Below are 72,089 nucleotides of genomic sequence, written 5' to 3' on the forward strand. Positions count from 1 at the left end.
CAAGAAGATTATACACCATGACCAGGTGGGATTCATCCCAGGAATGCAAGGATGGTTCAACATACGCAAATCAATAAATGTAATCCACCATATCAATAAAGCCAAAAATAAGAATCACATGATCATCTCTATAGATGCAGAAAAAGCCTTCAATAAGGTCCAACACTTATTCATGATAAGAACTTTACAGAAAATTGGAATAAATGGTCTTTACCTCAATATAATAAAGGCCATTTATGACAAACCAACAGCCAGCATCATACTAAATGGCCAAAAATTGAAAGCCTTTACTTTAAAATCGGGTACAAGACAAGGATGTCCTTTATCACCACTCCTATTTAATATAGTACTGGAAGTACTAGCCAGAGCAATTAGGCAAGAAAGAGAAATAAAAGGGGTAAAGATAGGAAAAGAAGAAGTTAAATTATCATTGTTTGCAGATGACATGATACTCTACATAGAAGACCCCCTAAACTCCATTGAAATACTCTTAGATACAATAAATAAATTCAGTAATGTGGCTGGATACAAAATCAATACTCAGAAATCAATAGCATTCCTATACACGAACAACAAAATTACAGAGAGGGAAATAAGAGAAACTGGACTATTCACATTAGCAAGCAAAAAAATGAAATATTTAGGAATTACTCTTACGAAAGAAGTGAAAGACTTATACAGTGAAAATTATAATACACTGAAAAAGGAAATTGAAGATGATCTCAGAAAATGGAAAGACATCCCTTGCTCATGGATAGGAAGAACAAACATTGTGAAAATGGCCATTCTCCCAAAACTGTTATACAGATTCAATGCAATCCCAATAGAAATACCATCAACATACCTTATAGATCTAGAGAAATCACTCCTAAATTTCATCTGGAACCAGAAGAGACCTAGAATCGCAAAGGCAATTCTAAGCAGCAAAGACAAAGCAGGAGGCATCACAATCCCTGACTTGAAGTTATACTACAAAGCAACAGTAGTAAAATCAACATGGTATTGGAATCAAAACAGAGCTGAAGATCAGTGGAATAGATTAGAAGATACAACCACAACTACGAACACACTCAACCACCTTATTTTTGATAAAGGAGCCAAGCAGGTTCACTGGAAGAACGACAGTCTCTTTAATAAATGGTGCTGGAAAAACTGGCTCTCCATTTGCCGAAAACTAAAGCTAGACCCATGTCTATCACCATGTACTAAATTAAAATCTAAATGGGTCAAAGATCTGAATATTAAAACAGAAACACTAAATCTATTGGAAGACAAAATAGGTAGAAACCTTGGAGACATAGGAGTAGGTAAAGAATTCATGAACAGGACTCAAACCGCACGGGAAATACTTCCCAGAATCAATAACTGGGACCACTTCTTATTAAAAAGTTTCTGCATGTCAAAAGAAATCTCCAGCATAGTGAAAAGAAAACCCACAAACTGGGAAAAGATTTTAGTGAACTCTCTCTCAGACAAGGGCCTCTTGTCTAAAACATATAAAGAATTAAAGAAACTCAGACCTCCGAAATTCAAAGATCCAATCCAAAAATGGGCATCTGAGATGAATATGCAATTCTCAGATGAAGAAATCCAAATGGCAAATAAATACATGAAAAAATGCTCATCATCATTGGTCATTAGAGAAATGCAAATTAAAACCACACTGAGATACCATCTCACTCCTGAAAGAATGGCCAGGATCAAGAAAACCGACAACAAATGCTGGAGAGGCTGTGGGGAAAAAGGAACTCTCCTGCACTGCTGGTGGGAGTGTAGACTGGTACAGCCTTTGTGGAGATCTGTCTGGAGATTTCTCAAAAAGTTGGGACTGGAAATCCCATTTATTCCAGCTATTCCACTTCTAGGCATATTCCCAGAAGAACTGAAAGCATCATACCACAGTGATATATGTGCACCTATGTTTATAGCAGCACAATTTGTAATCGCCAGATCTTGGAAACAACCCAAGTGCCCATCAACTGAGGAATGGATAAAAAAGTTGTGGTATTTCTATACAATGGAGTATTATTCAGCTATAAAGAAGGATCACATTGAGATATTTATCAATAAATGGGCGCAGCTTGAGACCATACTCATTAGTGAAATAAATCAATCTCGCATGTGTGAATACTGAATAGTTTCCCTAATGTAAATAATGATTCAAATATATAAAAATATGTGGTAATCATGATTCCCCATTAGGTGGCCTTGAAGTCTTATAAAGTTTTCACTCATTAATTAGAAAGGCTTTATTCTGGGCTTCTTGATATGAAAATATTTGAAGCTAGAGTATATGAAGTTTTATCCAAATATTTCAAGGAAAAAGACACTATGGTAACTACTATTAAGTCAGGTTATAAGGTGGTGAAGTACTAGGTTGTTGAAACAGTGATGCTGTGACCTCTATTGTTATATTGTTATGTCCTGTTTTATCTCAATCTCCCCCTTATTGTTTCAAAAAAAATTATTTAGTCATTTCTTATGTTTGTCTTAATTAAAGAAAAAATTCAAAAAAATTAGGATATATAAATAGTAACTCTTTTCGATTTCCTATTAACTTGTTTTGAAGTCCTGTAGTACTCCCACAATCTTGTTTTGACTGATTAGACTCTGTTCCATTCTATATGATAGTATCAAGTTTGAAGACATAGGCAACTACTTTGAAGACAATAAGATTCACTAAGATACCCATTCTGGTTTGACTATTGTCTTCTTTGGAAGTCCTGTAATGTTTACAATGCCTAAGTTTTATTGGTCTTGTTCTCTACTGTTTTGTCCAACTTTATAATATCTAATAAAATAGACAATTCTTTTTAAGGAAAAAAAAAAGAAAAGATGGATTTGTGCTACTATCGTCTGGACATTATTTCATGCCTATATCTTGTATTCTGATCGACTACTATGAAGATAGCCATGTGAAATGTATAAATTATTGTTACTCTCATATTAGCCCAATTTGGAACTCTGTTTTATCTTATATCTATTTTTCTTCTTCTCTTACAGTAAATACAGAAACTGTGATGGGGGAAAAGGCAAAGTAAGGAAGGGAAAAGGAAATTGTACATACATACATATATACACATGTATGATAGTAATATAGTTTCTCTTAGCTCATGTAGTATTCCATGTAGACAATACTAATTATTGTTATTGTCTTACTAGCCTGTTTTATTGTTAGTTTTACTTTTTTTCTCTTTAAAATAAAAGGAAATCTGGGGGGACCAGACATTTGGTTGAAGATTATTCTGAATATTTCTGTGAAGATATATCTTGATGAAATTAACACTCAAAACAATTAAACTGAATAAAATGCTTGCTACCCACTATGTGCATTGAAGGCTGAGTGGAACAAAGGACTGATCTCCCTCAGTTGAGGGTTCCTGACTGAGTGCTTAAGCAGGGACATGGGCCTTTGTGTCTTCAGATGCAAACTGAAAATGGCTTTTCTTGGATCTCAAGGTTAGTAGCATTTGAACAAGGCCTAAGCCATTGGTTCTCTTCAGTCCCTAGTTTGCTGACCAAATCTTGTGACTCATCAGTTTCCATAATCACAAAGGTAAATTCCTTTCAGTGTATGTGAAGACAGGAACCCTGGGCCAAGTACAGTGCATTCCCGGCTCCACTGTACTCAAGGCCGAGAGTTTACTCTTTGCTGTGTTACACCACCAGTATTTAACAGTTACCAGAGTCTGCAACGTGCTCTGACATCCACTTTAAGTGCTCCAGTCATAACAGGCCTACACAAAGACACTCTAGTGCTAAAACAAACTTAATTCTGTAATGCGGTGCTCAGGGAAGAATCATATTTTAAATATTAAATTTCTATGGAAATCAAGTTGAAATATTTTGAGTTAAGAATCCCAGTCATCCTCAGTGTCTTATTTGGCTCTGTCTCAGCTGTGGAGTCCCTTACTGCCCAAGACAAGAGGAAGTTCTTTGCACATTGTGGTGCAGACAGGGTTCACAGGACAGGGTAAGGTTTTGTCAGCATCTCAGGTATTTGGTTAATTCGAAGCCAACTGACTGAAACATTCCATTCTTCTTTACAAATATTTTATTTTAAAAAACTTTATGCCTCAAAAATTAAAAGAAAGACTAGTATAATGAAAGCCAGTATGCTTGCCTCAGTTACTGAATTTTGAGGGTCACTCTCACTCTCTCTGTCTCTGTCTGTCTCATATACGCATTTTTACTTATTTCTAGTGAACTATTTGAAGATTGTTCGAATGCTTCCAAAACCAATTTGGAAGTAATATGGGATTGTTGACTTTATAGTATCAATAATACATATTCCATGTTTAATTTCCCCATACTGTCACCAAAGCTTCTTCTATAGCTTCTTTGGATCCAGAGCTCAGTCAAAGTTCCTATTTGGTTGTCATGTCTCCTCAGCCCCGCTGAGTCTCACTGTCCTTTGCTTTCATCTTTCATGACACTGACGGTACTGAGGGACATTGTTGAGAATGACTTCTATTTCAGATCTGTTTCTCCTTGTGTATGCTGGTTAAGCTTTTCTGATAAAAGCACTCAGTGAGTGAGATTGTACCCTCCACTGCATCATATCAGGAAGGACACTAGGGCAGTGTGTCACTAGCAATCATTACTGCTGGTAATGCAACAATTGATCTGTAAGTGGTGATGCTTTGAGACTATGTTGCCATCTTGTTGCCCAGCAACATCTCATTTTCTGATTTCAAAAACCCCTGTGAATCTGAATAAATTGTTACCAAAGGATCACAAAGAGTGACTTCCTAATGTTAGCTTTTCTCTACACTGATTATCTGTTGTTTTCTCTAAAGAAGAGCTTCTCGCTGCTCTTATTTTTTTTAGAACCATTATCTCATGGATTCTTTTAAGACAGTATATCATAATTCATTATTATCAATTTTTACTTTCATGTTCAAATTATCCCTAGTTTAGCTAGCAGATAATGTGTCTTACTATATAAAAGATTCTAGAGACTTAAAAGATATATCAAATTATTTTAGCATTGATCCTAGATTCCCTGACTTAAGAAAACAAGCCAATCCCAAGTGCCTAAACATTTACCAAACAAAACATTCTGTTCACAAAATCTACAATAAAATTATGTTCACAGAGCTCAGTATACAGTTTTGCCAAAGAGACTGGGGTGTGAGGCAAGGAGGGTAAAGGGAAAAGATCTTTTTCAAGTTAGAATCACATCAGTCTGCTACACTATTTGTGGTCTGTGGCCTATAACTTTAACTCAAGAGGTAGAAGTCTTCCAGAGACTTCTATGCTACTATGCTACTCTGCAATTTTCATTTTGGAGAAGGGGGTAGAAATCTACTTAGGATTGCTTGTCTTTTTCCCTGAGGAACTTCTCAATTTCCTTTTTGGAGCCTGTGCTTCTGTGTTCTCAGATCTGCACTGGCTGGAGCTGTTTAGTGAGGAGGCCTCCAGAAGATGCTGCAGCAGTTTTTTTTTTTTTGTCCTGGGCTATTCTTGCTTTGTCCCCTCTTTATTTTTAATGACATCTAAGAAACCTACCTCCTCAGGTACACTCTCTCCTTGTTCCACTTTCCTGGGAGCTGAATTTCTACAGTGAAGACAAGTGCCTCTGCCTTTCCTTTGCTACAGGAAACCCCAAACCCAGACAATGGACCTCCTTGGAACCCACTCTGCCCACCAGCACAGAAGAAGGTGAGGGTGAGCAGCAGGCTAGACAGAAGATTCATCTGTATTTCTAGCTGCTCCCCATTGTTCCTGCTCCCATTGCTCCCTGAGCTCCTCCTGTCAGATCAGCAGCAGCATTAGATTTTCATAGGTGTATAATCTGTATGTGAACTGTGCATGTGAGAGATATAGGTTGCAAGCTATAATCATCCAGGGCCCTCACCACCACCACTACCACCCCCACCCAGCCTGCACCCTGTGAAAAATTGTCTTTCATGAAACCAGTCCTGGGTGCCAAAAAGCTGAATACCTCATCCTCTGATGCGGGACTCTTTCAGAGAGGCTCAGTTTAGTTGGGTCAGCATATCTGGACCTACCTTTCTGGGTAAGACTCTCATACTAGAGAGCTCGCAAAGCACATTGTATGGCACTCATGGAACCCAGCTACCTTGTACAAAAAGTGCTTTTGTGGCTTCCAAAAGTCAAAAGCATTCATGAAAGTATTTCTTTTAATGGCTGAATCTTTGTTACAGTCACAGCTATTCAGGGAAGCTACATGTGTCAAGGATAAGTGGACACCTTGTCAAGGCTCTTGGTTTTCCAAAGGTCCTCACACACTTGTAAACCACGTATCTGGCATCTGACTGCTAGGCCCCCACTGACTGCTGTCTGGCTGGAAATGTCTGTGGCTTGAGGTTTATGGAGCCTGCTGTCTTAGCTCTGGTATCCAAGAAAATAGCCTGAAACGCTAAGCTATGTGCTAACACATTATGGATGAATCTAGTCCCAGGAAGCAGGAATAAGAAAGAACAGGACAAGCTAGGAATGAAGGGGAACACATGGATGTGCCATATAGGGTGTGTCTGCCTAGTCTGGCCACAGCTTTGACACAAGCTGGTTGCTTTTTCTCTCAAGGTTTCCTTTAATCAAGCTTGTCTGCATAGCAGACTGGGAGAGGGAACGCAAAACATTTGTTCACTGATTCTAATATTTCATTGTCAAGATTAACTTCCCTAGTTATGCCAGTAGGGAGCCCAGGGTAGAGGGGTGGTCCATGGTGTATGTGACGGGTGATTGTGACTTGCCAATCTGACTTGAGTAAGAACTTTCTGGCAGATTGGTAAATTCTGGGTGTGTCGCAGATAATTTACAGCAAACTAGCAGAGATGTACTATGAATATGGGTGGTCTCAACCAATAAGTAGAATTATAACTTGGACAGAATAAAAAGGGAAAGAAGAGAAAAATGTTTCTCTATTCTGGAAGAACTCTAGTCTTTGCCATTGTCTTTGGACACTGATCTGCAATTTCTTCAGTCTCCCAACAATAGTTTCTTCGTATATGTGCTACTGGATTGAGCATACCATCAGTGATTCTAGAGTGAACTTCCAGGCCTTTGATCTTTGACTGCTTCTGGGTCCTCTGGCCTTTCAGTGTATGCTTTGGATTCTTTCACTTATGATCTTGTAAACTCCTGCTTCTGATCCTGTAAACCTACCTAATAAACCCTTTGTATCATTACATATATTTTATATTGACCCTTCTTCTCTAGAGAACCACAAATAATACACTGTACAGAAGGGAGATGTTTTCCAGTCATAGGCCCAAGTGCCAGGAGGAACTGGCACCCTAGGCTGGCAGTTGTAGTAGCTGGAATCTAAAATCCAGGATCAGCACAAGCTGAGGCTACATCCAATTCAGCCAGCACAGTGCTGTACACCTGCTTTGCACTGCTCAATGGTCAGTGTATACAATCCCAGCCTCATTGCCCCAGAACAAAGTTCTAGCAATCTGCCATAAAACTCTGCCCCTCGTGGTTTAGAGTTTCTCTGTCCATGTGACTAGCCAAAAAAGCAAAGCAATATCAAATAGTTCCAAATCAGTTGTGGTAAACAGCTGTGGTAAAAAGCCCACATGGCTGTGCCAGGTAAGCATCATTGATACATGAAATCATCTGCCCTAGTGTAGCGGAAGTCCCCACTCTTGCTGTGCACTTTGCTCTCCTGAATTCTCTGGTTCTTTTCTATCCCTCAAGGTTGTAAGGCTTGTGTGCCAGCTTTGAGGATGAGTTTTTACTCCTGAAGCAATAGACATCTCTAGTGAGGCAGGTCCTTTGAAATTTAGGGTAGAGATGAGCTCTTGTAGACTGCTTTTGGCTATAAGAAAGAGACACAGACAGAGGAGCCTGGCTATGGAGATCCATGCTATCCTTCTAAACCCTCCTGGGAGCTAAGTAGTTCTACCTCCTCTAGGGAATGAAGGAAGAAGTGAAGAAAGAGACAGCACAGAAGTATGTGTGTCAATGGGGCTTCCTTAATGTGGGAGAAATGATAGGGTAGTGAGAAAGTGCTCCTCTGTCACACCCCTAGGTTCTAAAACACTGTGTCAAGACCTCCTAAATGCCTTTTCACTGGGATGGGGACTGGGGCCACTCCAGGACTTGCTCAGGATCTGCAAGTCCCTGAGCTCAACAAATCTTTTCAAGAGTTGAGGGATTGTCTTCCATTCTCTAAGTGTTTATTTAGGGTCACTGCCTTGCCCTGGCTGAATCAGGAGGGAAAAATACACCCAACACACTCACTGGCTTACCACCTCCTTCCCCATCATTCCTTTAATGGACTCTGGATTTCATCTGAGAAGGGGTGAGTGAGAAACCCAAAGCCCTGAAGGATAAGCGTGGCCACAGTTAATTCCATTGTATGTGTCTAGAAGCTCCTCTTCAGAACAAGAGAGTACTGTCAATAGTTGAACTCATTTTAGGGGATATAGCTGTTAGTCTGGGAAACAGGAAAAATCACTTTCAGAACAATTATTCACTAAGAAATGAGCATCTGATTTACTAGACCCTACACTGTGGCTTGCAGGAATGACGTGAGTAAGGTTTGCACACTAGAACAAGTGGCCACTGCTGGTTGGGAAGCCAAAGCAGAAGGTTTGAGGTCAACCTGAGATATTCAGCAAGATCCTGTTTCAAGATTAAAAATAAAGAAGACGGATCAGCTTTTCTTTTGCATTTCAGATACCCACAGGACATGTAAGTTTTGAACAAAGCAAAGAAATCACCTCAGACTCATAGTGTGGACCTGAAAGGCACGATCTTATTGGTATCCTGGAATACTATGAGCTCTACATGCATTGAACTCCCATGATTAAGAGTGAGCAGATACAGAGATGGATGACTTTGTAGAGACCTTGTGTATTCATCAAGTGTCCTTATCAATATTCAACCTGACAGTCTGTTATTAAAAACCAGCTGTATGCCAGGCACTGTGTTGAGCCCTACATGCACATCATTGGATTTGAGCTTTTGTTTTAAGGGTCTTTCACTCATACTGACAAGACAGAAATGCCTGCATCTCTGCAACAGATGAGTGATCTGGAGGAGAGGACACAACTGTCAGTCAGGGGCCTTGAATTTACTTTAGTCTGAGTTCCGCCACTAACTGCTCTGGTTCTCAGTTGCCAGCTACAAAATTGGAGTTGTCTTAATATAATTTAAATTCCTTCCTGACTTCAGTATTGGTAATTCCAAATCTCTGTATAAAGTGCCATAGGAGCCCAAAGGAGAGACTGCTGAATGGGGCAGGGCTGACATTTGAGTCAGGGATATGGAAATGAGCAGATTCCTGGAGAAGGAGATGACTGGGAAAGGCTCTCCAGGAAGAGATAATGCAGAAAGGCTGTTAGGATCGGAGAAGAGTGGTGCCTCACTAGGTACAGCATCTGGAGGGCAACAGCATCAGGAGGAGAACATAGAAAGGCAGATAGGTAGAGATCCTTGGGTGCCCTAGGAAGGATTTTGCTTCAGGGGTATAGTAGGGCTTAGGAACAATCCCATGATACAAAGCACTGGGGTCAGAAATCAAGAGAAAGTGTGATCAGCATCACCAGGGTGCACAAAGCATACACTGGCTCAAAGGTGACAAAGAATCATCTTAAAGAAAGCATGTTTATTCACTGTTTCCACATTGAGATTGTAAGGCCCAAGATGAGGTACACCAAGGCAGGGACCTCCACCTTCCTCTGTCAATTGTGGCTGATGAAACCCAAGATGCCATGGTGAAATTCTCTTGACTCCAGCAGATAGGGGCTATCTGGCTGAAGGTTGGCTCAGGACCAGCATGATCCACATGAATGGCCTGTCTGGAGTCACATGAGGGCACCAGACCTAAAGGGCTTTGGCTTTCTGGATCATCCCTGGACCAATGGCATCTGTTACCTGAAAATTTATTAGAAAAGCAGACTCTCAGACTCCACCCAGATGGAGTCAGAATCTTTCATTCTCACAAGATCCCCAGCTAATGCAGAATAAGCATATTAAAGTTTTAGATGGTCTCCATTTAAATTGCTAAATAAGCTTCTCCCCACCCCAGGTCTCTCTTTATTTCTCACCTCGGGGAAAGAGGAGCAGTTCCTGAGCTTCCAGTCTGATTAACTACAATTTCTTCCCCATTCATATGTTCATTCAGACAAGCACTATTTGAGCACTTCCTAAATTCCAATGTATATCCCATCTCCATCCCTGATGCTGCTACCTTATGCTGTTACTTCTAACAGACAGGAAAAGACCTGGGGCTTGGGGTAGAAAATCTACTTACTTGGGTGTAGATGTTGGTTCACGGGCAGTAGAGAAGTAACTCTCTTGTTAGGTCCTGACCCTGGAGTCTGAGGCAGGTATAACAGTATCAAGCACCATTTCACTGTAGGGAGGCCAGCAATGAGTCCCTTGTTGGAGTGGGGTGGCATGCTTCTTGTTCAGCCACAGTAATCCCCAGGAGATGGCAATTGAGAAACACATGCATTGAAAGCAGGACCTCCTTGCAGGAACTGAGGAATAGTCTCATAGAGGGAATGTGGGTGCCACCAAGGCATGGAGCTCACTGAGCAAGTCAGCATTCAGGAAGGCCCTGGGTTGGGATTAGCTTATTATTAAATAGAAAGAACCACTAGTTCAGGGCTGTAACCTAAGAGAAGGTTGAAGTGCAGAAGGGCCATGTGCTCCGGTCGGCCTGGGAGCAGAACATTTAGCATAAAGGATGCTGCATGTAGTCTGGGGGAGTTTAAATCTTGCACTCAGTGCTCCCACTTCCCCATTGTAGCACTGAGGTGCAGAGGCTTGAGGCAGCAGCTGGGAAGCCATGTGAACTCATCTGTGAGGATCTGAGGTGGCTGACTGCTGGACCCTGGAGGCTGGGGTGCAGGCCACTTTCACCTGGGAGTAGATGACAGGGGAGCCCTAGAAGGAAAGAACACTTGGGTGAGGGCCAGAGGGTGGCCCACAGGGGAGGCCACACAAGTCAGGTGACTTACCTCGTTCGTGAGAATCTTGGGTCTGGAGGCTGCTGTGGAAAGAAGAGGTGCACTTAGCTGTGGAGGCCTACATAGCATCTCTCTGCACCCTTTCCTGGTGGCCAGACCCACCCTTGCTGCCTTCTGTCTCCTCCCTGTCCAGCAGCTGCCCCTCCTTCAGCCTCACCATGATGACCAGTCCTCTCCTCCTCATCACCTCACATGCTCCTATGCTTAGTTCCTGGGGAGCTCTAGGAGAAGGAAACCTACCTTTACTCTTCTTAGTTCTCTGATTTCTGATTTACATCATGCATTATGAAGAGGCAACACAGCCCAGAGCACACTTTAGAGAGCAGACTCCAGGTCCAGGCTACCTCTAACTGAGCCTGGGTCTGCCTTGCCTCTCCTGGGGCATGGAGCAAGTCATTCAACTTCTGCCTCAGTTTCCATACATTGCCTGCCTACAGGGTTATTGTAACTATATGTGAATTCATTTGCATGTATGTATATATTAAATATTGTGTCTGTATCATTTCTGTCTCTCATGAGCTGAGTAAGTTTTTGTGTTTCCAGAGCAGTTCTGAATAGGATAAATAAGTTCTGTCATTATCATAGGCATTTGTGTCATAGTTCCCTGTGCTAAAGTATAGTGCTAAGGGATACAGATGAATAATACTGTTTTTGTTTTCAAGCTGGAGTTCTTCATAACTACCACCAGATAGGGCTCTCTACTTTTGATTAGGTATCAGGATTCCCCAGCACTTCACTGAGAGTTTAGACTCCAGAAGCAGATTTTTTGGTGGTTTTTAGTTACATGACTTTGGGCCACTCCTTTCAGGTCACTATGCCCCAGTTTCCTCATAGGTAATATGTGGATAATAGGGTTTATTTTCAAAGGTGATATCAATTTGAATGAGCTCATGTGTGCTAGAAGAGTATTACAGAAAGAACAGTGGAGGACCGAAATGGTAGCTTAATGTTACAGTGGCTGCCTAGCATGTGTAATGCTCTGAGTTCAATCACACACACACACACACACACACACACACACACACACACACACACACACTAATAATAATAATAAGAAAGTAAAAATGGGGTGTAAACACAATTCACTTGACCTTATACAAAAGAAATTGGAAAAGTAGAATCAGGCTAGTTAATCACATTGCACTTTTCATAAAGCGGTTAGAAGTCTGCCACACAAAACCTTGCTTCTCTTTCCTGCTCCTGGCAGGAGGAAGTCAAACTTCAGATACCTCAATGTGACCACTTGCAAGAGTGGGGACAATAACAAAGCCAACTGGCACACAAACTGCATCACAGCAGCTTGCCACAGCATTTCCATGTCTGTTTCCTCAGAAAACCCCTGCACTAACCCCATGAGATGGTGTTCTAGTTGGAATAATGTCCCTCAAAAATGTTCATACCTTAATTTTGCAACCTGTGAATAGGTTACCTAAGTTTTCCTTAGAAGGATTTTTTAGGTGTGAAGGTTATGAACTTTTAGATTCTGTGTTATCCAGGTGAGCACAATGTGATCATGTGCATCAGAGAACTTTTCCCAGAAGTGGTCTGAGGAAGGCCTAATTACAGAATGAACCAAGTTGCTGCAACTTTGCTGCTATGAAGACGGAGGAAGGAGACATACATACACCAAGGAAGTGGAAACCGCTTTAGCAGGACAAGTCAAGAAACATTCATCCCTACAGCATGCAGAACGGCACCCAGCCCTGCCAGTACCTTGATTTTATCTCAGTAAGACCTGTGTCAGACTTTGAACTTATAGGACTGTCAGATAATCAATTTTGTGTTCTTTAACCCCACCAGATTGGTGGTAACCTCTCACAACAGCAACAGCAAACTAACACAGGCAGGAGGATCCATAGACTGATGTATTAAAGTCCTTCTCCCAATTCATGCACTGAAGTTCTAAACTCCTGTGTGATCGTATTTGGAGATGGAACTTTTGGGATAATTAGATCATGATGGAATTAATGTCCTTATAAAATAGGACAAGAGAAAAAGGATCTCTCTTCTATGCAAGGGAACACTAAGACAGCATCTGTCTGCAAACCATCAAAAGGGACCTCATCCAGAGCCTGACCATGCCAGCACCTTGCTTTTGGACTTCCAGCTTCCTGAACTGTGGCTCATACACACTTATTCTTCAAGCCATTCAATCTAAAGTATTCTGTAACACTAGTCTGAATCAAGACAGCAAGGAATAAAAAAAAACCCACTCCATTTTATGGATGAAGACACTGAGGCTAGGAGAGCTTAAGAGATTGCCCAAGGGAATGACATTATGCCAGTTACACTGAGGCCAACTGTAGAGAACAGAAAAAGGATCACTGCATGCTGGGGTGGGACTGAACTCAAACAGTACAGCCACAAGTTAACAATTCCTCTGCCCTACTTTGAGGTATAGCTCTATGCCTGGTTAGTCCAGACCTGCTGAGGAGGCAGAGACTGAGCAATATTGGCTGTCGGAGTTGAGATTAGCCAGAATGGAGACCCTCAGATCTTACCTGCGTATTTATTTTCTCCTTTGTTTCTTCGTACTTCTGAGTAAACCACGTCTCTTTCTCTAGGATTTACTTAGAAACAAGTGGAAGTTTCAGAGGATACTAAGGCACTTGGCTGTTTTCTGAGCTCCTCCCTCCCCTCCCAGACAGTTTGTTCTCTGGAAGGACTAGTGCCCGCCAGGCCTGTATGTAGTCCCTCTTCATCTCCTGCCCCAGCCCCCACCCTGCTAACTCTTATTTCCCTGCCAAAAGAGAGGGCCCTCTTTACCATTGATGTATACTGGTTGCAGTTCTATCCAGCCTGGTACGTTTTGGTAAGTGGTCTCTTGGGGGTTCAAATCTGAAGGGTTCCTGTGAAATACAGAAATACTGCTGGTTTCCAAGAAGTCTGAGAAAGTAACTATGATGTTTACTCTCAGTTAGTGAGGCTTTACTACAGGATGCTTGCCAAGTCTAGAAAAATAGACAGATGTATAACAAATTGCCTATGTATATTATGTTATGAATCTTGAGAAATCTGTATCATCTAGCTTACCAGACTTTATGTAACCCTGGTGTGCAACAGGCATTGGGTTAAAGCTTAGAACTGCATTGCATTAGTACTATTTTCTCCCCATTTGGTAGGTGAAAAACTGGAATTTCCATATGATTAAGGGACTTATGAAGACCATGTAACCAGAAAGAGGAAGCACTAAGATTCAAATGAGGCTCCAAAATCTTTACTTTTAGAAAAATCAAAGGCTTATAAATCAGAATAAGAAAGGCTTAGAGAAACTCTGGATGGTTTGGATATTGCTACCCTACCCCCAAGGAAGGTTATGAGCCATGGTGTGGGTCTTAAAGTCAGCCTTTAGGACCCAAGATGGAAACCCTTCTTCATAGGTATCTCTCTTGCTGGCAGAGTGATCTCTGAGTGACCAAATTTTGTGGCTTTGTTTTCTTGACTGTCATTACAACAAGAGTTGATTAGGCTGGCTATATCCAGAAATTTTCAGGCTAATTCAAGACCTGGATGGATTTATAATTGGTCACTCAGATAACCAAGTCAACAATAGTACAGTGTTCAAGGATGTGCTATAAAAAGTGAAAATCAACTAATTCTTGAGAAAAGGGTCTATGAAGGGAAGGTGGTAGGTTAGATAATGCTAGGAACTGCACTGAGCTATCCCAAGGGAGTGGGAATCCAAAATGATACCACATCAACAACATGTTAAGAAACTGGGCATTTGGTAATAATTGAATTCATTCCATGTTTTCTACCCTGTAGGCATTTCATTAACTACACTATAGGCCAGGTCTTACCTGGAGAAGTCAGAGGCAGATCTCTCTCCTGAAAAAGAAAGCACAGGGCCATTGGATTCAAGTCAAAGAAAACTCCACAGGGATGGAACTCACAGGAGACTCACACAGAGATTGGGAGTTGCTGTCTCTGAAGTTAAAATTCTCCTAGCTGTGCCCAAGAAAGCTGATAGAAGCAGCAAAAACTACTAAACTGTTGACTCTAGTCTTGATCAGTGCAGCAATAAGTTGAAAGGGGAGTACACAGTCCCCAATCTGTTAATCTAGAGTTTTAAAGCTATAAGCAGTCTAACAGCTGTAAACAGAAAATAGATCTGATCACCTACAAAAATACTGTACATTTTAAAAAATCAGTAAATACCAAATCCTATTTGGTTTCTGTGTTCAATTCTACTTCTCAGTCTGGCTTTTTTTTTTTCCTCTTCGCATTCCTTGGGGGTCTTCGGAAGGCACAGAGAAACACTGCAGTTTATGAAGTTGGATTCACTCCATCACATTAAGGTCTGTTCCACCCCATAGGCTGTTTCAGCATCCTTGCATATGGTAAAGAGGACTTCTAGGGGTTCCAGAGGGACAGAGGAAGGACTAGGTGGTGAGGGGGAGGAGCATTTGAGACCAGTAGTCACTTAGTCAGCATGAGTCTGAGAAAATAGAGATTAGAAAGGCATAGACTCAAATGCAAGCATGCCTGGGAAGTACCCACCTGCTTTTCTTGAGAACCAGAAATAAAACAGCAACGCTCCAGCAGCAAGGCCCAGTATGCTGAGTAGTGCCCCAGTGACTCCTGTAGCTACAGCACTTCTGTTCTCGGTTGGCCCTGTGAGGAAGACCCCAAGCATGAGCTCCAGAGAGAACCTGCCTCAGCCTCTGAAGCTGATGCTTGGAGGAAGGGATGAACTGAGGTGACCAGCTCCTTAGGTTAAGCAGGCACTGGTGTGACACCGGAAATGGCTCCTGCTTTTATTCAGTGGCTCATTTTGGTGCCTCAGGCAAGGCTTGAGGGTCAAGATGCCAGGTGGCCAATGAGAGAAGGGGTGGCCAGCTGGTAAACTCTACATTCAACAGTGCTCTTTTTCTCCATAACTGGAAACATACCATCACTTCAGAGTACAATTGGAGAGTTATCATCAGAGAGTGTTAGAGAAGAATTGTTCCTGGTCAAGCATTATAAAGATTATCAGAGCACCACTGGAGGACATAGAAGGTCGATTTCTGTGGAGCTTACCTGTGATAAAAAGTGTCACCAGTTCACTCTTCTGGGCCCCCAAGCCATTGTCAGCCTCGCAGGAATAGTTTCCAGAATGTTGTGCAGTCAAGGAGAGGTTGAAGGACACTCCTTTTGCAGAGAAAGTTGAGTCGTTCCTCAGGACGACATTCTCATGATAAAACCGGTACAGGATTGGCGGGGAGCCTCTCAGAGCCTCACAGTGAAGCTCTACCACATCCCCCACCATGGCCTGGGCCTTGGAAACCCGGAGGGTGAGGACAGGGCGGGACACTGGAACTGACAAGAACAAAATTTCAGTAGTAGCTTCCTGCTTTTAACGTATTTGTTTTGAGACAGGGTCTTGCTAAATTAATAAGTTATCCAGATTGAATTTGAACTTGCAATTCTCCTGCTTCAGCCTCCTAGAATACTTGGATTATAGACATGTGCCACCATGCCCTGCTTGCTTCTAACACATTTGTAAGGAAAAGAATTATGCTTATGCAAGTGGAAAATGTCAGGTTTCATTCAATCTTGGGAAAAATTGAAACACATATGATAAACTAAGCTAATTATTTTGATCTGCAAATAGCTTTTCATGTAGATAAATATACAGTAGAAAAGTGTAAAACATATATGTCACAAAAACTTCTAATAGCTTATACATATATAAAAATATTTTCACCTTCATTATTCATGAAGCATATATATATACCTAAAAGCAGGTATAAATACTATTCCCTTTTCCTTCATCAGATTGGTATTGCTTTGATCACTATCCTAATGAAGGTGTGGATAAACAGGCATTTCATACACCTCATGTGGGAATGCAAATTTAAAGATACTACCTTGAATGGCAATGTGAGAATATCTACAAAATTGGCAAAACATATAAACTTTGACCTAGAAAGTCTACTTCTAAGATCATGTCCTTTAGGGATACTGATCTAAGTAGGTCAAGATATTTGCACAAGAATTTCTGGTGTAGCATTTTTATAATAGCTAACAACTTGTAATAACTTAGTACACTGGGTAATGAAATATTAAAATACCCAAGATGAATAAGATGTATTTTTAAATTGAATTGCAATTTGCATAGCTATCTGTAAAATATGATCTTACACTTTGTGAAAAATATTCTGTGCCTTGATGTTTACAGAATATTTCTGAAAGATGCATATGAAATACTTATGGGTGACTGTGTCTTGGAAGAGGAAGTAGAAATAAAACTTTGCTTTTCAATATGACTCATACTGTTAGAGATTTTGTAATAAAGATTTATGCACTCTCTCAGGATAATAAATTATTAAAAATTATAAAAACTTATGTTAAAACATAGCCCTCAAAAGATGAAGTGTCACAATGTAGATTAATGTAAAAAGTTGAATAAGGCCATGTTTCAACCTCATTTTTGCATTATTAGCTATGTTTTAAAGTCAGTTACTTTATCATTCTAAGCCACAGTTTTCTCTCCTGCAAAATGGGGATGAATCGGTCCCCCAAAAATTTTTCTTAGGGATTAAATGAGATAATGCATGACCATTGCACAAGGCCTGCAATGGTCAAGGTTCAGTTAATGTTGATGATGTTGGGAATGATGATAATGAGAAACAATCCTCTCTCTCTCTCTCTCTCTCTCTCTCTCTCTCTCTCTCTCTCTCTCTCTTCTTCCTTTTTTTTTTTTATAGTTCTGTTTGGCCCTGATCCATCTCCTGATGGTAGGACTCACACAATTCATGCTGGCTGGACAAGAAGTCTTAGCTGTGATGATAACAACAGCAGAATATCATGCAGGCATACAAACAAGGGAATGAGGATGAATAGAAAATTATAAACTCATAAGCACTGAGTATAGGAGGTAAGAGATAAGAGGTGGCGTTTCCTGGGTTGTAAGATGAGGACAGCAGCATTAAGTCGTGGAACAAGCCTGTGCACTAGGTGAAAGAGGTCAGTTGGAAAGCTGTTTGGCACTGGTCCTTCAAATCTCAAAGGAAAACTGGTGAGTGGGTGGGTAGGTGGGTGACAGGAGAGAACAGTGAGCTGGCTGGATGAGAGAAATCGTATCTGAAGTCAAATCACTTCTTTGATGCCAAAAAAAAGTTGGCTACATCAACCACCTTGACTAGAGCCTAGATTTTGGACTGTAATTGCCCAGTCTACTTGCTTATTTAATTCTGTCTCCATTACCTATAATACTCAGGGATCCAGCCAAAAGAGAGTGAGCTTTTCAGCTTGTATTTTACTTTACGTCTATAAGAGTGTGTTTTCCCACCATCGTGTGGTCTTTTGTTTTTGAGATGAATTCCAGGGGTAGGGATAGCTAGCTTCTCCTTTTGTACATCTTTTTAACAGAAACCTTTGAGTTTCTCTATTTCTTGTCTACAAAAATCAGAGAATTCTAGGGCAGGGGGTAGATGGCCATGATTTCTATCTAGTCCAGAAGACTGAAGTCAATATAGAAAGGATACAACTAGTTATTTTCAAAGCCTAGTCTAGAGTATTTGTCTCAACAGCCCTCAGCATACTTTTTCCATAACTTCTCTCTAAACAGGGATTTAGAGTTTGGCCCACAGGAGTCATCACTGAACAAAATCAAAGTTTAGAAGGAGGTTTTCCCATTGGTATTATACTTAGTAGCCAAAGGTCAAAAGCCTGAAGAATGGAGGGATTTGACTGATGCGGACCATTTCCATTTCATTTCATCTTGCTTGGCTGGTCTCTGTCTGGGTCACCTGTGTCCTTGCTTTTAGGAATTACAGAATGTCTCTCTTGAAAGGTTGCATAGATAGCTAGTGCTAGCATAATATTTCAATATAGAAAGTAAGCAAAATTCATATGCCAGTTAATAAAAGAAGCACAATAGTAGAGACTTGTTGGGAGTCAATGAGAGATGCACTCAGACAAAGAATGGTCTAATATTTTCAGAGGCAGAGGAACCCATCCTTGGAATGCCTTGGTTCCCTTTTTGCATTGTAATTTCAGATTACAATATAGTCGAAGTTCTAGAAAGTCTTCTAAGCATTCTTAATGAAGAATTTTAATTCAAGAAGACTGATTAACTGTGCTGCTAGAAAGCCTAGATTCCTGAAACTATATCACAAGAAGGCTCCCAGACTTCAGAAAGGTGTTCTGGAGACAAGATGTCCACCCAGATGCCAACACAAAGGGCAGCTGCTGCTGTTGGAGAAAGCGGGCACTGTCAGTTTTTGGTTGTGTTGCTGCTGACTTACCTGTGACTTTGAGTGTCACCGTCTCACTGCGCTGGACTTCAAGGTCATTGTCAGCCTCACAGGAGTAGTTTCCAGAGTGTTCCACTGTCAGAGTGAAGTTGAAGGATGTTCCTCCTCCAAAGGAGGCTGAACTGTTCCCCAGCATGACATCCTCATGGTAAAACCGGTACAGAATTGGAGGTGAGCCTCTCAGGGCCTCACAGTGAAGCTGCATCACATTGCCCACCACAGCCTGGGACCCGGAGGCCCTGAGGGTGAAGGCAGGACGGGACACTGGAACTGGGGGAGGAAAATAACCATCAACTGATCCTGTTTAAATACATTCTGCCACACTAACTATATTTCAATCAGGAAAATATTTTCCTTAGATTTTAATGACTTTGAAATATTACTGAGAACTCATAATATCTTCAGATATCAAGAAACAATAGCATTTGCATTATGTTATTTATAGTTTGAAATACATATACAAACTGAAATGTGTTTGAAAAATCTGAAAGCAAAGATTAAACCTAAACATAGGCATCTGAGAAGTTAGTGGAAAAAGAGAAGTCAGCTCACTAAAGACCTGTGGTCTACATAGTCAGGATGTAATTCAGTCTGGACTGCATCAAGCCCAAAATGTAGTATTGATCAATAGTTGCTCATTGTTACATTGATTAATCAAAAATTAAAGGGTATGAGTAAATAAAGACCCCTGAACTACCATATATGGTAGACATTCAGTGATAAGAAAGACACTATTCTCAGAGAACCCACAGTCTAGAAAAAGTGATAGGCAGCATTAAATAAAAGCACAAATAAAGAGGTAAAATGTTAATCCTTGATACAAAACAAAAAGCAGACATGGTGTTTTGAGATGCTTAACACTGGGACTGATTGTAGTATAGATTGTCCAGGAAAATTCCTTATGAAGTCACATTTAAAATTAACAATTAAGAATGCGGGAATGAAGATATGGAGCCAGGCAGATGATATGTGCAAAGACTCTGAGTTGAAAAGAACATTCTCATATTTGAGTTACTGGACCAAGCTGAGCGTAGCACTGAGTAAAATGTCCAGAGGACACCATAAACACTAGGAAATGGCTTCATAAACCATGCTGAGAAGCTGACTCCTGCTCACCATGCATTGGGAAAACTATTTTGACTCTAGGGCACAAAATAGAATGCAGAGGGATATAAGTGACACAAAGGAGATTAGTGTCATGCAGTAGATGAAATGATTGATTGGACAGGAATAGTGGTAGTAGAGAGAGATAGGAAAGATGGAAGAAACATGTAGGAAGTAGAGGGCCTGCTATGAGGGATTAAGGAGAGAAATGGCTAGGAAGATTTCTGGATTCCTGATTAGTGTAACTCAATGAAGGAAAAAATCTTTCACAGAGGTAGGGAACTCATGAGAGGTGTAGGTCTGAGAGAAATGCCAGTAGATTTTTAGAGGTGATTTGGTTCAGCTTTTGATAAATGTAAGTGGAAACATGGCAACTGCAAGTGTCCAGGTGGGAGGTCCCTTTAAATATAAATGTGTAGGAATCATTTTTATAGATGATAAAACCATTTATAATGATATACTTAGGATCATCTGGAGAAAAAATATGGCTAAGAGGACACATGTCAAAGCTCTGGGATAGGCCTATGTTTAAAGATTATCTATTAGTAAAAGAGCCAATAAAGAAGACTAGAGAAGGAATGATCAAACAGAAAGGAGAGTCAGGAGAAAGTGGAATCACTGAAACTACAGAAGAGAGGATTTCAAGAAGAGAAAATGATAAACACTATGTAATATTTCTGAGAGGTAAAGTAGGAGGAGGGTTGGAAAATGGTCACTTGGTCTGTATATGTGGAGATCAGTCATGATGCTTGTAACAAACATTTTCTTGGGGAAATTGAAAGAACCTAATGGATTAGAAGTAGTTGGTGATGAGGAATTGGAGGCAACCTGGGTAGCTGATCTTTTTCAGCAGTTTGGCCATAATGGAGCAGTAGGTTCAGTAGAATCAAATGAGGATCAACACAGGACTCTTCTTAGGTATGGGAGAAACATAGCATGTTAAGTGCCAGCAGAAAGAATCCTACAAAGATGTCAAGAGCCATGGAAGAGACAGAAATAATTGGTTACATAAACTTTCTAAGAATGAATGAAAGGGTAAAGTCTAGAGGACAGATGGAAATGGTTACTGACATAGGGTGCAGAATCTTCTACATCCCTAAAAGGAGAAGAGATTATTTAGTGAGTAGATACAGAGACAACACTTAATTTAGTGATAGGAGTCAAGGGTGGTGCTGTCTGATGAGGGGGGGCAGCAAGCAGAGGTATCAATGGATTGGGGGTTCTGTTCAGATCTGAGAACAACAGCCATAGGAGGAAGCAAACGGTTGGGTAGGAGGTTGTGCTCAGGTAATAAATGCTTAGATTGCAGTTTTGGAGATGGAGTAGTGTGTGTATGTAGATATGAGTGGCTGATGTAGGAGGATAGAGTCATGAAAAGATAGCCAAATATGGAATAGAGAAGAATGTGAGTAAAGGGCCAAAGCATTTACTGAAAACAGGCCTGACTAGGCAGCCAAGTCACGACAAGTGAGACCTGGTGATACTGCCAAATGGAACAAGGAAATGTAAGAAGGCAGGATAATGATGTTGGGATCTCTTCCAGTAAAGACTTCTGGTTGGGAACCCAACCTGTTCTGTCACAGGTGCAGAACCTAGGAGATATTCCTGAACCAGCAAGAGAATGTGTTTACCAACTGGCAAACAGAGAAGCATAACTAAATCACTTCTAAAGTAGGGCACACTGAACTTCCTATTTTCCTCTTCTAGATTTGGTGTTGGCCAGAAAGTAGATCATGTTTTGAAAAGCTTTTATTCCTAGGTTAGGAGTGTTTTGTCACAATGGTGAAAGGACAGGTGCAACTGTGAGGAGGAAGTGTACATTCCTGAAAATGTAAAATCCGTAAGTCCTGGGGATACACAGCAGGCCTGCGATGATGTCACATCACAGGTAGTTTTGTGAAAACTGAGTTTCAGTCTTGCCTACAGAGGATGATAAGGAGATGCTCTGGCTCTTGTACTGCTAGTTGGAAGAGTCCACTTACCTTTGACATTGAGTACCACCGTTTTACTGCGCTGGGTCTTCCCAACATTGCTGGCCTCACAGAGGTAGTTTCCAGAATGTTCTTCAGTGAGAAGGAATTTGAAGGATGCTCCCCCTCCAGAGGGGGATTGCCTGCTTCCCAACATGACATCCTCATGAAAAAAATGGTACACAATTGGTGGGGAGCCTCTCTGGGCCTCACATTGAAGTTCTATCATGTCCCCCACCACAGCTGGGACTCTGGGCACTTTGAAAATGATCAATGGGAGGGACACTGGAACTGAGGGAGAAAAAGAATTAGTTGAAACTGGTGTCATTTTTTAAAATTAAACATCTCCTCATTTTAAAAACTACAAAATTATATAAAGTAAGAGTGAAAGTTCTATCATTTCTTTTCTATATTTTTCATTTCCATATTTCATGAATATTTATTGATACTCTAGACCTTTTCTATGTATAAATACACTCACTCATATCAATACATAAACATAAAAATGTACAAATACACACTTTTCTATAACCTACTTTTTTTCCTTAGCAACAGGTCATGGACATCTTTTCTATTTTATTACTTGAGAATCTGCTTTACTCATTTTTTAAAAAATCATTTCATTGATCTACAATTTATACGCAATGAAACACAACTTTTTAAAATTTACAACTTGATAATTTTGTATAATATTAGCTGATTAATTTTTACCAGCCACAAAATATTCCATTGTACAAATTTGCCATAATATATTTAAGTAGTTCCTGATTGAGAGAGGTTTAAGTTATTGCCTTTTGAAAATTTTTGAATACTATGACATAAAATAATTCTGCAATATATCAGTGTTGGTTTGTGGAGCCATTGAGTGTGTGATTGTGTGTGTGTGTGTGTGTGTGCGTGTGTGTTTGTGTGTGAATGTTACTGGGAATTGAACCCATAGCCTTCACACTGAGATATATCCTCAGCCACTTACACTTTTTTATTTTGAGATAGGGTCAGACTAACTTGCCTAAACTGCTGTGCTTGGGTTTATGATTTATGCTTCAGCCTCTGAGAATGCTGGACTTACAGGTGTATACCACCATACTGCCTATGTGCATGTGTTTTTTGGGATAAATTCTTAGAATTTCTGGGATGAGTTAGATGAGTATTTTATACAATGATGTATAATGACAAATTATTCTTCAAAAAAGTTGATCCAATTAATACTTGCAATAGTGATAAATAGGAATTCTGTTTCTCCACTCCCTGATCAGTTAGGTTTGTTTTTATTGTTTATTTTCTTCTTGTACTCTTGATATCTGTGGTTGCTCTACTCAAGCAATTCAACTATTCTATTCGATGGAGTCCTACAGGGTACTAGTTGGTTTTTCATGCGACTTAGTGACTCATTAATGATGAGTTACATCTGAATTATCTATAAAATGGAAAAGTTGTAGGGCTGGAAGATATACAGTAACCAGTGGCACAGCAGTTTCCTAGCATACATAAAGCATTGGACTCAATTTCCAGAACCAAAACATAAATATGATGGAAAATTTAACTACTTATAATTTTTTACAAAACATACTTTCAGTTTTAATCAGCACATAGTAGTTGTACAAACTTATGGAGTGCAATGTGACATTTCAGTAATTAATACTGTGTGTAACAGTCAGATGAAGGTAACTGACATATCTGTCACTTCAGACATTTATCATTTATGAATTTTAAAATTATTAAGGTAATCCTTTTTAGTTGCTCATTATGAAATAATAATGAGAAAATATTTGTTCTTTGGCTTCCTCCTTCTGGCCACCTGATTTTTCATATATTTGCATTTTTTTGTCTACAGAGTACAATGGAACATTTCAGTAATGTGTATGATGTGTGATGATCATATTGGAGTAATTGCTATATCTCTTATTATTTTCTACTCTGTAGCCATAGATTTTACAATTAATTAGCTTTTGTTTTTAAATTGGTGGTTTCCAACCCTGTCCATATAATGTGTTCACCTAAAGATATGTTAGTAAATATTGTTTCTGAGATTCCCATCTGAGAAACTGAATTTAATTGACCTGGAACAGAGTTTAGTAATAGGGTTTACAAAGTTCCCAGGTGATCCTAACCTGTAGCCAGGGTTGAGGATCATCAATCTACATAAGTTCAGTATTCATTTTTATAACATTTTCCTCATTGTGAGTCCTACTGGATTTTCTCATGAAGTAATTTTTTCAAGAAAAATTAATGGCTAGTAAGTTTCTAAGTCCCTGTAATTTTGATAATGACTTTTGGAGTTACTGTAAACCTCCCAGTTCTCATTCCTCTCCAGGAAGTCCAAATCTGGCATCACACCTCTCTTCTTGACACAAGTACTATGCAAGTCAAACACTTACTTGATACTTTTCCTTTTCAAATGACTGCTTGTTTTTTAATTGTTCTCTCTTTTGCTCTCTCTCTCTCTCTCTCTCTCTCTCTCTCTCTCTCTCTCTGTGTCTTCCTTCCCCTCTCTCTTTCACATACATGCACACTCTTTTTTTTTTTTTTTTGTCTTTTTTTTCATTTTTATCAGTACCAGGGATCGAACTCACGACTGCCTGCTTGCAAGGCAGGCACTTATGCTGCTGAGCTAAATCCCCAGCCCCTCATGCAATGCACACACTTTTAACTTTGAATTTCAAGAATCTTATTAAGTTATATCTTCTAGTTTACAAGGTCGAATTTCCTTCACTTTGGGAAAACAATCTTGATTGCATTTCGAATTTCATTTTTCTCCTCAGTTTGGTTTACTAACTTACAGATATTTGATTATCCAAACTTGGAGATTTTGTCCAAATTCCATATCATGAATTTTCCCTTATTTCTTTGATTTTCTATCTTGCATTCTGTATTATTAAATTCATTCTTCATTCAGTTAATAGTTTTCAGAGGTATACTAGTCGTACTGCTTCAAATTTAGGTTTTATTTCTAAGATAGCTTTGTTATTTTCTCCTGAGCGCTTCTGGATTATTTTTCAATCTCTTCTTATCTTATCATTTCTTCTTTGAACCATAATACCTTTTTGTGCATATATATAAATATACTATTTAGTTTTACATATATATTCTTTAGTTATATTGGGAATATCCAAAAGAATTTGGTTAATTTTTTTTTGTTTCTGTAGCAATTCTTCTTTATGAAAACATTATGTGACCTTCTTTTCTCTTTATATATTTTTTTCTTTTTAATGGTAAAGTGTAACTGTACAAAAATATAGCATATTGTGTGATTTTTCAGTACATGTACACAATGTATAATGATCAAATCATGATAACTTATTTATCCATCACCTCAAATATTTTTCATTTGTTTTGAGAACATGCAATATCCCCTGTACCATTTTAAAATATGTCAATTCTAGTTTTTCCACTAATATTCTGCAGAACACTAGAAGTTATACTTCTAGCCCCATTGTACCCCTGTACCTATCACCTTTTCTCTGTTCTGCAACTCCACATAATGTCCTTTATTTGTCTAGTTTTGCTTTTGTTAGCGTCTCTTTTGAAGTCTTAGCCAAAAAAAAAAATGGAATTATATTAAAGCAAATACTTCTGTACAGCAAAGGAAACAATGGAGTGAAAAGACAACCTGAAGAATGGGAGAAAAACTCATCCCCCTGACAAGGAATTAATATATAGAATTTATAAATAACTTGACAGCAGAATAATGAAATAATCCCATTAAAAATAGGCAAATGACTTAAATAGGTATTTTTCAAAGGAAGACATATAAACAACTAACTAATAAGTATTTGAAAAATGCTCAACATCATTAATCATCAGAGAAGTTCAAATTAAAACCATGAGATAGCATCTCATTGTAGTTACAATGGGTGTTATCAAAGAGAAAAAATAACAAGTGGTAGTGAAGATGTAGAGGAAAAAAAGGAAATTCTCATACACTATTAAAGGGAATATAAACTAGTTTAGGTTTCATAAAAAACTAAAAATGGAACTACACCATCCATCAATTTCACCACTATGTATACATCCAAAGTAGAGGAAATCAGTATGTCAAAGGGACTTCCCTTTGTAATTTTAAATGCATTTATGCAAAGATACCTGAATTGGGGATTTTTTTTTTAGCACTGGGGCTTGAACTCAGGTCCTTCACATTGAGCTACAACATCAGTCCTTTGGTCATTTTTTTTTTTTTTTTTTTTTTTTTTGAGACAGGCTCCTGCTAAATTGCCTGTGTTAAGTGAGAACTTGTGATACTCCTATGCCACTCTCCCAAAAAGCTGGGATTATAGGAATGTGTGACTTGGGACTAATTTCTCATTGAATAAAGTCATATTCAAGTTTTTCTGAGAAAACTGCTTGTGTGTATGCATTTCAGTGACCTCCTGGCTGTTGATAAACTCAAAAGTCTATGTATTGGGACATATTTGTATAAAATCTCTCCAGGTCCTCTGTTTGGATCACATTCCTTCAAATAAAGGAGATTATCTCTTAAAAAAATGTGTAGGACTCAGTGAAGTTTGTCAGCTTGCAGAAAATCTATTCACTAATTTGGGATTTAATTTACCCACATATTTTCCTACTACGTTATCTTCCCAAAAGAGTTAAGGACATTATATTTCAATGATATATGTATGCCTAGGTTTATAGTAATGTAATTCATAATAGCTAAACCTTGGATGTGGCCTGTATATCCATCAACAGATGAAAAGATAAAGAAAATATGGCATTTACATGGTGCAGTAGTACATTGCCATAAAGGGATAAACCTAAGCCATTTGTAGGAAAATGAATGTACCTTGAAACTTTAATGCTAAGTGAAATGAATCAGAAACACAAACTTAAATGTCATATAGTTATTCTCATGTGGGAAACCCAAAATATGAATAAAGAGAAAAAGAAAGGTAGATAATAGGAAGTAAGGAGATGGATCTTTTGCAAATGCTAAGGGAATCAAGAAATAGAGGGAAGGGAGAAGAAACAAAGGGCAATTGATGAAAAAAAGAATTGAGACGTGTTTGGTACAGGTCCCAGCTTATAATCATTATGTGCTGAAAACATGTACTAGTAAGAATTAAAAATGGAAGAAAGGATTTCATTTATTTCTGCTCACTTCCTGCATAAGAGGCTGCAAAGACAAGCCCTTCCTCCTTCTTTATCTCAGCTCACAGCCTCATTGAACTGCAAATGCTGACTGGCAACCTGATTCATGCCATGCTGGGAGTGGACAGAAGTGGGGAAGACTTGCCTGCTTTTGAGAAATGTGCTAGATTGAGAGGCGTCTCCTTTTTTTAATCCATTAATCTGGCTGATCTGACTTTCTAGTTTTCCTTATTCCTGAAGTAGCCTTAAGATAAATCCCTCTAGGACACCGGGGCCTTATTTTCTTGTGATGAAAAACAATCTGACACACTAGACTTAAGGACTTTTCTATCTTACCATTCTGGTTCTTGGAGAAGAAAACTGGACTTTCACTTTCTAAGAAAACAGAGATCTAAGAGTAAACAGAAGAGACACTGCCCCTCAAGTGACATCTTTTTAATGGTTACGTGGTTAACCATGATTACACACTTGTGATTCAGACACTTTTCTGAATGTAAGCCTTCTTCAACAAACATTTTAAAAGAGCATGCAAGGAGATCATGAAAAGCTTGAGGAGCAGATTTCTGGGGAACACTTCTTTCCTTTCCTCTCACCTTCAGGCTCCCCAGATTTAATATGAGAACCATGTTTTCTGAGAACTCTGGAAAAATCACAGCAATGCCCAGAATTTGTCCATTTGACTATGTTGTAGTTAAATTAATGTGTAAGGCTTAGTGCTTCTGTGCATCAGGAAAAGCAGGCCTGGAGACTGAATGGAAAATAAATGTGCTCACCAAAACAGGGGAGCCTGCTACACAAGTGTGAGTTGGGAAAGGCTGGAGGAAAAGTGTGGCCCAGAAAGAGCAAGGGCTCAAGAGCAGGACACAAGAAAGGACAGCATAGGGGCAACCACTGTGGAAGGTAGGAACAGACATCTGATGGGACTGATATGAGAAGGCACTGGTTGGTCAATGTAGAGATAGGAACCCAGGTCTTTTTTTTTAATCCCCAGTCCCCCCCCCCCTTTTTTTAAAATAGGAACCCAGGTCTTACCAATGACAGAGAGGCTCATGGTATTACTGCGCTTGGAGCCAAATCCATTATCTGCTGTGCAGTAGTAGTTCCCAGAGTGCGCTTCTGTTAGAGAGAATCTGTAGGATGTTCCAACACCACTGTGCACTGTGCTTCTATCTAAGAGGGATGTCTCAAGATAGAACTGGTACAGGATGGGGAGAGAACCTCTGTGGGCTTCACAGTGAAGTGTCAACACGCTTCCCTCAATAGTCTGGGCTTCAGCAGGGTAGAAGGTTAAGATCGGCTGGGACACTGGGACTGAGGGAGACAAAATGAGCCCAAAGTCACTCTTGCTTCTTACCACAGATTTCAATCTGCTTCCAGTGCACATGCTCAGACCCCAGTCTCCACCAGCTCTCCCAGTATCTCAGCAGCCTCCCAGGCTCCTCTCTCCACCTGTCTCCTGTCCTTCTTGTTGATCTTTCTCTGGCTGCTCCTTTCCCTCAGGTCTCTCACTTTTCCCTTCTGGCTTCCTTGCTAGGTGACCCCCTTTCCTGTTGTAGAGCGATAACACCCTCAGTGAAGAAGCCCCTTAGATTTATACCAACCAGATCCACAACCTTCCTGCACCAGCATTTTATCCTTCCCTTTGCCCTGTGACCATGGAGGAGCTTTTCCCCATGCCAAACTAAATATCAAGCAGAGAAGGTGGTGTCTATATTTTAACAGACCTTTTTTGGACAGATGTTCATATGATTTTTTTTTTTTTTTTTTTTTTTTTTTGGCCAGGTTGCTTGCAGTGATCACTGTGTGATCCTGTGTTTCTAGCAGAGTTTTGGTGAAAAGTTCTTGTCCTCAGGTACAAGGACACCCTGGCTTTAATTATTTATGTTGTCTAGGATTTGACAAAACAAGTCCATTTTGATTCTGCCAACTTTCACTTCTTCTTGCTCAGAGTGGGTTCCTCTCTATCTTATGACTCTGCCCACCAGAGACTCTGACCTGGATGTTAAATCCCATCTGCCTGTATTGTTTTCCTGCAGACACCATCTGATTATATAATCCTCTCCATATTAGAAAACAATGAAACAACACAAAAGCAGTCATGCTATTGTAATCAATAGCAAGATTATCAAGATGTAATCAATAGAAGATTAATATCTTCCCCATAGTATCTTTTTCCTCTTTTTTATGGGCAGAATTCTGGAAAGAATGCCCTGCTTTCAAAGGTTTCTCTTCTCTTCCAAACAGTCATTTTATGTCCTGTGCACCTCTGTCATTAGCCCACCCAATCTACTGAAGTTGATATTTCTGGCTTATGAATACTGTCATGGTAAGAATAATAATGATAATGAAACACACTTCTTGTGCTGATAATGCAGTGCTTCTATATGTCTGGTACACATGCCTACTTTTCATGTACAGTAGCTATACATATGTAGACTGAAACTATTCCTTAAAGTATTTCCATGAGCTAGGTCTTAGTGTTTCTCTTTTGTAAATGTAACTGAAGTTCAAAAAGGATAAGTCTTAAACCAGGAAGTGATGAGACACCAAGCAAATCCTGGTTTTCTAGTTAGAGTCTGTGTGTGGTGTGTGGCTAAATTCAGTGTGTGTGGTTGGAATCTTAGTTTTCAGCATCTCCAAGCTCAGCCTCATCCAAATTGGCTGCTTTCTTTTGCGTAAGGCACTTGTTCCTCTGGATTCTGGGGACATGCTCTCCTACTGTCTCTTTTCTCAGCCAGGATTTTTCTTGGTGTTCTTTCTCCTGAACAGGTCCTGACTTGGGAGTTCTCCTGGCCTGGACACATTCTTGGGTTCTCAGTTCAACTTGTGGCTACTCCCCATATGGCTGCTGTATGAACTTCCTTCTAAGGTCTGAGTCCTTTTCCACAGTGCTAATCCTCTTCATGGATCCTACTTAGTTGAATTAAGACCAATCCTTGATGGTACATCCTTGATGGCTTCTCCTCCTGCCTCATCCTGTCTCTCATACCCTTTCATTCTATGTTGCTGTCTGCACAAACAAACCTCCTGTCAGATCCCTGACTGTTTCCTGCACTCTCCTCACAATGCTTTAGCATATGATTTCACATGGTGCACAGCCCCTTTCTTCTCTTCCCCATCTCTTCCTCCTCTCTCTTCCAGAAGTGCTTCCATTGCCCCTTAGGTTTCACCTCTCACATGAACTCTCCATCCAGCAAATCTCTCACCTCTCAGGATGCCTTCCCATTTGCTTCCACAGTTACCAGGTATCTCTAGTCTTCAGGTTGGTGTTTGTCCACTGATTCATGTGTAACTGGCACTAGATCCTAAGAAACTCTGTGTACATAACTACATGGTCACCCCGAGACATCTTTTATGTTAGTACCCTCTGCGTTTCATGGCATACATGTGTTATAGCTAGATAAACACACAGGCCAGTGTACAGAACTTCTAACATGTCTAAGATCACTCAATAACGATGTCACTCAATAAAGGCTTCCTTACTTCTGAATATTGAAAACACAGCTCTGTGGTCCCTCCCATGTGATGTTCTGATCTTTTCCCGACTTCCCTAATCTTTTCCTTTATAACACAATGTACATGCATTGTGTGATGGGCTGGGTTGTGGGAAAAAGTTGACATCCAAGTCTCAACTGAAAGATTTTAATATAATGACTTGAAAGTTACGTTAGTAGTTTTCCAGGGATAAAGTTAACCAAAACTTTCCTAACCTGCTTCCAGCTCCTGTCCTGTCTGTGTGTGCTGTACATCACTGCCCTGTCTAGCCTAGAAAATGGACTTTTGCAGAGTAACGGTGATCCCATAACTCCCTGCGTATCATATGTTCACCCACAGTTACTATCAAATGCCTATCTGTGGATCATATGTTCACCCACAGTTACTATAAAATGTTACAAGAACAAAAGGGAACTTTTAGTCTCTGGGAGCTGATGGTTTGACTGGACCTTTGCACTGAACTAGTTGCCCAATTCTGTTCTGTATTTTAATTTTGAAACAGGGTCTTTCTAAATTCCTAAATTTCTCACACCAGGATTGGACTTGCAATCCTTCGGCCTCAGCCTTCCAGAGTACTAACCTTACGGTGATGTAGCATCATGCCCATTTTGGTACTGATTTTTATATACACTAAGAACAACCTAATGAGTGAAAACCTGCCATCTGAGAACCCGTAGGTTAAGCAGAGAGGGGGAGTCAAACACTGGGTTGTTTTAGAAGGTGGGTGTGAGGAGACAGAGCTGCTGAGCAGACATCCAGTGGTAGAATGGTGCCCGGCTACTCAAGGAGTAAGAGAGATGGCTGCTCAGATGAATCAGGGAGTAGAGAGGATAGAGAGCTGCCCCAGGAAGAAGAAGAGGAAATTGGAAGATGGGAGCATGTTTCCAACAGTGTTTAGCCAACAGTGGAGGTGTGAGGAACCCCAGGGCTTACCAGTGACAGAGAGGCTCACGGTATTACTTCGCTTGGAGCCAAATCCATTATCTGCTGTGCAGTAGTAGTTCCCAGAGTGCGCTTCTGTTAGAGAGAATCTGTAGGATGCTCCAGTGTCACTGCGTGTTGAGCTTCTAGGCAGAAGTAATTTCTCACGATAGAACTGGTACAGGATGGGGAGAGAACCTCTGGGGTCTTCACAGTGAAGTGTCAACACGCTTCCCTCAACAGTCCGGGCTTCAGCAGGGTGGAAGGTGAGGATCGGCTGGGACACTGGCACTGAGGGAGGCAAAATGAGCCCAAAGTCACTCTTGCTTCTTACCACAGATTTCAATCTGCTTCCAATGCACATGCTCAGACCCCAGTCTCCACCAGTTCTCCCAGTATCTCAGCAGCCTCCCAGGCTCCTCTCTCCACCTGTCTCCTGTCCTTCTTGTTGATCTTTCTCTGGCTGCTCCTTTCCCTCAGGTCTCTCACTTTTCCCTCCTGGCCTCCTTGCTAGGTGACCTCCTTCCCTCTTGCAGAGCAATAACACCCTCAGTGAAGAAGCTCCTTAGGTTTATACCAACCAGATCCACAACCTTCCTGCACCAGCATTTTATCCTTCCCTCTGCCCTGTGACCATGGAGGAGCTTTTCCCCATGCCAAACTAAATATCAAGCAGAGAAGGTGGTGTCTATATTTTAACAGACCTTTTTTGGACAAATGTTCATATGAAAGTATTTTTATTTCCAGGTTGCTTGCAGTGACCACTCTGTGGTCCTATGGTCCTGGCAGAGTTTTTGGTGAACAGTTCCTGTCTTCAGGTACAGATGTTGAGGTCCCCTTCTTAATAACCCCCTGGCTTGAACTGCTTATGTTGTCTAGGATTTGACAAAACAAGTCCATTTGATTCTGCCAAATTTCACTTATGCCTGCTCAGAGTGGGTTCCTCTTTTCTTGACTCTCTACCCACCAGCCTCTGACCTGGGTGTGAAATTCCATCTGCCGTATTGCCTTCCTGAAAACACCATCTGATTGCATAGTCCTCTCCATATTAGAAAACAATGAAACAACAGAAAACCAACCTTGCTTGTGCTTAATCTTCCCCATAGCATCTTTCTCCTCTTTTTCTATAGAGATATTTCTGGATAAAGTCCCCTTTTTCTTTACTGACACTCTTTTAATCTCCTGTGCAACTTCATCATACCCCAACCCATCTATTAAAGTTGATATTTCCTGTTTATGTATACAATCACAATAATGAAACATACGTCTTATACTGATAATGTAGTGTTTCTATGGATCTGACTGTTATACATGCCTTACTGGTCATATGTAATTTATAGCTATATATATGTAGACTGGAGCTATTCCTTGAAACATTTCCATAAGTCTTAATGTTTCTGTTTTACAAATGCATGAACTGAGACTCAAAGAGGTTAATTCATAAACCAGTAAGTGATAAGACATCAGTCAAATCCTGGTATTCTAGCTATAGTCAGTTAAGCTAAATTCAGTGTGCATGGCTTGACTCTTAGCTTTCATCATCTCCAGCCCAGCTTCATCTGAATTGGCCACCATCTTTTTCATAGGGTGCTTGCTTCCCCTGGATTCTGATGTGCACACTCTCCTAATGTCTCTCTGACCTAGGTTCCTTCTCTTTCTTTCTCCTGGATGGCCATTTTGATGAGTAGTAGAGAGGACAGTAAGCTGCTTCAAGGAAGAGGTGGAGGAAACTGGAAGGTGGGAATATATTTCCAGCAGTGTCAGGGATGAGGCAGAATCCAGGCAGCGATGGGGGCATGAAGAAACCCAGGGCTTACCAATGACAGAGAGCTTCAGGACCTTGCTGCGTTTGGGGCCAAAGCCGCTGTTAGCTATACAATAGTAGTTCCCAGAGTGCTTTGCGGTCAGAGAGAAGCTGGCTAGTATTGAACTGGTTTTTGTCTCCCACAGGACTGTATCTTCATGCAAAAACTGGTACAAGATCTCAGGAGAACTTCTGTCAACCTCACAGTTTAAGATGATCTGTTGTCCCTCCACAATCTGAGTCTGCCTAGTCCTGGCGGTGAGAACTGGCTGGGATATAGGCACTAGGGGGAGGAAAATGAGTAACAGTCACTTCTGCATCTTCTCACAAATTTCAGTCAGTGGCCAATGCCAATGGCCAGAGTCCAGTCTCAACTGGCTCTCAGGACAGTTCAGCAAACTCCCAGGCTTCTCTCACCTCCTGTCTCCTGTCTCTTCCCCTGGCTGCTCCTTTCCCATCAGACCTCCAGCCCCTTCTCTCCTAGACACCTTGTTAGGTGACATACTTCCCTTTTTCAGACAGATGATACCATCAAGGAAGCAGTCCTTTATATTGCTGCCACCAGACCCACAACCTTGTTGCACCAGCCTCTTGCTCTTTCCCTTTGACCCATGACTATGTAAAAGCTGTCTTTCACCTCCATATATTTGTGAGAATTTGTCCCTCTCTGTTCTTGGAGCTACCTCATGGTTCAGCTTTGACCTATTATCGAAAGCATGTGTTCTTCCAGGGTCCTCTCTTCTGCTATGTTCCTTTCCCTGAACTCAAACTGACCCTCTCTATTTACTTGAAACTTAGGGTGAGACAATGTCTGTAGATGGAGTTTCCAGCCTGTGAGGTAGCACACACCCTCACCCTCACTGTGACTTGTGGTGATTAGAGCTCACTGGTGGTAGAGAGTGGCTTCTACTACTGGCTATGTTCCCGGGCCATCGTCTGGGCACAGACATCGTCTCTAGAATGCTCTTGAGCAAAGAAATGTTGAGGGAGCCCCCTCTCTTGGGGCCTGTGTTCCTCAGTGTGTCAGCCTTATAACAACACTGATAAGGACAGGGGAAGAGCTTCTGAGGCTCCACAGTTGAGCTCTGCTATATCCTCCGTGGCAAATTGTGCTATGGTAGCTCTGGCAAGGAGACAATGATGTGCCACTTGGAACCACAGACAGGGAGGCCATCAGTGGGGGTTCTGAAACTCTTTCAATTAAGAGGATTTAAGAGACATGGTCCTAAATCAGTCCTGGTTCCAATATCCTATTTGCTCTAACTTTATTCTCTTAATCACTGAGCATTTTTAAAATCTCCATTTCAGGCAGGCCTGGTGGTGCATGCCTGTAATATCAATACTCCTGGTGGCTGAGGTGGGAGTATTCTACATGTCTGATGCCAGCATAAGCTACATGGAGTAAGTTCAAGGTCAGCCTGAACTGTATAGCAAGACCCTGCCTCAAAGAACAAAAATAACCCCATCAAACAAAAACCAAAACAGAATTCTATTTCTGCACTCTCTTCTACTCCTTTGTCCTGCTCCTCTTTAACTCACTCCTGGCAAGTTGTTCAAAACAGTAAATCATTAACAGCAGTTAATATTCACTGTCATTACCTATGCTCTGCAACAGGGATCCCTGAGTACGGGCTGATAGCCTAGTCCTCAAATGACATGCGGCAGAACATAACATACCTCTCACTTTGATGGTCACTGGCTTGCTGGTAAAACTTCCAGCCCTGCAGTAATACTCCCCTGCATCACTGTTTTTCACTGAAGCGATCTTGTATTTTGCTCCTGAGGATAGGTACCCCCTTTTTTTATACCAGTAGAAATTCATGTTCTTTGGATTCCTATCTACTGAGCAGATGAGCAGCAGCTCCTGCCCTTCGGTGACAAACTCTGTGGCTTTTTGGACTTCGGCAACTCCTGAATAAATAAAAATGAGAAGTCTGGGAATACTGGCAGTGGTGTGCTGCAAGACGGAGAAGAATCGTGAGATGGGAAGGGCAAAGTCTGCTGGTCTCATGTGAGAAGCTGGACTTAGACTTGCCTTAGGAAGAGGGAGTCTGCGGTCCCTGTGTTACTGCAGGGGCCCTCTGTTCTCTCAGGGTCTTGGGGAGAGTCGGGAGTAGGAATAGAGGCAACCTGCTATTCTAATCTGTGATGACATGGTTTAGGGCAATGCTGCCAGCATAGCACAGTGCCTTTCAAGCTATCCTTAGGTTCTGGAAGAATAAATGAAGATAACTGAACAGAAGAGGAGAATGGCTTGCAGTCGGGGTTCCATAGTTAATGCTGTGGGGGGAGGCTGTGCTAGAAATTATTGTGTTGTAATTGTTGGTTAACACTTTCTCCATCTTCTGTAAATCATTTTTCTTTAAACCCAAGACCTTAGAAACATCTGCTTTTTATAGTTGCAGAACACAGTAGTAGAAATAAGCAAGTTTAGAAAAACAGCCAGGTGCAATGGCGCATGCCTGTAATCCCAGTACTCAGGAGGCTGAGGCTGGAAGATCACTGAAAGCTTGAGACCAGCCTGAGTTATAATCTGAGCTCAAGGCCAACCTTAACTGCATAGCAAGACACTGTCTTAAAAAGACAGAAGAAAAACAATTATAAAGCTACTGCTTTTTCCTTAAAGATGGGAGTAAGTTTATCAGAAATACTCATTTTTACCTCTTTCTTACTCAGGAAAATAAGCGCCCTCCTCTGTGTCCCTTGGTAACTCTCAAATAGATTTCTCAAGAGACAGACCAGGTTCCATGAGGGAAAACATTTGACCACTGGCTAATAGTCATGCTTTAGAACCTATACAATTTCAGAAATTTAGGAAAAAGTGATAATGGGTGTGGTTCCATCTGTAGGGATATCAGTTTTTTTTTTTTGTACCAGGGAACAGGTACCAGGTCGAACTCACGACCTCATGCTTGCCAAGCAGGTACTTATGCTCCTGAACTAAACCCGCGGCCTCTGGGGATATCAATTTGGAAGTGTTTCTTTCCTAAAGTTTTGTCCTTTGGTTTTCTTGTCCTGAAATTGTCTGTTCCAGGCATCTGTAGTTGCAGGCGTCTGCTCACCTGACTGAGCAGGGTCTGTCCAAGCTAGTCAGAGGACTCTGCCAGAGCACACAGTTTATGTCTGCTGGCCTAGGAGGAACCAAGGTGTGTCAAGGGCTAGAGTTTTCTGAGTGAAAACAAAGGGTGGTATCTAAGAGCATTGAAAGGAAACACTTTTTTTTCTTTTTTACTTTCCTCATTCTAAGCTCTCCGAAGGTATCCACAAGAGTCAGGGTGTTATCATGCAGCTCCGTTTCTCATAGTATAAGGACCAATTTCCACATGGACCAGTGGCCCAAAGTGATACGTGATTCTGGGGCACTGTTTCATACCTGTTCCTGGAAAATCTCAGAACTTAAGGATACTTACTTTGCTCATAAATTTGGGATATTTGGCTCTCTTTCCAAATACCAGAAGTCACGTCTCCTGCCTTGCACTGGTAGAAACCTGAATAGTGAGGCCATATGGCAGAAATCTGGAGTCCTGGGTTGTTGCTGCAGCCTGACTCCAGGGACTGGTTATTTCTGTAGAAGCAGAACTGGAGGATGACATTTGACTTCTGCGGAAGGATCTGGGTCTTACAAGACAGGGTCACTTGATTGCCATGTGTGGACTCAGAGAGGCTGTCTGTCAGCACAGGACGTGAAAATAACTCTAGAGAGAAGGATCACAACAGTCCCTGGAGCAATGAGGCTTGGGATGCTCTGGAGAAAAACACAGTTGTTCTCAGCACCACCAAGTGGAGCTGTGGGGTTGCTATCTTCCATCAAAAGCAACCAAGCAGGGGAGTTGTGGCCGCGCCATGTTGGATTCTTAACCTTCTTCAACAACACTCTTGCACTTTCTCTCAGTGTATCTCAGCCCACCTCCCTCTTTTTCTTCCTCCTCTACCATCCCAAGGACGCCTGCTCTCACTCCCCCATTCACAGAATAATGAATGCTTTACCTTGGACTTGGATTTTCACTCTTTTGGAAACAACTGGCTCGTGATTACTTTTCTTAACTCCCATACAATGATAGTTACCGCTGTTCTCCAGACTTGCTCTGCGAATGTTGAAGTCATTGTTTTCACCAAGTAATGCCAGTAATTCACCATTCTTATAAATTTCCATATTTTCTAGTTCTGTTCCTGCCCTTGCCAGGCACCTTAGATTCACAGAGTCTCCTTCAAACACAGAAAGTGGAGTTTGCAGGATCAGTGTAGCTGTGGGAAACAAATAGTTATATATTTATTCTGTTGTTTCCTCTTTCTTTTTGCTATTTTAAGTAGATTGTACAGAAAGGAGATTAGGAGAAGAATTAAAACAAGCATCATTTCCTTTTTTCTGATTTTGAGATAAACACATGTACCCTGAGAAAAGCTGGAAAGCAGAAATATACGTAAAAGTACTTATCCCCTCAAACCCCATCGTCTTGACATGCATTTTCCCAGTTTTCTCTTCCAGGTGCAGGTACATGACTATCTCTGCGTATCTTTATTTTTTTGTGTGTGCTATTGGGATAATATTTATGTATCCAAAGACTTGCTTTTCACTTTCTATACTATGATTACTTTCCTACGTCACTAATACCATTATTGAACTAGATTTTTTAATGGGCTCAAAGTTTTGTTTCAATGGCAGCAACATACTTTATTTGATGAATCTTATATTTTTTCCTTTGAAACAAAGTTATTTAGGCTGGCCTCAAACTTGAGATCCTCCTTCCTCAGCTTCCCCTGTAGCTGGGATTACTGGACACCACCACAACCAACTTGAATCTTCTTTCTTTGCTCATTTAGGGTACTCTGTTTTTAAAGTTGTATATATATATATATATAATTGTTTCAGTAGGTAAATGTGTAAGAGAGGAATTGTTAAGACAAAAAGCATAAACTTTTTTCTCATCTTGCTGCTATTTTGCTTCCTTGTTCACAAAATTAAAGGGCATTATGACCAAGATGATAGACTTCAAAACAAATAGTTATAGTGCAACAAATGAAATGCCTCTTTTTTCTCTATATATGTTGATTGTATCAGTTAATCTATCTCTATCTACCTATCATCATATATCTGCAACTATAAATATGAAAATTTTCATGGGACCTATCATACCCAATTTTAAGCAATTTAAGTATGACTTAAATCCATACATCTCATCTTAATGTATAGGAACCACTCAAAAGAATTAATTCTCAAATTTCTTTTTACCTGAGGAGCATGTAAAACACAGATTTGTGGGACCTACTTTCACACATTTTGATTCAGTAAATATATGATAGGTCCTGAATATCGGTATGATTAAAAGCTGCCTAGGCTTTATATGTCAGACCAAATTTTAAGAAACACAGATTTAGATACATCAGTTCATTCCATAGAAACCACACTGATCTGGGTGTGCTGCAACGAACCTGTAGTTCCAGCCCTCTGAGAGGCTAAGGTAGGAGGACTGAGTATTTCAGCCTATCCTGAGAAACTTAGCGACATGGCAAAATACTGTTCAAAGTAAAAATGTAAAAACAGAGAATGTAGAATTTCTAGGTTAAATGCCCCACACACACCCTTTCTCACACATGCACAAATCAGTTTAGTGTTTGGCTCATCCACAATATTAGTTGCATGACAATTACATCTTTAGGATGCCCTACTCAAAGTCACTGCCCATCGTCCTGGATGAGTTTTATCTAGAGGATTTAAACTTTCTTGATTTTTATGTTTAAATGTCAGAAGGTAATTCTATTGCCTATCTGGCTTTATACCAAATTATTTAGCTCCTCGTCTGCAGGCTGTAGTGTAAAATAAAATCGTTCACTCGTAACATCTGAAGGAAATAACGGTGACAGCTAGAAAGAAAACTGGGCCAAAATTATTCATAAAGCTTATTTCTATTTTTTTCCTGACCTTTAGTAAAATCCAGGTGCACAGGGTCACTCAGAAGTGATGTGCCAACTCTGCAGCTGTATTTTCCCGATTGATAGACATCCAGGGTGTTTCTGGTTTCCGTTAATGGGCTCTGTCCATTGTACCATTGTGTTTTCTTTGGTGAGGAAGATCTAAACCCATTGCAAGTCAGACTCACTGTGTCTCCTTGAAACACAGGGGTCCAAGGAGGGTGAAGGGAGATCACAGGCTTGGGTGTAGTTGCTGAGAAGGAGAGAGAAATGGGTTTGAGATAGAGGTGGCTGTAGTCCCAGGTGCAGATGTTCTATGAATAGATGGGAGAACATGGCTCTGGAGGACCGTCCCTCGGAGATCCTCTGAGAGGGTCACTCATGACTTATGGCTGCCTGCCAGTCAGCAGCACTCACTTCCTCCAATGGAGAGGGATTGTTTGGGAGATGCTAATGCACAAAATCGTGTTAAGGGAGTGACAAATGGTATTCATTGTCATGTTCAGCCTTAGTTAGGCAGTTGTGTAAATAAATTCTAGAGAAAAATCACCCCTGCCTCTGCCACCTCATCCTGTTCCTAAACTCAGAGGAACTTACATAGGCACTGATAAAATCACAATTTTGCATTTTCCTAAAACAATCAGTAATTTCATCATAAGATTTTGGTACTGAGATGAGAATGAGAGATCACCTTGTCTAATGGCTTCATCTTATAACGGATAATTCACATACCCAGAAAAATCCCAACTGTATCTAATTATAACAGCAAGAAATGGACAAGTCTTCTTCTAGAATCCAGAGGTGACCTGGACAAGGGTCCAGATGGGGCAGCTCGTTCTGCTGGAGAAGAAGAGGCATTGTGGAGTATTCTTGCTATTTATGTGCCCCCAAATACCCAAGACAATCTGACCCAGAATAAAAGCAGTGAATCAGAATTCAAAAACTGTGTGGTACTGAAGTTTGTCTTCTCCCTAGTCTCATCTTTTCATATATTTCTTCCTTGTAAGGACTTAGTTATTAGATATTCCACTCCTCAGGCATTTCTTGGAGGATTTCAGTACTAAAACTGGCATCTCCATCATGTATATTTTCAGTTGAGTTTTTCTGGCTTGCTGATTGACAGGATCTATCCCAAATCCTGCATGTTTACCATGAAGTTGAAGGTGTCCTACCTAGCTAAGTGGGGTTCATTTGCATGAGAAATAAGTACAGGGCCTAGAAACTGTCAGTGTGCTCACCACAACACAGAGGGAGGTAGAGGTTGACTATAAAGCTACCCTGACTCTTGGTCAGTTCCAAGAGATGAGGCATCACTTCCACATCCCTGATCAGCTTAGCAAGACAATGGAAGATGTTAGGGATTCTCAGGAAACCATCACAAATATTTTAGGTGAGGGAGACACTGTTATCCAGAGATGCAGAAGAGCAAAAGAAAGGAAAACTCACCAAATTGTCCACTGGCGGAAGCTGCAAAAGAAAGAGAGCCTGACATGAGCACTGAGCAGGGCTTCTTTGGCTTTTCAAAGATGATACATTTCTCCCATCCTTTTTCTATGCTTTTTTATTGAAAAATTCATTTGTAAACTACAAATGATTATTTATCAAATATCTGTACATTCTAAGACATGGTGCTTACATTTCTAAGATAAATGAAATATGGTATCTGCTAGCAACAACAATTTGACTGGTACAGGAAACAGAAACATGATGCAAAGTAATATAATGTAAACATGATGCCCAGTGCTTTAATCAAAATGCACATGGGTATCTGGAGCGTAGAAGGGTCACTCTGTGTACAGAGTGTTTGTGTGTACTGAAGAGAAAGGGGAGAGGACTGCGGAAGGTGCCTGAAGGAGGCAATGCTTGAGAAAACAGCAAATGAGAACATAGGCATTGGCCAGGGGAGGGTTAGAATTTGTGTGTGGCAAGGGAGGATAGCGAAGGAAATCAAGGCAGGAAGGCACAGAAGTTACGATAGGACACTGAAGCTCAAGAGCTGCAGGAGTCTAAAATTTAAGGAGTCATGGGAAAAATAAGACTAGAAAAGAATGTAGGGACCAAGTAAGTAGCTCCCATTTTATAAAAGCCATGGAAAGATTTAAAAGAGTGTGACGCAGTTAGAATTGTCAGTTTCCATGGAGCTCTCTGGCAGAGAGCAGCCTTCAGTGAGACAAAATGGGCAGCGCCTTAGATCACATGGTGAGGGATGATAATAGTAAATTTTCTGTAGTGTTTATCTGAGATTTTCTGAATTATTTACTTGTTTACTGTTCGTGCTTTTTAAACATATTGTTTCCCTCTTTGCAAGAGTGCAAGCCCTATGAGATCAGGAATTTCTCTTAGGTTCACTAGGTAATTCTTCAGAACCTACAAAAGTCTCTAACATATAAAAGACATTTTATAAATATTTGCTTATTGAAAAAATGAATCAATGAAAGAGCTAGGTTAGAAAGAGTTGAGATAGGAAACAAACTTGAAAAATGAATATTGAGGGAGAAAAGAGGCAAATTGACATTAATAAATTATATATTTATTGAACAAAAACATAAATAAAACCTTAGATGTTATGAACACTATAAATTTGGACACTTTTTTTGGCTATCATCATTTCAGTTCTAAGAAAGGAAGCCACGAACTACATAGTAAAATCTGAAATTACAGTTTCCTTATGTGGGAGAAACTCTCCGAGCAAGGGAGTCTGGGCCCCACAGTCAGGACAGGTCCGTGGTGGAGAAAGAAGCTGCCCCAACTGCACCAACTCCATGTCAAGCCCTCTACTCACCCAGGACCAGTAGTGTTGCCCACAACAACATGAAGACTGGAACGACCCACTGCTGAGACCAAAAGAGAAGTTTTCACAAAAGTATCAGATTTGATCTTGATCTGATAGTCAGTACAGTGTTCACATCAGCCCAAAGGAGCACATCTGAGAAACTGTTTTTTCTGCAAAATAATTTAGTAAACCAGAAAAAAGGAAGTGGGAGTAGCCGTCCATATGTACTTGTCAAAGTTTCCTGCTCTATGGGTAAAGTGAGAAAAATCAGCATTAAGGGGTTTTTAAAAGCACATGTTCTTAAACCTGTATTTCTCAATTTGGGAAATTACCATAAGGAAAGTACATGACAATTGTTCTATTAAAAAATGTTCACTGTGACTTTATTCACTACTACTTAAACAGTAGAAGCACTGTAAGAGAATGTGTACATGGGACCATTTAAAAATATTTGGATCCATCGGCACAGTGACAAGAACAAAGTCATTAAGATGGAGGTAAACCAAGTCCATGCTATGCCAACAAGAGCACCCTGATAAAAGAAAAAAAGGGAGGTGTGGATGGATTTTTGGTATTGTCCTTTAGAATAATTGTAAAAAATAGAATACATGCATGTTTGTAAAAGAGTATAAGTACACAAAAAAGTAATGGATACATTTGAGGAACTTCATGTATTTTTATACTATGGGATTTTTACAAATAGTTGTATAGATTTTTTAATTTTTAAAAGTTAAATTTCCATCCTGACATATGGGTTTACAAATGTTCCTAATATATTAGTTGCTATGAAGAGACAGTTTCTTTCTTTCAGATACTTTTTCCTATGTTCTTTTTCATGCTTTTGTCTACTTAAAGGGACATTCGATTCATGTCTAACAAGGCCTATTACCTTAGCTGTATTATGTCATAGCAGACCATTGTGTCCTAAGAAAAACATATAGGGAAGAGACTGATCGTTTCAGTACAGTAGGAAAACCTCAAAAAGAAAAAAGCTCTTCATGTGCTTGTGGTGCTAAAATGAATAACGTAGCTCTGAACATTCTTATCTATGTCTCTGCACGTGTGAGCACACATTTTTATGGGTCATGTACCAGGGAATGCAATTCTTAGCTCTTTGGGTATGCATATTAATATTCAGTTTATAAAGTGTTGCCAAATTGTTTTCCAAGGTGGTAGACTTCATCATACAACATGTGACAGTCTTCTTGGCTCTAAAATCCTTACTCTTATAGGTATTATCTTGTAAATTTTAGGCTCTGTGGGATAGACAGGGATAGAGACTGATAAGCTGATTTTTTAAAAAATCATAAAAATGCAAAGTTCATTATGCTGAGGTAATCCAAATATGGTTTTAATTTTACATACTTGAATTATGAGATTCAGCACTTTTTTCACATTCTAATGATGATGTGGATATTACTTTTTATGTGAAATGTTTGTTTAAATCTCTTCCAGTTTTTAATCTTTCTGTTTCATAGCTTCATTAATAGTTTTTTTGTTATGTGTACGTATTTTAAATCTTTCCCCAATCTGTGACTTCTCGTTTTACTGTTTGATAGGACCTTCTGATGAAAAATATTCTAATTTTAATGTAATTCTATTGTCAGTCTTGTCCTTTCTCATTATTTTCACAATTCCTTCTATTAATTTTTGTCTGTTCCAAGACCTTGAAAATATTATTCTTAGTTATCTTCCAAAATCTTTATTTATTTTATTTCTATAGTATCATTGCAAATGATTTTTATAGCCCAATTGAACATTTATATTCACTTTAATGCTTATGTGACAGCCAACTTACCTGGTCTTATTTATTGAAATTTGATTTATTCTACATTTCAGAGCAATGTTGCATTTATCATAAAACAAGAAATTGGGTGAGTCTGTTTCTGGAGACAGTTTGCTGGTCTGTTTTTTAACTTCACACCAATACTATACTGTCTTAATTGTTGCTGTTTTATAATAATCTCATCTGATAGTTTATGTCATATATTGCTTTTCTTTACCAAAATCATTTGTCTACTTTGTATTTTCTTTATTTTTTGAAATCAACTTTGCATTTGTATTAATTTTTAAAAAGTCAGCTTGTCAGTCTCCCTGTATATTCCACCGACCCTGCATAACTGTGGTTTTACTTTCTTATTCTCATATTTGTATGAGTCTTCAGAAGAACTCTAGAGGTGACAAGTCTATTTATCATAGAAAAGTATTGTAAATGTTTGTGATCGAGATTGTGAATTGTCTCCTAAGATGACTAATAACAATTCCTTTCATACTTGTATGCCATTCTTCTCACTAGGAAATAAAGTCCATAATCATTATCCTGGAACCTAGCTGGCCTTGAGTTGCTTTGATCAACAGAATGTAGGAGAAGTAAAGCTGTGCAAATTTTGAGCCTAGTTCTCTTGAAACTTGGCAATATCTATTTTTCTGGTTTTGGTCTCTTGGAGCCCTGAACTACCACGTAAGGAAACTATCATAGATGAGAGACTCTCAGCTCTTCTTGCCATCCCAAATAAGGCATAAAACAGGTGGATTAAGCTAACTTGGGTATTCCTATCTGAATTACAGTCCCTGATAAATGCAGCCACATGACTGATCTCCAAGTAACTCAGATGCCTGGTTGAACAGGCCAACTCAAATAACCATTACTGTTTTAAATCACAAGGTTCTGATGTGGTTTGTTACTCAGCAATGGATGATGAGATGGATTTATTCTATCTTCTTTAGGAATGTTTTTAAATCACTAAATAATAATGTACTTTTCCCTAATATTGTTTTTACCTTAAAGTTTATTTTTCTTAATAGATCATTTGTTGATCATATAAAGGCTACCAGTTACACCTACATCCTTTCAAATTTTAATCCACCTCTGTCTCATTTTCTCCTATGGCAAACTTTTTTATGCATGTCCTAATTTTACTGCCTTCTTTCTAATTTGCATGGCTTATTTCTCCTATTATTCATTGGCTACTACTTTATGGCAGAGACATTTACTGCTCCCTGCATAGCCATATGCTCCATGTTTGCCAATCCAGTACCATAGAGGACTTGTGTGTCCAATAGTCTGCAAGTAAAAATGATATGTACTATGCCCACAATGAAATATACAAGCACAGATCTGAAGTGTCAGTTAATCACTTCCCTGATTTCAAGAACCAATTTACACTCTAAGTGTTATAGATAGAGAAGTTATAAAATGGTAGTTTCCATCACCTTGATTCTGCTGCCAACTCATTTTGGAAATACCACTGCAGTTAGAGTGACCATTTTTTTGGTGGGGGGAGGGTATTGTTCTGTCTTGTTTTGTTTTGTTTTGTTTTGTTTTGAAACGGCGTCTGACTATATTGAACTTTTAAGCTAAAGAAATCCCCTGGCCTCAAAATTCTCACATAGCTGGGGCTCTCAGCATGTACAACTACATGCAACTTAAGACAGGCTTTTACTTGTGTGTGTTTTAGTCACTCGGTTTTTAGAACTGATTATTACAACACAAAGTGTCCTTTCCAGGTTAAAACATACTAGCAGAGTAATCCCAAACTGCCACAATTTTTTTTAGCTTTCTTAGAAATTTTTTTAGTATTCTTCATTAAAGAAAAATCTGAAGTTAGCTTAATATATAGCTATATCTTAATTGTTCTAGTTTTAATTTTTATACTCTTCAGGACCACTAAAGTATTTTACAATTATCCATTGAAAATTACAACTAGACGAGCCTAGATTATATATATAATCAGACTCTTTTAAAGCTAATTAATACTCCTTCTTTTCTTTTGAAATCCCCATGTAGATGTATGCATGGGTCTATGTTCAATATGAATTTTATTTTTCTCTTGGGTTTGTTTGAATTTCATTGTGGTTAGAAGCTGTTTTCAGTTTGTGGATTGGTGATGTGATTTTTTAAAAGTTCACTTGAAGACAGTTTCATTTTTCAGCTTTTAAATAATTTGTGGTTAGTTCCAGAAAGTAAAATGTGGTAGGTATGTTTTTTGTTCTGAACTGACAGTTTTTTATCCTATTAATATCTACCATATAATGAACAATTATTGTAATGCAGAATCACACCAAATGCTTTGTAAACATTACCTTATTTAATCTTTGCATCAACTTTAAACAATTCAACAGTGAAACAGCACAAGCAGTGTTCCTGGAGACAGATATTATCATCCTCCTTTATAAGATGTGGAAAATGGTCGAGTAAAATACACACTTCAAGTATTTTGTAAGTCAAAAGACTCAGAACTGTAAGTTGCAGCACCAGGGCTAAACTTCATGTGTGTTTGAGCGTCACCATGTCAATAAAGAAACTCAGCAGTCACAGGCATTCTGATAAGGATCCAGATGCAGTGAATTTCTCCTTAAGCCAGTTACAGAAGAGGCAAGTTCCATGGTTAGATGATTCTATCTCAGGAGTAATTAGTCAGGGCCTCTGGTGGTGACAGGAAATGGAAACTTGGTGCTCTGAAGTCTAAAAATTAACACTGAGCCACTTACAAAACATACAGATCATAGACAAAGATCTTTGGAGGGCATAGTGAAGGCAGGAGTAGGGAAGAGCGATAGTAATCTCATGATTGTTAGATGGGCCTGGAGCAACCCTCAAGGTGCTGTGACACATCGTGGAGAAGGAATGGACCTGGAAGTGAAGGGGAGCATTCTGTATGCTGGTAAGGAAGGTCTCCAGTCATAGTTCCTGGGAGCAGAATGATAGGCAAAGAAAGAAATGAACCAAGAGGAGAGGAAGTCCTGGCAATAACTACAAATGTATACAAAAGAAAGATTTAATTGCTTATGTTATAATGTTGGATGATTCCTCCTGAGGAAAAATCTTAATGCTCTGCCATGACAGGCAAAGGAGTACAGGCTATGTCATCAGAGAGATTCAGGGCTATACCACTTACCAGGTTGTTGATCTTGTACAAATTATGAAATTTGACCTTAAGTTTCATCTTAAAATGAAGACCACAAGCTCACATCATAATATTATTGTAACAATCAAAGGAGACAACGTTTGTTTGGCATATATGAAACCCGAGTCTATGTAACATTCAAATCTGTTCTTTCAAAGTTCTATTCATTTTTTCCACGCCAGTCTTTGTACCTTTATATTGTGATAACAGCTGCATGTTAAAAATAATTGGGTAGGGAGAAGTTGGGGTCAACATCAAACTTGAAGTATTTAAAGTTGATACAAAACTATTTCTTCAATACAGACAACTAAATGTTACATTGTCGGGGAGGGGTGCTGATAGCCAACACAGCAAACTTTCGTTTGAATAGGTACTTATTGCTTTTGACAATTAAAAAGTCATGATTGCAATTAGCCATATAGTGTTGTAATTTTTCATACTTTGGTACGTGAGGATTATGCCAGATTGCAGTCACTGAGTAATTCATAAATAGATGTATTTCTAATCCATTTTATTCAGTGTCTTTAACGATCATTTGAAAATGTAAAAGAATGCAAAGGTTCTTTCTTGCCTATGGACACTTAAACCGATATTAGTAATGACCCTCTGCAATTGAGAAACTTGCCAAGAACAAAGTCTACCACTGCAGAGACTGCTGAAAATTATCTTTTCTGGACATTGATCTGAAGGCTGTCAAATATGTGGCATATTCTGTACTTAGAAAGGACCAAAGAATGTGTTTTATGAAGCAATATTGGCTGTCCTAGAACTTCTAGAACCAAACAAGAGCTGCAGGTGTGTGCTGCTGTGGACCTCTCTCCAGGTCCCATTCTGCACAGCTGGTGTTAGCATGATACTAAAAGCAATATTTAAACCTAACTGAAGATTAAAAATTAAACTTTGTTTCTGCAATAATGAAAAATACCTTTCCCCTACTCATGTGACATAAACAGATGGGTATGTCTCCTCTCCCCCTCCAAATACCAGTTAATTTAGAGAAATTATGTGCTGTCAGAAAACTGATCTGTACTAGATTTTATTTTGTTTCAATAAATTTTTTTGCTAATTAAAAGTAAGGTCTCCTTGCAATGATGTTGTGACAGACTATTTTGTTGACACTGCTGCTGGTTTCATTTGGGAATAATCTGGTATATCTTAGTTTGTTGTGGTTTTGGTACTGAGGATCGGACTCACGACCTTGTACTTGCCAGGCAGGCACTTATGCCATTGAGCTAAACCCCCAGCAATTGTTTTATTTTTTGAAGGAAGGAGTGAGATTTTTAAAAAAGGTTTTTGTTAATTTTGTGAGCCAGTGTATAGGCTTTAGGGGAGGAGGATGAATTGATTCCATGTTCCACTTCTAGATCTAGTTTAGAAAAGATAAACTCATGCTCCTGGGAAGGAGTATTGTAAATGTTATAGTTTGTATCTAAAATGTCTTCCAAAAGTCTCCCATATTCAGAGGTGAGGTTAGGGAAAGTGGTTATGAGGTGTGTACTCATTAGGGTACTAATCCATTGATGGAATCACAGCTGAATGTGCCATTAGGAGGTACAATCTGCCTGGGAGAGCTGGGTCGCTGTTGTTACAGCCTGGAAAGGTGTATTCTTGTTCCCAAATCCTGTCTTCACTTTCTGCTTCTTGGCTCCTATAAGGTGAGCAGCTTTCTTCTGCTGTGCTCTTCCATCAAGATGCTTCTGCTTTGGAGTCAGTCAGTGATGGATAGAATCTCCTGAATGATAAGCCAAATTAAACTTCTCCTCAAGCTGGCATCTCAACCCAGCAATGAAAAACTAATGAATATAGTAAATGTTTCATTTAATATTGAATGTTATGGTTTTTTCTCTCTCCATCCTTCAGTAGATTCAGTATCTGATGTAACTCACAAAAATGAGTGGAAACTGTCTTGTACTTCCTCTTTTCTAGGACGCACTCTGTGAATGTGAACGGATGGTGAAAGGAAATTTGTTTACCATTTGTTGATTTTATTTTTGTTGCTGTTGTATTGGAAGGTAACTTTTAATTTCTCTCACCGATTAAGAACAAAAATATTTAACCTTGTGAGATACACCAAATATCTTAGGCTTATAATTTTAAAATATTTCCTTCTCCCAAAAAAATCACTGAGTGAATGAATATTTAAATAAGGGCTCTTTAGAGGCATAATTTTTGATGATAAAATTACTTGTTTTATCACCATAATCTATCTACCTGTCTGTGTGCCTATCTATCATAGCACTAGAGATTAAACCTAGTGTTTTGTACATGCTAAGCAAGTGTTCTACCAGTGAGGTGACCACTCCCAGTCCACCACAATCTAATTTTAGAATATTTCCCCTATCCTCAAAAGGACCTTCATGTCATTTACAGTCACTTTCAACTTCTACCCGCAGCTCTGGGCAATCAGTTTGTAATGATTTATTTTCTTCCTTCACAGATTTGCCTGTTGTGGACAAAGAAATGAATTCATACAATATGTAATCTTTTATGTCTGGTTTCTGTCACTTCATGAGATGTTTCTGAAATGCATTCAAATTTCAGCATGCATCAGTACTTTGTGAATGTGTGCTGCATAACTTGAATATTCCTGAGTAATGCAATAAGATTTGTTAAAAGTCTAGTAGAAGATTTCATAATTTTCTATAGGCTACTGCCTACACCAACTGAATTTGATTAAAAAGATCAACATCTAGAGATAATAAAGAAAAATGTTGTCTGATGTCTTCCATAACTAGCTGCTCAGATTACTGGGTAAAACACATATGTCTTGGGGTCATTTTACATTCTTGCTCTTATTTTCCCAACCACATCCATCCAGAATGCATATTAAGTCAGATTAAGTTGCTCTATGATTGTTGTTCTTGAATGCTGGCCCTATTCATTTGTGTATTGAAGCCTTACTTATTTGCATCAAAAAAGTGCTCCAGTCTTCAGACTCTGCTAGTTCCCTAACACAATGCCCATTTCTGCACCTAGATTAACACATCTAAATTAGCCTCTTCTAGTCTATTCATATTGATTTTCTTTCCTAATTTAGTTATGTAGTAATAGTTCAAAAAAAGTAATTCACACAGGCACCTATCATGAAGTTTCTCAAGCAAATCCTTCTTTCCTTTATCCTAGAATATATGTTTAATCTGCCAAAGTGAAATCTCCTAAAATCTCTGCAGAATGAGCCTTCTCTTTGTAGTTCTTTTCCAACTTGACCACCTCAATAGAGGATTTCTTTGTTTAGTCAGGGCTTCATCCCCTGAAGAAACCAAGAAGGAAGACTGTATGCAGAGAGCATGAGTATTGAAATTAGACATGAAAGTGAATCTCAGTTTTATTGCTCATTATATGAATAATTTTGGTCAAACTTTGTAAGATTTTGAGCCCTTCGAAAGCTTCCTAATTTATAAAGTGTGTATCATACTTAGCTTCTAGTTTTCAGGATTAAATAAAATGTTAGACAAATATCTGACATAGAGTACAGAGTAGAGGCATAAATAGAAGTTGGTTAGCCTGCCTCCTTGGACTCTGACTTTAGCTCTTTCTTCCATTCTCACAATAGCTGGCTCAAGACTGTTCTAGTCTGGAAGTTTTAGATTAGTAGGCTTCTGAGGTGGTGAGAGTGGAATTTCAACTTAATTGATTTGGGGTATCCTACCTGCAGACTGGTGAAACACACTTCTAGCTGGGTCTGTATGGGCCATGGAGGTGTGATGGAGGGAGCTATCTCTCTGATATCTTTCCTCTTCCACTCTGGCACTTGTTTTCTGGTCTGTTTTCCACTGTCATATACTAAGAATCCTTCTCCACCACAGCATTCTGCCATGGTATTTCTGCATTGGAGCCAGCTAACTCTAGACTGAAACCATGAGCCAAATTTAAATTGCTATATTTTGAATTGTGGGTATCATGTATTTCATCTAGCATGGGAAATCTGACTAGTAGAAAAAAATTGGTATCAGAGAAGTGGGATCTTTGCTGTCACTACATTTGACCAAGTAATTGGTTTGGAAGCTTTTGGAACTGGTTTGCGGGAGGAATTTGGCAATGCTTGAAGATGTTAGCTAAAGAAGTCTTAGAATGCTATAAAAAGAACTTAATGGGCTATTCTGTTTAGAGTTTAGAAGACCAGAATGGTGGTAGGAACACAGAGAGTAAAAGCTAGGACCAGGAAGTTTTATTTGAAAATGAACTTTCCACTGTCATTTGGACTAGAGGCTACATGTGTTACACCCTGGAATAAAACTGGTCTACATTTTGACTATGTCTTGATAATTTATAGGAAACTGAATTAAGAGCAGCGGACTAATTAATCTGGTGGAAAAATGTCAAAGCAGCCTAATATTTGGCCTATGTCATGAGTATTGCTGAATTTTTTATCCAAGTATATATTGAAATTCAGGCACAAATGGAAAGACAAGTACAAGAAAGTACAAGAAAGTACAAGAAAGTTCAGTACATGTTCAGTACAAGAAAGACACTGTGGGATTCAACAGGCAAAGTGGCAGGGTTTGGAAATCACTTTTTTCCACTACATACCTTCAATGCCAGATATGTAGTCATAGGATTTAATGTTTGCCCTTCTGGGTATTGGTCTTGTTCTAATCCAAATAGATTTGAAAAACTTAAATTTTTATCAAAATGAGCCACATATAAAATTGAAGGTAAAGGAAGTATAGCTGTTAAAAAGATTAGAGCCATTAAAAAGAAATTAAATACTGTGTACAGAGACACAAAGATGTTTTGAGGGCATTTCAAGAGCTCACCCACTGCAGACTCAAGGATGCAAAACTGTCAGCCTTTTCTTTGAGAAGAGAGCTCTCAGATCCCTGTTCAAGAAGGATCTCCTAGGGAATTGGTTCCCCAGGATTTGTTTCACCATGTTCATCCATCCTGGCACTCAAAAGTCACTTTATCGATAACTCAAAGGAACCCAGCTCATAATTCCCTTGACAGCAGACATTGGTTGTACCACATGATGCTGGTTTAACTACATGTAGAATGCCAGAGTTGTTGAGTTAGGAAAGCTTCCACCCAGATTTCAAAAGAGGTCCTGGAAGTTCATCAAGGAGCCCCTGAGGACAGTGCATAAAGGTATGAGAATGAAACCAAAGGTGCAATGAAGACCCATGAAGTCAGATTTCAGGAATGTCTGTGGAGGAAAATTGCAGGCTATCAATGCAGCCAGTACAAGAAAGACACTGTGGGATTCAACAGGCAAAGTGGCAGGGTTGCCCAATCCCTTTGGAAATCACTTTTTTCCACTACATACCTTCAATGCCAGATATGGAGTCATAGGACTTAATGTTTGCCCTTCTGGGTATTGGTCTTGTTCTAATCCAATTCTTTTCTATATTGTCTTCCTCCCCATTGTGATAAGAATTTCTACCTCATGCCATTGTGCTTTAGGATTATGTGACTTGGTTTTGATTTTTATAAGGCTCACAGCTAAGGATTTGCCTTGAATCTCAGAAGAGACTTGGGCTATGATGTTTGAATAATGTCAGAAATTATGAGACTTCAATCAGGGTATTATTGTGCTCTGGTTGTATGTGGGGTAATTGTGTTAGGTAGGATTATGAACTTGTTATTGTATTTATTTAGAGATTAAGTATAGTTTAAAGAAATGTGTTTGGATAGCAAGTTGAAAAGGAATGGGATATGGTAGTTGATAGGATTATTTCCAAAAGATGAAAAGTATTTCCAAAAAATGAGAAGTATAAAACAAAAAGAGGCCTTTATTCTGAGAACACGGAGAGAGATGACTAGCATTCCGGCCACTGACGTCTGGCGATCTCTTGTCGAGGACATGTGGCGTGGGGGAATATAAGTAGCCTAAGCTTAGGGCAGTGCCCTAAGGCCATTAAAGATGCACAGCTATTTCATTGGCACACGTTTGGGGCCAGGGGCAGATTCTGAAGGGTGGGGGGATATAGGGTTATAGGTAAATCTCTAGGGGCAGGGGAGACGGAGCTCCCTGATTCTGGCTGAGGTCTTTTCTGGCTACAGTGTCCGGTCTGGGCCAACAACCCTTTCATATCCCGTCTTATGATTATTATGAAAAGGGGTGAAGGTTTCTCTCTTTAACTACTTCCTGATGGCAGGGGACGCTGTATTGGAGCCCAGGGGAGTTGACAGGATGACGGTTGATGCCCAGGTAGACGCTGACACCAGGTGTTTTAACCAGCACAACTTCACTGGTGAATGCATGTATGTCAGACTGGAAAAACAAAGAGACGTGATGTTATGAGGAGACATGGCACTGTCATATTTAAGGACCCAGGTGAGGTAGAGAGAAAGGTGCCTTTGATTTAGACATGTTATTTTATCAGGATGATGTTGAGGTAGGATTATTATTATGGTGAGGTAGAATTCTGAAAAATAAGTGTGAGGTTAGAAGGAGTGAAATTATGAGAGGTGATTACTCCCCCATCTGAAAGCATAAAAGTTAGGAGGGTAGGTGTGTAAAACTTGTCTCTGGTCCAGGAGTTGAGCTGGAAAAAATAGAGGGAGTAGGGGAGATGGTGGCTGTACCAGTATAGGGAAGGTAAGGGCTTAGGCTTTCAGGATGATATATTTAACCAGATAGCTGAGGGTAGAAAGAACCACAACAGTTATTACATAGAACATTATGAAGATGATCTTATGCATGATGTGGGAGTCTCTAGGAAAGACTGTCAAGAGTCCTGCTGTAAAAATGATCATTAATAGAACGTAAGAGATTAGGAACCAAATTGGATAACAAAACATGACTTAGCCTATTAACTGTGGCTGTGAGGCCTTTGTGAAACGGAGACAGGTGGGTGACAGAAGATGAGATGACCACTCAGAATGATCAGATTTAGGGCTGGGAAGGCACCTCTTAGCCTGAGTGATGTGAAACCAGGATGGGAGTCTAGCAACTTTGCTGCTGTAGAGGTAGCCAAGTAGACCAGGTAAGGGCCACTCCACCTTGGTTGTAGTCCTGTGGATTTAGAACATTTGAGATAAATTAGATCTCCTGGGGATATGGGAGGATCTGGTTTGGCCTCTCCAGAGGGTTGTGGAAGGCAGAGATCAATATGTTGTTGCAACAGGTGTCGGAGGAAGGAGAGGACTGGGACATAGTCAGCCAGGGGAGGGAGATTTTGGGGAGCAGGAAGATTGTGGAGTAAGAATGGCCTGCCATACATAAGTTCAAAAGTAGGAGCCCAGGCAAGTGCCCTGAGCTTGGCTAAGGCTAAGAGCAAAAGCTGAGGTCAAGGTTGGTGTAGTTCTAAAGTGAGTTTTGTAAAGTGTGTCTTTATGAGGCCATTTGCCTTTCCTACTTTTCCTGAGGATTGCGGATGGTATGGGATGTGTAGGTGCCAGATGATGTGTAAGCTCGAGGATACCTGTTGCGTGATCCAAGAAATAAAGGCGGAACCATTATCTGACTGAATACTCTGAGTTAGACCAAACCTTGGAATGATTTCTTGTAATATGATTTTGGTAACTACATCAGCAGTTTCCCTGGTTGTGGGAAAGGCTTCTATCCATCCTGAAAAGGTACAAACAAAGGTGAGAAGATATTTGAGAGTCTTGTGGAAAGGCATGTGTGTAAAATCTATCTGCCAGTCTTGACCAGGTGTGTTTCCATGAAACTGATGGGTAGGAAAGGAAGGTGGTGCCATGAGTCCCTGAGGAGAGGTCCTAGCACAGAGATCACAGGTGTGAGTAATCTTAAGAATGATAGCTTTTAGAGAAGGGTGTGTAACTATTGGGGCTAAGAGTTTGTTAGGGCATGTGATCCTATATGAAAACAGTTGTGTAAGTCAGTGATGATGTCTGAGGCCTGTTGATGTGGGAGAACAAGTTTAGGTCCTTGAAAAATCCATCCCTGATTGTTTTGTGTGTAACCTGGTTTATGAAGTAGCTGTAACTGCTCTGGTGAAAAATTGGGCTGAGGTAGACTGTTTGGGACTAATGGGAGAAGATGAGAAAGGCAGGGCCCTTGTGCAGCTAACTTGGCTTGTGAATCTGCAAAGGCATTGCCTTGAGCAATAGGATCTGTAGAGTTTTGGTGTCTTCTGCAATGAATAACTGCTGTCTGCTTTGGAAGTTGGGCTGCCTCTAGAAGTGTAAGGATAAGGGGAGCATTAATGATAGGGGTTCCCTGAGTGGAAATAAAACCCCGTTCTTGCCAGATAGAGGCATGAGAGTGCAAAATGCTAAATGTATACTTTGAGTCAGTGTATATATTTATAATCTCATCTTTTGCTAGTGTAAGAGCACTTGTAAGGGCAATAAGTTCTGCCCTCTGGGAAGAGGTCCCAGATGGCAGTGGATTTGCCTCTATAACTTTTGACTGGTTAACTATTGTGTATCCTGCCTTCTTTTGGTTGTCTGTGTTTGTTGAACTGCCATCTATGAACCATGTGTCAAAGGCTAAGGAGAGAGGTATACTACTGATGTGAGGGAAAGGGGTGGGAGTCATCTGTAAGAACTCAATACAGTCATGGTGAGGATGGCCCTCTGAGGTGGGAAATAAGGTGGCTATATTAAGAGGACCACTAGTTGCAATAGAGATGCAAGGGTCTTGAGAGAGAGCTAAGTGTACCTGTTGAATGCGAAAAGGGGTCATTAGGGCAGGGAGCACCTTATGTGAGATAAGGTCACGTAGTTAATGAGGTGAGTGTACTGTAATAGATTGTCCTAATGTAAACTTTTTAGCTTCCTGTGTCAGGAGGGCTGCAGCTGCAAGAGCTCAGAGACAAGGAGCCCATCCTTTTACTGTGTGATCTAACTGTTTTGACAAGTAAGCTACTACTTGAAAAGAAGGTCCCTTTTTGTGTCCTAGTACACCTATAGCATTGTGGCCCTGACAAGTAGTGTATAGGATGAAAGGTTGGGTGGGATCAGGAAGGGTAAGAGCTGGAGCTTTTAGGAGAGCCTCTTTTAATTTTTGAAAGGAGGCATGTATGGGCCTAGTAGGGTCCAAGGGTTCTGATAAGGGACCCTTAGTGGCCTTGTAGAGGGGTTGTGCTAGGGCTGCAAAGTTAGAAATCCAGAGATGAAAGAAATTAGCTAAACCTAGGAAAGATGTAATCTGCTGTTTAGTTGTGGGCACCTGGAGATCATGAAGAATTGCCTTATGATCTGAGGTGATGGAGCGAGTGGTGGGGGTGAGAGTGAGACCTAGGTATTTGACTTTTGGGGAGGCTATCTGGGCTTTAGCAGGAGACACCCTGTATCCACGACTAGCAAGGAAATTAAGGAGACTGGCTGAGTGGTGTATGGCTAACATATGGGATGGAGAACATAATAGGAGGTCTGCTATATATTGAAGAATAACACTAGGTTTGAGATCAAGTTCTGTGAGGTCAGTAGTGAGAGCCTGACTAAAGAAGTGGGGACTATCTCTGAACCCTTGGGGGAGCACTGTCCAAGTAAGTTGTTGAGACCTGAGAGTGTCTGGGTCAGTCCATGTAAACACAAAGAGGTTCTGGCAATCAGGGTGTAGGCGGATAGTGAAGAAGGCATCTTTAAGATCTATAACTGTAAAGTGAGTGGTGGAGGGAGGGATATGAGAGAGCATGGTATAAGGATTTGGCACCACTGGGTGAGTTGAGGTAACAGCACTGTTAATTACCCTAAGGTCCTGTACCAGGTGATAGGACCCATCAGGCTTGAGTACCAGGAGAATGGGAGTATTGTGGGGTGAATGGGTAGGTTTAAGAAAACCATTGTCTAAAAGCTGCTTAATTATGGGTTTAAGTCCCCTTAAATGTTGGAGAGCTATGGGTTATTGGGGAACGTGGGGAAAATTTGAGGGATCCTTGAGACAGATTAAAACAGGCATGGTATGTGTAGCCAGAGTGGGATTGGATGTGTCCCAAACCATGGGGTCAACCAGAGAAGGAGGAAGAGGGGGGAATGGCTTTGCAATGCATTGTGAGGCTGTTTGGAGAATTAGGGCTATGGGGAGAGAGAAAGTGAAGGAAAAATTAAGCTTTTGAATAAGGTCTCTACCTAAAAGGGGTGTGGGACATGTCGGGATTACTAGGAAGCTATGGGTAAAGAAAAGTCTGGAATCTACATGGGATAGGCCCAGTCTGCAAAGGTTGATTCGGCTGGCTGTCAACGCCCACAACAGAAATTAAAAACTTACTACAGGGTCCTGAAAATTCAGGCAGTACACTATAAGTTGCCCCCGTATCCACAAGCAGAGATATTATTTTGCCTGAGACCTCCAGTGAGACTTGGGGCTCCAACAAGGTTACCGGAGTAGGGGCTATGAGCCCCAAGCCCCATCAATCTTCCACAGCAAGTCCGAGCAGGTCAGTCAGTGACGAATCTGACATTGACGAAGTCTCCTGTGAGGGCAAGGGATTAGAGAATGGCCTAGTAGCTCTCTGGAATTTAGGACAATCACTCTTCCAAAGCCCTTTAACAGTATGGGCAGGGCCCAGGAGGAATGCCAGGGTTAGGGCAGTCTTTTGCCCAATGTCCTTGTTTGCTGCATTTGAAGCATGTTCCGGGCGGGACTCAGGCAGCCACTCCTTGTTGTGGATTCTTTGTCTTGGGAGTGCCGAGTGCCACTGCTAAGAGGTCAGACTGATATTTAGCAAACTTTAAGTTTTGAGCTTGCTTTTTCTCTTTTTGAATCTTACCTCTATTGTTGAAGATACAGAAGGCTAATTTAAGTAGATCCCCTTGTGGCATTTGAGGGCCATGTTCAGCCTTTTGTAATTTTGCACAAATATTAGGAGCAGAATGTGAAATAAAATAAGAGTTAACAACAATCATCCATTCATGAGAGTCTGGGTTTACATTAGTATATTTAATTAAGGTTTCCCAAAGCCGATTTAAAAACACAGCTGGGTTTTCGTTAGCCTCCTGGACCTGTTCTAAAAGCTTGTTATAATTAGTGTGCTTGTGAGTGATCTTATTAAGGCCACAATCAGACACTCAGTCATCTTATGTAATTTTGTTGAACCTTGTCAATTTTGATAGTTCCAGTTAGGATCTTGGTCTGGCACAGCTACAGGCCCAGGGTCATTGTCAGTGGTATTTGTCCTATGCCCGCAGTCAGCTTCTTCTTGAGCTGCTTGCCACAGCTGATTTTGCTCTTGTGAGCTAAGGGTGGTATTTAAAATCACATAAACATCTTTAAAATGTAAATCGTAACAATTAGTGATAAACTCAAATTGCCTGATATAATTTTGTGGCTCAACAGAGAAGCTACCTAATTTATGGGTAATCTGAGACAGATCAGAAAGGGAAAATGGCACATGGATATTGACCAGCTCTTCTGGGTCAGCTTGTTCTTGAAAAGGTAGCAGAGCCCGAGGAGAAGAATGTGGATGAGAGTGCCATTGGGCAGCTATCCACCCGGTAGACGTGTGTGAGTAATTATCTGAAGAGTGGCTACCGAGCGGCTGCTGCTCACCCTGGGACAAGGAAACACAGGCAGATGGCATCGCACTGTGTGCCTTGCAGCCAGAGGATTGTTGTTGGCCATTGTCATGTGGACCGCAACAAGGTGGCTGTTGCTGTTCACAAGAGGAGCCATGAGGCGACGCCATCACCACGTGACCCCTCTGAACATGGCAGCGCCCCCTCGCCATGGCAACTGCCCGAACATGACGGCGCCCCATTGTGTGGCAGAGGGCTATTGCATGGCGACTATTCCCGGCACAAGCTGGAAAAATTACGCTGCTTGCCAGAAGGGCACAATGAATGTGACCTAGTGTGGTGGGCAGGCGGCAAGAAGGTGTCAGAGGGCAGAGCAGAGCTTCTGGGAGAGGCCTGTATGGCGGAAGGTGGAGGGAGAGAGGATCGCACGGTGAGAGGTAATTTCCGTGCAGAGGGACCAGGGGCGGGGGGAGGGGATGGCGGTGGCGAGCAAGACAAGGATGAAGAATCAATTTGGGGATATGCTAGGGGCTGAAAGAAAATCAGAGGAACATCATGAAGCATTTCTTGGGGACAGGATGAAACAGATTGGGTCACAGGAGAGCTAGCTAGGAGTATTTGTGTGGGATTACAGGACTTAATGAGACGGACGTGTTCTCAGAACCAAGAATGCGTCTATGTAAGGCAGCTCTATCACCCTGTCACTGGCTCAGCAAAAATCATGCAGTGTTTGGAGAATGGAAACATCAAATGTTCCTTCCCTGGGCCAACGTTTGCCGAGGAGTGGGTACGTAGGCCAAACTTCCTGGCAGTAAAAAGTCAATAATTTAGTTTTTATGGTACTGTTAATTTTTAAGGTACATAAATTGGAAATTAAGCATTGTAATGGTATTTTTAGGAAGTGAGGAAGTATATTCCCCATGATTTAGGCAAGAAAAAAACCTGTGGCCCAGAGAATAAGCCATCACTGATTCTGTGGCACCACACGGCGGGGCTTGGCTTCCAAAAACTTGTATATTCTCAGTCATCACTGAGAAATTTATGAGTGGAGTTTGCATGAGGTCAGTAGCAGCTTTGCCGGTGAAAGCGCGAGGCTTTAAAGGGAAGCGAGGGATTTTTTAGGGTGGGCAGTCCAAAAATCTCTGCTTTGGGCGATCAGAACCCAAAGAACGTGAGAGATTTTAGTGTGGACACAGGCTAGCCCAGAAAAAACCCTGCTCAGGACTGTCCTAAGGACGTGAAAATGCTAGAGACCAACGCAAATGGGGGAGAATAGTCCACTGGGGCCTGGCCCAGTGCCACGAGTTTCTCGGAGCATGCTCACCTTAAAGCAATCTGGTTGGTGGTGTGTGGAGGCAGCTGGCAAGAAGTAAAATGCATCTGGGCAGAAGAAAAAGTGCAGAATTAAGCCAGGATGTTACCAGTTTGTGAATCAGCTGGGGACTCAACTGGGTGTGTGTGTCCCAGGAGTCAATTGCCTGCCAATCCGAGTCACGGCACCAAATGATAGGAGTATTTCCAAAAGATGAAAAGTATTTCCAAAAATGAGAAGTATAAAACAAAAAGAGGCCTTTATTCTGAGAATACAGAGAGAGATGACTGGCACCCCAGCCACTGAAGTCTGGCGATCTCTCTCGAGGACACGTGGCGTGGGGGAATATAAGTAGCCTAAGCTTAGGGCAGTGCCCTAAGGCCATTAGAGATGCACAGGTATTTCACTGGCACACTTTTGGCGTCAGGGGCAGATTCCGAAGGGTGAGGGGATATAGAGTTACAGGTAAATCTCTAGGGGTGGGGGAGACAGGAGCTCCCTGATTCTGGCTGAGGTCTTTTCTGGCTACAGTGTCTGGTCTGGGCCAACAACCCTTTCAGTAGTTAGGGTAGAGTTCAACTTGATTTGCTTTGGAATCCTGATTTGCCCTAGGGATTGGTGAAGTATACTTCTTGGTATGTCTCGGTAGGTTACAGAAGTATAGTCGTGAGGTCTCTATGTGGTCTCTTGCCATTTATCCTCTGGCAACATTCTGTTCTTTTTCCCAGCTGACAGGCACTAAGCATCTTTTCTCTGACATGCCCATCTTCCATGATGCTTTTGCCTTGGACTAAAACTATGAACTAAATTAAGCCTCTTCTCCTTTAAATTATGAATGTCAGATATTATTCTTACAATTGGTAGATTGACTAATGAAACCACCAAAACCAACACTATCATAATTAGTAATTGCACTGTTAGGTTCAGTCAGTTACACAGAATTTGTAGAGTTAAAACTTGTTTCACACTTATTTGAGTCCTCCACTAGCAGTGTCTCTGAATAGTCTTTTGCAACTTCCTGAAGTTCTCTAATTATAGCTGGCTTCACAAGAAGAGACCTGTACATCCTTATAGGGAACAACACTCAGAAGGGAACTGAGCTTGGTTTTTATGCCCTGCTGTTGCTACCTTGAAATTCCTAATAATTTTAGCTTTAAACTTGTTTTGTAAGTGAAATCTAAGAGGCCAGCAACCTGTTCGTGCTCTGAGAGGGGTAATTGCGTCAGTGAGCACTGATGGTTGGCAAAGAACATCTGTAATTCCCTATGACTACAGAGTTCTATGTAGACCCGTCTCATAAGGAGATCGAAAGGACTCCAGGAAAATACGAAGCATGTGTAAAACACCTTGATTGATAACTTCAAGAAACTGCACTTCCTATTTAAATTAGAATTTGTTTATCATTTGAAAAGAATTCAATGATATTCTAAGAAACACAGGCAATGAAGCAACATTTCTGTTCTTTCTTACGTTACCTCTATGTATGAGCTAATCACTTACAATAAAGATAACGCAGAAAGAGTGGCTTTACCTTCAGTCTTTCTATACTCATCAATAAACCAAAGGCATAAAGTGTTGCTAGAATGTGTACATTGTTAATAAATGAAGTAAAAACATCTTTTGGTTATTTAATTTTTCCATTGTGCTGATAAGAACAAAATGCATATGTATATACAAGCTATAAAATAGGAATTGCCTAATATTGATAATTTCACATAATAATTAAATGTTCTTACATTTTTAAGTAAGGTTGATATTGGAAAACGTAGAGGAATATTCATGCTGGTAATGCAAAATTTTCTTTTCTTGAGGTGACATTAAATAGTAAACAAAACAACTTTGGTAAGTTGAAAGACAGACCATGAGGAAAGGAGAAAGCTTTACATTTTAGTATCTTTAATGGTATATTTGTTACTTTCTTTTCAAACAAGGAATCCTCAGTTTTCATTGTGTACCAGCCCTGCAAATTGTGTAGTCAGTTTCCCCATCTAATTCTGTTCTCTTTTCTGTAGTTGCTGGCCAGTTTGCTGTGCAGAACTATGAGTTCTTCCACAAATGTGTTCTTAGGGAAAGAGAACCCTCTGCTGATGAGCTGACTTCCTTTTCTGATGAAGGTCTTCATTTTTAAAGCAGACAGTTATAGAAGCTCAGTGATTTGAGGCTTTCCCACTGCCCACCCAGGTCATGTAAATGTCTGAGGTTTTATTTTCCATGACCTCTGGGAAGTCCAATGACCAACACACTTTTGCATAAACATGAATGATATATTTATCTTTGGGTTCCTCTTTCTGTGGCTTTTGAGTTAACTTTTGGGTGGGGACTCTTTTTATATCTTACCTCAAATTCCTACTCAGCTTTTCAATTTGTATTAATTATGACTTGCGAGGCATTGGGATGGAGCTGTTGTGAAAGGAAGGAAGATGGTGTGTACAGAGGAATCATGAAACATGAGAGCTGGAAGGACCATATGGACTGCACAAATAAACATTCTAACTTGACTCAAGAGTAAGGACAAGAAATTGTCAAAATATAACAATTACAAAATGTAAAATTGCAATAAAAATAAGCAATTAGATTATAAAGTGATGGGTTGAGAGAAAGTAAAGAGAATACTGGAGCTTCTAGACATCATGCTGAGAGCAGATTTGGAACATGTACTGTGGTGAATAAAAGCAGCATTCAGAAAAACCAAGACAACATTAAGAGGAACTGAGACCGTAACTGAGGAGGAGCTTTTGGATTATGTTGTTGGTCTGTCTCTATTTATTCTGGCTGCCTGAGACAAATTTCTGATATCTTAGACTTCTCCACTCAATCAAATACTTTCACTGAGCTTCCTACAAACAAGGTTTGTACCCCTGCTCTCGAATACATCAGTGGCTCTGCACTCCTTTATCTATCCTAGTGACAGTGACAGCACCTATCGCTGCTTGTCAACATCCAGTCTCTTCTACATTGGTTATCTTTTACACAGCCACAGAAGGGCCTAACTTAAGACAAATCTGCATATCTTGTTGATTTAAAATTTCAGTGGCTCTTTGCAGTCACAAGACAAAGGTCTTGAATACAGAACCAAGGTTTACTGGGTCTTCACCCTTTCCAGACTGATGAATTTTCTATTAAATATAATCTTATTCTGCAAATATACTACTAAGTTGCTTGTAATTTTCTGAACACAATTTGCTGTTTTGTACCTCTGCACATGATGTAGCTCATTCTAGAACCTCTCTCTGCATTCCTAGCCCATCTTTGTGTCTAATTTCCCAACTCATTCCTTTTCTTCTTCTTTCTGTTCCATACTGTTTTCTCTTTCTTACTCCTGACCTTGATAATTAACAATTATTAAATATTTACTGTCTTTTTGGCATTGTGATTAAGATTTCACACATTTAAACACCACAATAAATTTCTGAATTCAATTTAATTCAGTTCTACCATCATTCATATTTTAAGAGCTGGAAGATAGGTCAGACAGTTTGAGTAACTTTACTAAAGTCATAAACCTAGTGAGCTGGGGATGTACGTCTGTGGAACAGCACATACTTGGCAAGCACAAGGTGCTGTGTTCAATTCCCAGTACCAAAATAAAATAGGAAAGAAGATAAAATTATATATCTAGTAATCATGACATGGATTTGCACTCAGGCTTACCTGACTTCACGTGCCAACCCTTTCTTGTGTGCTGTCTCTTCCAGGAAAATGTCACTAAAAATTTCCTTTGGTTGAGTGTGGTAATAGCTGACAAAACCTGTGTTCTTTGCTTCCTGGGCCAGAGCTGTGCTGTTTTCTAATTTTCCAAATCAGGCAGGAAACTGTGACTGTGGCTGATGAAATGTGGGAGGAATGAGCACACAGCATGCTGAGGACTGGCCCCTAAGGTCTCTTGAGTCACCTTGCATGCTATTTCCTGCAGAAGAGTTGGAACCTGGATATGGTGGAACTGTGAGACGCAGATAACCTGGAATTCTGAGTGATTTTGTGGAGAAGAACTTTGCTCTTCAGCCTGAATGCAAGTGATGGTATTCACCTGTTACAACTATTAATGTTTTCTTCCCCATCAAAGAGGCTAACTGTATATTTAATACTATTTTCATATTAGCTGGGAATTCTCTTTTTATGTATCTTTCCCTTCTAGTACATCACCGTGGAAACTTCTTAAGGAGTGACTTATTTTCCAAGCCAATATCTGTATTTGCAATACTAAATGCTCAAGAGATGTTTGTTGACCTACAAAACATGAGTGAGATAATACTAACAATGAATATACATTGAGTACTTTTATGAAAGAGACACATTATGCAGCACTTACATTCAGTGAAAAATATATTCATCAAAATGTGTATTCAACAAAATATATGCTCCAAATCTTCTCTCAGAACAATTCCTAGAAACTTCAGTATTCTTCTCACTTTCTGGCATTTCATCACTTAGTAGTGATAAATTCACTAGGAATGCTGAAGAAAGAGGAAAATAAAATCTATCCTGGGTAAATAAACCAGCTTCAGCTGGAAGTGGCTATGCAGTATTTAGCTTCAGCTAGCTCCTAGAGGTCTGTGAAGAAAAAGGATAGTCCCAGCAGACCACGTTGCCTGGAAGATAATTCTCTAGATGAACCCAGACAGAATATGAGAATACCTCTGTCTTACATGAAGAGTAAGCCAACACTTTCTAGCACAGAGGATCTCAGCTTTCAGAATGACACTATAACCTGCCCTGAATGAATATCAGACAGCCTTTTCCACATTTCCTCTAGTGATTGCTCGAAGGGCTCACATATTAAGTGGACAAGGGCAAGGTGCAGAGGTTATATCTATATTTTCTCACTGTGTTCACTCTGACCGCTGCCAAGTGTCCAACCTGATACTGACTGAACCTGAGCCTTTCCTAGTGCTGGACTCCTGGAGGACAGTTTGATGTGTGTCAGTAGACTCTTCAAACAGGGCCCCTTCCATCATGGAAACATCAACTATCCTCCTCATTAAAGTGCATTATTTTTTCATTCAAAAATATGTATTATACACCTATAATGTACCAGGCACAGCTCTTGGTGCTTGGGATAAATTAATAAACAAAAAAGACAAAAATTGTTCTTGTACCAACTCTCCATAATGAACGAAATCATTAAGAATTATAAACATATACTAATAAAAATTTTAGATAGCATAAATCTAAAGATATGTTTTTTTAAAGTGGGGTTGATACTTGATTCTTAAGTAACATGCAAATATTTTGTTGTTTATAGTAAGAACCTTATTGTTTGGCAAGGTTTGTCTATGTAACACAAACTGACCTTAAACTTACAATCCTCCTGCCTCAACTTTCTGCCAAGATTCTTATTCTCATGTATTAAAAATAAAAAAAAATTTAAGAAAAGAATGTCTGCCTCCTATTGGCTTACATGCATTGGTTTTTAAAATCAGACACTTCTGGAAATACTATTAACTTTTTCAAGCAGGAAGTATGCATTTAACTTATGAACTGAACAAGAAGAAATAAAGAAAATTCTGATAGAAATGTCAAAGAAAGAAATTTTCCAAAGAAGTGATATATACAACAATCACAATAAAAAATTCAATTTAATATTTGCAAGTGATAAGTGCTAGGAACAAAAAGTAAAGCAGGGGAACAGAGACTGGATATGCTGAACATGGAAGGAAGTAGTTTCGAAATGTACACGTGATGCAGGGTAGATAGCCAACCTCTGACAGGTAAACAGGTGGGAAAGCTGTTTAAGCAGAGGCAACAGCAATACAAAGGTCTCAGAGGGCATTTGCCAGATGTATGCAAGGTACAATAAGGATGTCAGTGTCTGCACTCTGATGGTAGATGAGATTGGAGAGGGTACGGGGAGACCAACTGGATAGAGCCTTGTGGAAACATAAGGACTTTGGTTTTTACCATACAGGGATATGAGTCACTTCAGGACTTGCAGCAGAGACCACAGTGCTAAGAATGTATTAAAAAAGGAAAGGGACACCAAAGTGAGACACACCACCACTGTTGGTTTCAGAAATTGTGCAGACAGGATCATCCCTGTTTCAGAAAGTGCCCACTTCCTATCCCTCCTCCTACTTGAATTATGTCAAGCCAAATCAATCATTTTGGTCTTGACTTAATGCATATTTAATCTACTTTAACTCTTTTAGTCAAGTACTTCAGTACGAGCTCAAAAACAAGACCCTTTTTTGTTTTTATAGAATCTTAGTCACAATCCAATCACTAATATACAAAACACAGTAAGTTGTTAGTATGAATGTACAAATTTCCCTGGCTTTGAACTTGTTATAGTCAAAGATCATGATCCTCAAATCATGATCCTCTTGCCTTAGCTTTCAAAGTGCTGGGATTACTATAGGCATGAGTCATCATGCCCAGCTTTGCCTTAGTACTCTTTTTCTTATTATGTTTGTTTGAATTAGGTTTCAAACAATGCCTGCTTATTCTGTTAGGTTAGGGTTAGCATCATTTAATTTATTCCTTTACTGTCTCTTCTCATTTTCCTTTTGTCCCTCTTCTTAAATTTTCTTTTCTTTATTTTATTCCTCCTCTTCCTCTTCGTTTTCCATCTCTTGTATGTCTGTCTTTTTTTCTCTCTCTCTTCCACCCTCCTGATCTTCCTCTCTTCCTTCTGCTTTCTTCTTCCTTCCCTATTAACTTGTTTAAAAAACACAGGTTCTTTCATTTGTTCATTTGGCCTAGAGAACTTTCCCATGGCTTGTATTTTGCTGGTTGCAATTACATGATGCTGCTTGAACTTGTTCCTTTGCCCCTTGCATTCTCTATAAACATATTTAGATCAAAATCCCTTACTGATCCAGTTTTGATATTTAGGATATCTGCAACTCGCTAGCACACTGCAGTGGGAAGGGTCACCTAGCCAGCGTGCTTCAGAAGAACTGTAACCAACAAAGAAAGAAACTGAGGCCTCCTGGAAGAAACAAAAAAGATGGGAAGAGGAAACAGCAACAAAAAGTCCCCAAGTCCCAACCCTAAGAACATTGACCCATACAAAGGACAATGAGAACAGCAAACATGCAATATCAGACAGGGCACCAGTGGACATAAAGAGAGATCTTCAGAACCTCATAGATGAGTTCAAAAGTAAAATATTTAGCCAGCTAAAGCAAGATGTAAGATTGATAAAAGAGATGCTAAGCACCCCTCAAGCAGACACAGATGGGGAAGGGAGGAACTCAAACAAAGGAGAGAACCATTTGATGAAGAATATAAAGAAAATATAGAATACATGAAGCAGATTCAAAGAGATTATCAGGAAATTAAAATCTCTATGGAAAGATGGCAAATCTGCTTGAAACAAACTAAGGATAGATTATTCAACTGGAGGACAGGTTTGCAGTGTGTCATTATGAAAGGAAAAACTTTTTAAAAATAACAAGTAAACAAGCAGCAACAATACAAAGGCTAGAAGACAACAAGAGGATCTACAACTTGAGAATAAATAATGTGAATAAAAAAACAGGAGTACAAACAAAGGAACTACAAAGGCTATTCACAGAAATAATTAAGAAAAACTTCCCAAACATAGGAAAAGGAAATGATATTCTGATATATGAGGCATACAGACCTCCACCTAAAACTGGAACAGAGCTACACCTAGGCATTTAATAAGATCCCAGAAATGCAATACAAGAACAGACTATTAAAAGCTGTTAGAGACAAGTAACAGATAATCTATAAAGGAAAGCCCATCAGAATAACAGCAGACTTCTCAACACAAACCATCAAGTCAAGAAGAGTCTGGAGTGAAATATTTCAAGCCCTGAAAGAAAACAACCTCCAACCCAGATTGATATACCCTGCTAAACTGTCTCTAGAAATTAATGGAGAAACAAGATACTTCCAAGACAAAGAGGAACTTGGGAAATTTGCAACAACCAATCCAACTCTACAGATAATACTGTAGGACATTCTAGAGAGAGAGAAAAGTACTAGGATTCCAGAACCAGGGGCAGAGAGGCCTCAATGAATGGAGCAGAAAACAGAATGAAGAAGATAAGCAGACAACTGATGGCAAAAAAGAGCAGAAGAGAAGTGAGGCAGAGAAGATTGGTTATAATCTCTAATACAGATGGCCTTTATACACTAAATTTTAAAAAATGAGCCACACATGGAGTAGATCAGGAGGCAGGGTCCACTGAGATGCTATTTATAGGAAATATAATTAACATGAAGAAGAGTGCATGGACTGACAATCAAATATGAGAAAACAATGCTCTAAGTGACAGAGAACCAGAGAGTAATAGGGGCAACTAGATCAGTATTTGTGGATAGGTTGGAAAGACAGGCCTTAATAGGTAAAGGAATACAATTAGAGATCAAGATCAGGAGAGAGAAGGCTCAGAACCACTTAGGTAAATAGCAGATTGCCTCCCCCCCCTCCAATTTAAAATCAAAGGTCTTGGCAAGACCCAAAAATGCACAGTTTACTCTGGGGAAGTGAAAGGGGAGGGAGAGTCTTAAAAAAGATGGCAGAAGATATTGTTAATATTGTATCCAGATTTAAAACCCACATTACTCGTACCACTCTACTTAGATAGATTTTATTCTTTTTGGATAGATTTTATTCTGTCCCAGTTTGCCTACTTGCATTACGTTTGAGGGCACAGACAGCTATCCCAAAAACATCAGGACATAGCACAGTAATCATCTTTAATTTCAATTATCTTAATCTGGAGCCCTGTATGATTTATCCTATTTTATCATGATTGATCTTAATTAAATCTGGTTTGTTTGATTGCTATTTGGTATCAACAGATTTTATTCAAAACTGATATGATTGATAGTATCAAGTCTGAGAGTACAGGCAACTACACTGAAGATGACAAGACTGTATGATACACATTCTAGTGTGATAACTGCCTGCTTTTGAAGTTTTATACTATATACAAAGTTGTGTTTTTATTAATACTGTTATGTACTGATATATTCAATTATACTATGTCTGATGATATAGCCAATTCTATTGAAGATAACAAGAGACAACACAATAGCTGTGGTAGAACTCCTTGTACAATGGTCTTAAATGTCTTTTTCATTTCATGTGTTTATAGGAATATGTTTTATTTTGTCTTGCTTTGTTTTGTTTCTCCCTCTACTATAGAAAGGATAGAAATACATGTTTAGACTCATGCATGTGTAGAACCTATAAACAGTTTATGAGAACTGATCTTATGACACATGATGAAATGAACAAATACTTTGAAGAAAAAGAGACACTAAAGTACCCAGTGCTGATCCTGGAATGTCTTAATGTGATGCCCAGCAATAGTATTATTCTTTGTTTAGAGTGATATTAGCCTGCTTGGGTTTGTTCAATCTCAAAATAATTGAAGATATGGATAACTGCATGTATGTTTAAGTATATAGGATTGATAACCATGTTTCTAAGTTTTTGTTGGACAGTTGAACAGAACTGATTGCAGTCTCACTGTTTGAATCCCCACTTTGTATGCTCCACTTTAGTATCTTGAATAACTACTTGTAAGAGGACAATCTGTAATCATCAACTAGTGATTTCTTACTGTTTATTTTTTTCTTTGAAAGTATGTATTATTTCTACCCATTTTCTGTTTTGTTTAGTCTTTCTTTAAATAAAATTTTTTTAAAAAGAAGATACCAACTTTCTATTTTTTCACCTTTCTTCATTTATTAAAGGAATTATTCTTATATGAACTCTTTGGCAACTCAAATAGCTCTTATAATAAAAGAAGCTCTACTTTTTTGAACAGGGAATGGTGTTTAGAGCCTATGGCAACCAAGGCAGTTGGGGCGGGAACTATTCATAGACCTTTTCAGTGAACACACTTAGAAATGTATTTGTTAAAAGAGAAAAGTTTCAGCTATAAAAAGGATGATCTTGAGGCCTTTATAGGTAAATGGAGACAACTTGAGAATAGCCTCATTAGTGAATTAAACAAGACTCACATTAGTAAATAGCACATTGTCTCTCTATTAAAATAAATAAGAACTGACAGAATAATGGGACTAGAAAAGTATAATAGATATTGTAAAAGTGAAAGGGAAGGAAAGTGCTCTAAAGGGTATAACAGAATGTATAGTGTGTAAGACAGATGACCATATTAATAAATTTCTCTTAGATCATTGGGCAGAAGGGTTTGTACTGTCAATGTTTGAGTGCCTAGTCACTTTTTATGCATTGATTTTGTAACTTGAACAACTATTATTAAGATGACAATTATCAACTAGTGATTTTACAATGTTAATTTTTTAAAAGTCTGTATTCTTTTTCTCTTTTTTCTATTTTGTTTTTTAAATTTTCTCTTCTTTCTTTAAATAAAATTAAAAAATAGAAGAGCAGAGTTTATCATCAATTTGTACTGATATTTAGACTTGCAGAACTACTTTTTAATTTTACATTTATTTATATCTTTTTTCTTTAATGTTAAAAGTTTTTGTCCCAAATGCAATTACTCTTTGCTTGGGAAACATCAGTCTAGAATTTACTTCTCCAGCTCTTTTGATGATTTTATAAATTGTGTAAAAATTTTCTAAAATTCATTTCTTTGTAAGTAATTGTGAATGATTGTTTTACCTGCAACTGAATCCTGAAAATATACACTGTGTAGACAGAAGGGAGAGCTGTCCACTGTGCTACCCCTATGCAAAAACTCAATTACACCAATTGGTATAACTGATTCCCCGGTGTGAGAATTAGAGATGTTTTAAACAAAGATTCAGGATTCCTGATCTCTATGAAAATCCCTATTTGCTAGCATTCAGGATTCCATTTTTCAAAGACTGTCCCTCTCTCTCTCCATATTGTCTTTCTCTAAATCAGATTCTGGCGAGCATACTAGGGCATCCCAAGGGCGGAGAGAGAGAGAGAGAGAGAGAGAGAGAGAGAGAGAGAGAGAGAGAGAGAGAGAGACAGGGACAGAGACAGAGACAGAGATAGAGACAGAGTCTTCTCCCAACTGTCCTGGATCCAGGCCTTTTAGCAAAGCATTTCAGAGGCTATCCCATCATCGCTTCAGAGTAGATTAATTAGAGTTGATAATTTTAATCCCATGATGGACCTGGGGCTTTGGATAGGGTGAAGTCACACTTTCGTATCATTCTATAGCATCTCCATCTTTTGGGCTGACATTTCTGGCTGAGTTCTCTGGGAGCTGTGTCTTCAAAGTAGACAACTGAGGCATGATGGCATGGGAAAAGATAGAAGAACTGAAGAAAGAGAAGGAATGCAAAACTATAAGAAATAGAAAATGCTGGGGAGCAAAACTCACCCTTTCTTCTAGAGATGTCTTGAAGGTACTGGCTGTGGAGGGAAAGGGAACTATTGAACCATGAGCAGAAGGATTCCAGTGTGCCTGTTTATTTCCTAGAATCCAGTATCCCTGAGTCTTCTTTACTGATTGTCAAGTTTTCTCCACCCTAACCCAGTATATCCTATAACATATTTCATTTTGTTTTACTGTTTCTTAACAGCCCTCTGTAAGCTCTTCTCAAGCTCCACTGATCTGTAAAGTTCTCCCTCTATACCACACCATGAAATTTCACTTCTCCTACTAGATGTGGAAATGTTACTTTCCTTTTAATTCTTACTTCTCTTAACTTACAGTACACCCATGTCATCTCCCTTGAGTTTGGGAAGTTCCAACACAGCTTTCCATATATATGCCCTGTGAGGAAAACTCTTACTTTAGCAAATTGTTCTTGTTTGCTAAAGTTTCTTAGAGGCAGAGCCACAGAGAAAAAAAAATCAGTAGATATGATTTGTTGAACCACACATTAAAAATTAAGATTCTCAGATAAAAGATAGAGTTATCAGAGCAACATAGAAATTTTATGGGAAGGTAATACCTGAACAGAAGATACACCTTAGAGCATCTGAAGTTTGCACTGTTTTCTCATTATATACATTTTGGGAATACAGATACTTTTAATTATTTATAAAAGCTATTGTTATGGCTTGTGTTTAGAGGCCCTCTCCTCAAATCCTCATGCAGTCATGGGTGGTTTTTTTCAGAGATGGGTGGTTCTAGAATGTGTGAGCCTGCAATTGACTCACAATGCAATGCTAGGTTCAAGAGCCCTAGGATTAAAGATGCAAGTGCTATCTACCCTAAGCAATCTGGATAAGATAAAAGAGGCAGAAAGGTGCTGTTAAGATCCTTTGTTGCTTTTGCTGTCTTCTGCATGCAATGAATTGTTTCCTCTTCTGTGATGCCTCTCTGCCATGTGCCACTCTACAGCCAATTA

General features: G+C 39.8%; 1 protein-coding gene across 10 annotated transcripts; it reads right to left on the reverse strand.

Moving 5' to 3' along the window:
* Window positions 1–9,566: 9,566 nt before the first annotated feature.
* Window positions 9,567–42,426, reverse strand: Fcrl5 (Fc receptor like 5). 10 transcript variants are annotated; one of them, XM_063253443.1, is made up of 20 exons: window positions 42,270–42,382; window positions 40,934–40,954; window positions 40,220–40,324; window positions 39,498–39,740; window positions 37,565–37,822; window positions 36,988–37,272; window positions 35,255–35,488; window positions 33,591–33,860; window positions 31,786–32,064; window positions 28,390–28,668; window positions 22,285–22,563; window positions 19,190–19,468; window positions 15,978–16,256; window positions 15,456–15,569; window positions 14,756–14,783; window positions 13,722–13,804; window positions 13,457–13,525; window positions 10,947–10,978; window positions 10,235–10,872; window positions 9,567–9,855 (listed from the first exon to the last, which is right to left on the reverse strand). In XM_063253443.1, exons 5-19 carry the CDS (start codon window positions 37,728–37,730, stop codon window positions 10,783–10,785), a joined length of 2,766 nt encoding a protein of 921 aa, XP_063109513.1. In that variant the 5' UTR covers window positions 37,731–37,822; window positions 39,498–39,740; window positions 40,220–40,324; window positions 40,934–40,954; window positions 42,270–42,382; the 3' UTR covers window positions 9,567–9,855; window positions 10,235–10,782. The 10 variants fall into 10 exon arrangements, with proteins under 10 accessions (XP_063109513.1, XP_063109509.1, XP_063109508.1 ...); XM_063253439.1 differs by lacking the exon at window positions 40,220–40,324 and having other exon boundaries at window positions 10,947–10,975; window positions 42,270–42,426; XM_063253438.1 differs by lacking the exon at window positions 40,220–40,324 and having other exon boundaries at window positions 42,270–42,426.
* Between the last annotated feature and the right edge of the window lie 29,663 nt (window positions 42,427–72,089).

Source organism: Cavia porcellus, unplaced genomic scaffold (assembly GCF_034190915.1).
Source record: "Cavia porcellus strain 051 isolate PalLab524CR breed Dunkin Hartley unplaced genomic scaffold, mCavPor4.1 scaffold_7, whole genome shotgun sequence".
Lineage (NCBI taxonomy): Eukaryota > Metazoa > Chordata > Mammalia > Rodentia > Caviidae > Cavia > Cavia porcellus.

Excerpts from the sequence above, each read along its gene's own strand:
- Fcrl5 (XM_063253438.1), bottom strand. The coding sequence starts at position 42,300 with ATGTTGTTGTGGGCAACACTACTGGTCCTGG. Across the intron at positions 33,861-35,254 it reads AGTGACCATCAAAGTGAGAG|TGCCTATATCCCAGCCAGTT; the intron begins GTATGTTATGTT and ends TCCTCCCCCTAG. Across the intron at positions 13,526-13,721 it reads GCAACCAGTATACATCAATG|TAAATCCTAGAGAAAGAGAC; the intron begins GTAAAGAGGGCC and ends CTTGTTTCTAAG.